The 60948-nt window shown below is 24.9% G+C and overlaps 1 protein-coding gene across 6 annotated transcripts; it reads left to right on the top strand.

Annotated features, from left to right (window-relative positions):
• Positions 1-776: 776 nt before the first annotated feature.
• LOC142318363 (uncharacterized) lies at positions 777-29744 on the top strand. 6 transcript variants are annotated; one of them, XM_075354945.1, is made up of 6 exons: positions 777-958; positions 8757-8948; positions 16741-16932; positions 20732-20923; positions 23110-23301; positions 29481-29744. In XM_075354945.1, exons 1-6 carry the CDS (start codon positions 902-904, stop codon positions 29703-29705), a joined length of 1050 nt encoding a protein of 349 aa, XP_075211060.1. In that variant the 5' UTR covers positions 777-901; the 3' UTR covers positions 29706-29744. The 6 variants fall into 6 exon arrangements, with proteins under 6 accessions (XP_075211060.1, XP_075211064.1, XP_075211063.1 ...); XM_075354949.1 differs by having other exon boundaries at positions 777-964; positions 8757-8942; XM_075354948.1 differs by having other exon boundaries at positions 777-964; positions 16741-16926.
• The last annotated feature ends 31204 nt before the right edge of the window (positions 29745-60948 follow it).

Genomic DNA, 60948 nt, shown 5'->3' with positions numbered 1-60948 from the left:
GATATTATAAACTGTAGTGTACAATTCTCATAATTGTGTCATTACTTCTGCTCAAAAACACAAAAGTTACTGTAATAAAAATATAACTGTTTTTCAAAAAAAGGATTGTTACATATAAAACAGTAAGACACTAGGTCAAAAACTCTTATAATTTAGAACTCACTTTAAAAAAAATACTTGTTAAATATATTTGACAGATTGTACACAATGTTTCAGGGTTCCATAAGAGAAGCAAAAAATAACATTACAAAAATCTTACCCAACTGATTTCATTAATAATGTAATTAACATATTTATTTTTATAAATAATTTTAATGTAAAAATCAAATAATTTATGTAATATTTTTTTTTATTATATTATAATTATTGAAAAAATTATAGGTATAAACTACTTTAATTAATCTGTCAAGAAATCAGTTGTTAATATTTTTGTTTATTTCAAGAGATTTTAGAAACATCTAATCTGTCATCTAATTTTAGAGGGTTTGCCGAAAATAGTGTGATAATTACTATTTTTTATTGTTTTAAAGATATTTAAAAAATTATGTCTAAATTACCTGGATTTTGGAAAGTGAATTACTATTTAATAAGATTTATAAAAATTAGCATTAAAAAAGATAACATCTAATCTTATTTAACACATATTAAATAAAACTAAAGGAATATAAATATATAGTTTCCATAGAAATAAATTTTTATTTCTAATATAAATTTGTATTGTTGTTTGTAATTTTAAATAAATTTGAACAATTATCATTTTTTAACATTCTAGAATATGCACCTGGTTGGTATAGTGGTGAAAGTGTCTTTCCAAATCAGCGGATTTACAAGTCGACAGTTACAGGGTTCATCCACTAATAAGAGAAGTTTTAAGGTTGGGTTTCAATTAAGCGCAGTTAATATGATCCTCTTTCATCGACATAAGCAATACTTCAATGGATTGCTGAAGGCAGAACAGGTTAAAGTGAGAAAAAACATTCCAGAATATAGTTATTGAAATTTTAAGTGTCTATAAAATAAACTGTTCAAGTTTTTCAAGATATCAATTAACACTATGATTTATAATTTCCATGCAGTTAATATAGAATTCATATATTTTTTATGGAAAAGGGTTCCTTTGAATTTTATGATTTGTTTTTCCTAATCAGTTTAGTAAATGGTTTCTGCCTTATTATGCAGCTTACTCTGAAAATGTATTAGCACATATGACCACTCGAGGGTCAACTATGATTAATCTTGTGATTACCCTAGAAGAACAGTTGTGGCAATCCTCCCGGTCAAAGCAATGTTTGTCAATAGAGTTCATGATCTGATAGTGGAATCAAATTTTTATTGTGTTGTAATATAAAGAAACAGATTGGTACTGGTCTATAAGTTTTATGTTTGTTTCTAGTATGATAGCATTACCTTTTTTTGGGTATGAAAATCGCTGTAAAATTCATGCTATATATAAAGAAATGATAAAAGTTAAATTATTTGATATTTATTTCAACTATTGTATTAATCAATTTTAACAAGAATAATAAAAAAACCTAGTTTTTTCAAATGTATAATTTTTTTGTATTGTTTTAATGATATAAAAATAATAATTATTAAATGTTATATCATTAAAACAATTATTGTTTGTAATAATTATCTTTTGTAATATTTTAAACGTTAGTGGTATAATTATTTATATTTACACTCTTAAAAATTAAGGTTTTTAATAATTGTGGGTATTTTTCCTTTTAATTTTGCAGAGTGTTATATGAATACGTTTATAAAAACATTTATTATTCGGGAAAAAATATTTGCAAATAATATTTATACAAATAAGCATGACAGAGAATCTCATCTGACGTTATGAAAATCATTTTATTTGTTACTAGTTAAATATAAATATATAGTATCCATGGAAATAAATTTTAAATTAGTATAGTATCCATGGATATAAATTATTAATTTGTATTGTTTAACATTTAAATAAATTTTAGCAATCATCATTCTTTTAAAGTAATATCCACCAGGTTGTTTTAGTGGTACCCAAATTCTCTGATTTTAAATTCAAGTGTTCCAGCATTCAAGCCGAGTACTCCTTCTATTAAAATACAAACTAAATATAGCTGTTGGTTTTGTTTTGTTTTGTTAGGATGACACACAGTTAGGATATCCTATAGATATGATTAGATGAACATTATCCACTAACATACAAGTAACATCACATGTTTTAGTGTTTTGGGCGATTTATAATTATTTATTTCTTTGTAGAATATCAAGGTTGTCGTTTAATATTAATACACTTGAAAGTATGGTGACTGAAATTGCGTTCATTTTATATTTGTGAGCATGTGCGCACATGTGTTAAAAGTACCAACAGTTATTGAAAGATTACAATGATATTATAAACTGTAGTGTACAATTCTCATAATTGTGTCATTACTTCGGCTCAAAAACACAAAAGGTACTGTAATAAAAATATAACTGTTTTTCAAAAATAAGAGAAGTTTTAAGGTTGGGTTTCAATTAAGTGCAGTTAATATCATCCTCTTTCATCGACATAAGCAATACTTCAATGGATTGCTGAAGGCAGAACAGGTAAAAGTGAGAAAAAAACATTCCAGAATATAGTTATTGAAATTTTAAGTGTCTATAAAATAAACTGTTCAAGTTTTTCAAGATATCAATTAACACTATGATTTATAATTTCCATGCAGTTAATAAAGAATACATATATTTTTTATGGAAAAGGGTTCCTTTGAATTTTATGATTTGTTTTTCCTAATCAGTTTAGTAAATGGTTTCTGCCTTATTATGCAGCTTACTCTGAAAATGTATTAGCACATATGACCACTCGAGGGTCAACTATGATTAATCTTGTGATTACCCTAGAAGAACAGTTGTGGCAATCCTCCCGGTCAAAGCAATGTTTGTCAATAGAGTTCATGATCTGATAGTGGAATCAAATTTTTATTGTGTTGTAACATAAAGAAACAGATTGGTACTGGTCTATTAGTTTTATGTTTGCTTCTAGTATGATAGCATTACCTCTTTTTAAGTATGAAAATCGCTGTAAAATTCATGCTATATATATAGAAATGATAAAAGTTAAATTATTTGATATTTATTTAAGCTATTGTATTAATCAATTTTAACAAGAATAATAAAAAAACCTAGTTTTTTTTAATGTATAATTTTTTTGTATTGTTTTAATGATATAAAAATAATAATTATTAAATGTTATATCATTAAAACAATTATTGTTTGTAATAATTTTCTTTTGTAATATTTTATACGTTAGTGGTATAATTATTTATATTTACACTCTTAAAAATTAAGGTTTTTAATAATTGTGGGTATTTTTCCTTTTAATTTTGCAGAGTGTTATATGAATACGTTTATAAAAACATTTATTATTCGGGAAAAAATATTTGCAATTAATATTTATACAAATAAGCATGACAGAGAATCTCATCTGACGTTATGAAAATCATTTTATTTGTAACTAGTTAAATATAAATATATAGTATCCATGGAAATAAATTTTAAATTAGTATAGTATCCATGGATATAAATTAAAATTTGTATTGTTTAACATTTAAATAAATTTTAGCAATCATCATTCTTTTAAAGTAATATCCACCTGGTTGTTTTAGTGGTACCCAAATTCTCTGATTTTAAATTCAAGTGTTCCAGCATTCAAGCCGAGTACTCCTTCTATTAAAATACAAACTAAATATTGCTGTTGGTTTTGTTTTGTTTTGTTAGGATGACACACAGTTAGGATATCCTATAGATATGATTAGATGAACATTATCCACTAACATACAAATAACATCACATGTTTTAGTGTTTTGGGCAATTTATAATTATTTATCTCTTTGTAGAATATCAAGGTTGTCGTTTAATATTAATACACTTGAAAGTATGGTGACTGAAATTGCGTTCATTTTATATTTGTGAGCATGTGCTTACATGTGTTAAAAGTACCAACAGTTATTGAAAGATTACAATGATATTATAAACTGTAGTGTACAATTCTCATAATTGTGTCATTACTTCTGCTCAAAAACACAAAAGTTACTGTAATAAAAATATAACTGTTTTTCAAAAAAAGGATTGTTACATATAAAACAGTAAGACACTAGGTCAAAAACTCTTATAATTTAGAACTCACTTTAAAAAAAATACTTGTTAAATATATTTGACAGATTGTACACAATGTTTCAGGGTTCCATAAGAGAAGCAAAAAATAACATTACAAAAATCTTACCCAACTGATTTCATTAATAATGTAATTAACATATTTATTTTTATAAATAATTTTAATGTAAAAATCAAATAATTTATGTAATATTTTTTTTTATTATATTATAATTATTGAAAAAAATATAGGTATAAACTACTTTAATTAATCTGTCAGGAAATCAGTTGTTAATATTTTTGTTTATTTCTAGAGATTTTAGAAACATCTAATCTGTCATCAAATTTTAGAGGGTTTGCCGAAAATAGAGTGTGATAATTACTATTTTATATTGTTTTAAAGATAATTAAAAAATTATGTCTAAATTACCTGGATTTTGGAAAGTGAATTACTATTTAATAAGATTTATAAAAATTAGCATTAAAAAAGAAAACATCTAATCTTATTTAACACATATTAAATAAAACTAAAGGAATATAAATATATAGTTTCCATAAAAATAAATTTTTATTTCTAATATAAATTTGTATTGTTGTTTGTAATTTTAAATAAATTTGAACAATTATCATTTTTTAACATTCTAGAATATCCACCTGGTTGGTATAGTGGTAAAAGTTTCTTTCCAAATCAGCTGATTTACAAGTCGACAGTTACAGGGTTCATCCACTAATAAGAGAAGTTTTAAGGTTGGGTTTCAATTAAGTGCAGTTAATATCATCCTCTTTCATCGACATAAGCAATACTTCAATGGATTGCTGAAGGCAGAACAGGTAAAAGTGAGAAAAAAACATTCCAGAATATAGTTATTGAAATTTTAAGTGTCTATAAAATAAACTGTTCAAGTTTTTCAAGATATCAATTAACACTATGATTTATAATTTCCATGCAGTTAATAAAGAATTCATATATTTTTTATGGAAAAGGGTTCCTTTGAATTTTATGATTTGTTTTTCCTAATCAGTTTAGTAAATGGTTTCTGCCTTATTATGCAGCTTACTCTGAAAATGTATTAGCACATATGACCACTCGAGGGTCAACTATGATTAATCTTGTGATTACCCTAGAAGAACAGTTGTGGCAATCCTCCCGGTCAAAGCAATGTTTGTCAATAGAGTTCATGATCTGATAGTGGAATCAAATTTTTATTGTGTTGTAACATAAAGAAACAGATTGGTACTGGTCTATTAGTTTTATGTTTGCTTCTAGTATGATAGCATTACCTCTTTTTGGGTATGAAAATCGCTGTAAAATTCATGCTATATATAAAGAAATGATAAAAGTTAAATTATTTGATATTTATTTAAGCTATTGTATTAATCAATTTTAACAAGAATAATAAAAAAACCTAGTTTTTTTTAATGTATAATTTTTTTGTATTGTTTTAATGATATAAAAATAATAATTATTATATGTTATATCATTAAAACAATTATTGTTTGTAATAATTTTCTTTTGTAATATTTTAAACGTTAGTGGTATAATTATTTATATTTACACTCTTAAAAATTAAGGTTTTTAATAATTGTGGGTATTTTTCCTTTTAATTTTGCAGAGTGTTATATGAATACGTTTATAAAAACATTTATTATTCGGGAAAAAATATTTGCAATTAATATTTATACAAATAAGCATGACAGAGAATCTCATCTGACGTTATGAAAATCATTTTATTTGTAACTAGTTAAATATAAATATATAGTATCCATGGAAATAAATTTTAAATTAGTATAGTATCCATGGATATAAATTATTAATTTGTATTGTTTAACATTTAAATAAATTTTAGCAATCATCATTCTTTTAAAGTAATATCCACCAGGTTGTTTTAGTGGTACCCAAATTCTCTGATTTTAAATTCAAGTGTTCCAGCATTCAAGCCGAGTACTCCTTCTATTAAAATACAAACTAAATATAGCTGTTGGTTTTGTTTTGTTTTGTTAGGATGACACACAGTTAGGATATCCTATAGATATGATTAGATGAACATTATCCACTAACATACAAATAACCTCACATGTTTTAGTGTTTTGGGCGATTTATAATTATTTATTTCTTTGTAGAATATCAAGGTTGTCGTTTAATATTAATACACTTGAAAGTATGGTGACTGAAATTGCGTTCATTTTATATTTGTGAGCATGTGCGCACATGTGTTAAAAGTACCAACAGTTATTGAAAGATTACAATGATATTATAAACTGTAGTGTACAATTCTCATAATTGTGTCATTACTTCGGCTCAAAAACACAAAAGGTACTGTAATAAAAATATAACTGTTTTTCAAAAATAAGAGAAGTTTTAAGGTTGGGTTTCAATTAAGTGCAGTTAATATCATCCTCTTTCATCGACATAAGCAATACTTCAATGGATTGCTGAAGGCAGAACAGGTAAAAGTGAGAAAAAAACATTCCAGAATATAGTTATTGAAATTTTAAGTGTCTATAAAATAAACTGTTCAAGTTTTTCAAGATATCAATTAACACTATGATTTATAATTTCCATGCAGTTAATAAAGAATTCATATATTTTTTATGGAAAAGGGTTCCTTTGAATTTTATGATTTGTTTTTCCTAATCAGTTTAGTAAATGGTTTCTGCCTTATTATGCAGCTTACTCTGAAAATGTATTAGCACATATGACCACTCGAGGGTCAACTATGATTAATCTTGTGATTACCCTAGAAGAACAGTTGTGGCAATCCTCCCGGTCAAAGCAATGTTTGTCAATAGAGTTCATGATCTGATAGTGGAATCAAATTTTTATTGTGTTGTAACATAAAGAAACAGATTGGTACTGGTCTATTAGTTTTATGTTTGCTTCTAGTATGATAGCATTACCTCTTTTTAAGTATGAAAATCGCTGTAAAATTCATGCTATATATATAGAAATGATAAAAGTTAAATTATTTGATATTTATTTAAGCTATTGTATTAATCAATTTTAACAAGAATAATAAAAAAACCTAGTTTTTTTTAATGTATAATTTTTTTGTATTGTTTTAATGATATAAAAATAATAATTATTAAATGTTATATCATTAAAACAATTATTGTTTGTAATAATTTTCTTTTGTAATATTTTATACGTTAGTGGTATAATTATTTATATTTACACTCTTAAAAATTAAGGTTTTTAATAATTGTGGGTATTTTTCCTTTTAATTTTGCAGAGTGTTATATGAATACGTTTATAAAAACATTTATTATTCGGGAAAAAATATTTGCAATTAATATTTATACAAATAAGCATGACAGAGAATCTCATCTGACGTTATGAAAATCATTTTATTTGTAACTAGTTAAATATAAATATATAGTATCCATGGAAATAAATTTTAAATTAGTATAGTATCCATGGATATAAATTATTAATTTGTATTGTTTAACATTTAAATAAATTTTAGCAATCATCATTCTTTTAAAGTAATATCCACCAGGTTGTTTTAGTGGTACCCAAATTCTCTGATTTTAAATTCAAGTGTTCCAGCATTCAAGCCGAGTACTCCTTCTATTAAAATACAAACTAAATATTGCTGTTGGTTTTGTTTTGTTTTGTTAGGATGACACACAGTTAGGATATCCTATAGATATGATTAGATGAACATTATCCACTAACATACAAATAACATCACATGTTTTAGTGTTTTGGGCAATTTATAATTATTTATCTCTTTGTAGAATATCAAGGTTGTCGTTTAATATTAATACACTTGAAAGTATGGTGACTGAAATTGCGTTCATTTTATATTTGTGAGCATGTGCTTACATGTGTTAAAAGTACCAACAGTTATTGAAAGATTACAATGATATTATAAACTGTAGTGTACAATTCTCATAATTGTGTCATTACTTCTGCTCAAAAACACAAAAGTTACTGTAATAAAAATATAACTGTTTTTCAAAAAAAGGATTGTTACATATAAAACAGTAAGACACTAGGTCAAAAACTCTTATAATTTAGAACTCACTTTAAAAAAAATACTTGTTAAATATATTTGACAGATTGTACACAATGTTTCAGGGTTCCATAAGAGAAGCAAAAAATAACATTACAAAAATCTTACCCAACTGATTTCATTAATAATGTAATTAACATATTTATTTTTATAAATAATTTTAATGTAAAAATCAAATAATTTATGTAATATTTTTTTTTATTATATTATAATTATTGAAAAAATTATAGGTATAAACTACTTTAATTAATCTGTCAAGAAATCAGTTGTTAATATTTTTGTTTATTTCAAGAGATTTTAGAAACATCTAATCTGTCATCTAATTTTAGAGGGTTTGCCGAAAATAGTGTGATAATTACTATTTTTTATTGTTTTAAAGATATTTAAAAAATTATGTCTAAATTACCTGGATTTTGGAAAGTGAATTACTATTTAATAAGATTTATAAAAATTAGCATTAAAAAAGATAACATCTAATCTTATTTAACACATATTAAATAAAACTAAAGGAATATAAATATATAGTTTCCATAGAAATAAATTTTTATTTCTAATATAAATTTGTATTGTTGTTTGTAATTTTAAATAAATTTGAACAATTATCATTTTTTAACATTCTAGAATATGCACCTGGTTGGTATAGTGGTGAAAGTGTCTTTCCAAATCAGCGGATTTACAAGTCGACAGTTACAGGGTTCATCCACTAATAAGAGAAGTTTTAAGGTTGGGTTTCAATTAAGCGCAGTTAATATGATCCTCTTTCATCGACATAAGCAATACTTCAATGGATTGCTGAAGGCAGAACAGGTTAAAGTGAGAAAAAACATTCCAGAATATAGTTATTGAAATTTTAAGTGTCTATAAAATAAACTGTTCAAGTTTTTCAAGATATCAATTAACACTATGATTTATAATTTCCATGCAGTTAATATAGAATTCATATATTTTTTATGGAAAAGGGTTCCTTTGAATTTTATGATTTGTTTTTCCTAATCAGTTTAGTAAATGGTTTCTGCCTTATTATGCAGCTTACTCTGAAAATGTATTAGCACATATGACCACTCGAGGGTCAACTATGATTAATCTTGTGATTACCCTAGAAGAACAGTTGTGGCAATCCTCCCGGTCAAAGCAATGTTTGTCAATAGAGTTCATGATCTGATAGTGGAATCAAATTTTTATTGTGTTGTAATATAAAGAAACAGATTGGTACTGGTCTATAAGTTTTATGTTTGTTTCTAGTATGATAGCATTACCTTTTTTTGGGTATGAAAATCGCTGTAAAATTCATGCTATATATAAAGAAATGATAAAAGTTAAATTATTTGATATTTATTTCAACTATTGTATTAATCAATTTTAACAAGAATAATAAAAAAACCTAGTTTTTTCAAATGTATAATTTTTTTGTATTGTTTTAATGATATAAAAATAATAATTATTAAATGTTATATCATTAAAACAATTATTGTTTGTAATAATTATCTTTTGTAATATTTTAAACGTTAGTGGTATAATTATTTATATTTACACTCTTAAAAATTAAGGTTTTTAATAATTGTGGGTATTTTTCCTTTTAATTTTGCAGAGTGTTATATGAATACGTTTATAAAAACATTTATTATTCGGGAAAAAATATTTGCAAATAATATTTATACAAATAAGCATGACAGAGAATCTCATCTGACGTTATGAAAATCATTTTATTTGTTACTAGTTAAATATAAATATATAGTATCCATGGAAATAAATTTTAAATTAGTATAGTATCCATGGATATAAATTATTAATTTGTATTGTTTAACATTTAAATAAATTTTAGCAATCATCATTCTTTTAAAGTAATATCCACCAGGTTGTTTTAGTGGTACCCAAATTCTCTGATTTTAAATTCAAGTGTTCCAGCATTCAAGCCGAGTACTCCTTCTATTAAAATACAAACTAAATATAGCTGTTGGTTTTGTTTTGTTTTGTTAGGATGACACACAGTTAGGATATCCTATAGATATGATTAGATGAACATTATCCACTAACATACAAGTAACATCACATGTTTTAGTGTTTTGGGCGATTTATAATTATTTATTTCTTTGTAGAATATCAAGGTTGTCGTTTAATATTAATACACTTGAAAGTATGGTGACTGAAATTGCGTTCATTTTATATTTGTGAGCATGTGCGCACATGTGTTAAAAGTACCAACAGTTATTGAAAGATTACAATGATATTATAAACTGTAGTGTACAATTCTCATAATTGTGTCATTACTTCGGCTCAAAAACACAAAAGGTACTGTAATAAAAATATAACTGTTTTTCAAAAATAAGAGAAGTTTTAAGGTTGGGTTTCAATTAAGTGCAGTTAATATCATCCTCTTTCATCGACATAAGCAATACTTCAATGGATTGCTGAAGGCAGAACAGGTAAAAGTGAGAAAAAAACATTCCAGAATATAGTTATTGAAATTTTAAGTGTCTATAAAATAAACTGTTCAAGTTTTTCAAGATATCAATTAACACTATGATTTATAATTTCCATGCAGTTAATAAAGAATACATATATTTTTTATGGAAAAGGGTTCCTTTGAATTTTATGATTTGTTTTTCCTAATCAGTTTAGTAAATGGTTTCTGCCTTATTATGCAGCTTACTCTGAAAATGTATTAGCACATATGACCACTCGAGGGTCAACTATGATTAATCTTGTGATTACCCTAGAAGAACAGTTGTGGCAATCCTCCCGGTCAAAGCAATGTTTGTCAATAGAGTTCATGATCTGATAGTGGAATCAAATTTTTATTGTGTTGTAACATAAAGAAACAGATTGGTACTGGTCTATTAGTTTTATGTTTGCTTCTAGTATGATAGCATTACCTCTTTTTAAGTATGAAAATCGCTGTAAAATTCATGCTATATATATAGAAATGATAAAAGTTAAATTATTTGATATTTATTTAAGCTATTGTATTAATCAATTTTAACAAGAATAATAAAAAAACCTAGTTTTTTTTAATGTATAATTTTTTTGTATTGTTTTAATGATATAAAAATAATAATTATTAAATGTTATATCATTAAAACAATTATTGTTTGTAATAATTTTCTTTTGTAATATTTTATACGTTAGTGGTATAATTATTTATATTTACACTCTTAAAAATTAAGGTTTTTAATAATTGTGGGTATTTTTCCTTTTAATTTTGCAGAGTGTTATATGAATACGTTTATAAAAACATTTATTATTCGGGAAAAAATATTTGCAATTAATATTTATACAAATAAGCATGACAGAGAATCTCATCTGACGTTATGAAAATCATTTTATTTGTAACTAGTTAAATATAAATATATAGTATCCATGGAAATAAATTTTAAATTAGTATAGTATCCATGGATATAAATTAAAATTTGTATTGTTTAACATTTAAATAAATTTTAGCAATCATCATTCTTTTAAAGTAATATCCACCTGGTTGTTTTAGTGGTACCCAAATTCTCTGATTTTAAATTCAAGTGTTCCAGCATTCAAGCCGAGTACTCCTTCTATTAAAATACAAACTAAATATTGCTGTTGGTTTTGTTTTGTTTTGTTAGGATGACACACAGTTAGGATATCCTATAGATATGATTAGATGAACATTATCCACTAACATACAAATAACATCACATGTTTTAGTGTTTTGGGCAATTTATAATTATTTATCTCTTTGTAGAATATCAAGGTTGTCGTTTAATATTAATACACTTGAAAGTATGGTGACTGAAATTGCGTTCATTTTATATTTGTGAGCATGTGCTTACATGTGTTAAAAGTACCAACAGTTATTGAAAGATTACAATGATATTATAAACTGTAGTGTACAATTCTCATAATTGTGTCATTACTTCTGCTCAAAAACACAAAAGTTACTGTAATAAAAATATAACTGTTTTTCAAAAAAAGGATTGTTACATATAAAACAGTAAGACACTAGGTCAAAAACTCTTATAATTTAGAACTCACTTTAAAAAAAATACTTGTTAAATATATTTGACAGATTGTACACAATGTTTCAGGGTTCCATAAGAGAAGCAAAAAATAACATTACAAAAATCTTACCCAACTGATTTCATTAATAATGTAATTAACATATTTATTTTTATAAATAATTTTAATGTAAAAATCAAATAATTTATGTAATATTTTTTTTTATTATATTATAATTATTGAAAAAAATATAGGTATAAACTACTTTAATTAATCTGTCAGGAAATCAGTTGTTAATATTTTTGTTTATTTCTAGAGATTTTAGAAACATCTAATCTGTCATCAAATTTTAGAGGGTTTGCCGAAAATAGAGTGTGATAATTACTATTTTATATTGTTTTAAAGATAATTAAAAAATTATGTCTAAATTACCTGGATTTTGGAAAGTGAATTACTATTTAATAAGATTTATAAAAATTAGCATTAAAAAAGAAAACATCTAATCTTATTTAACACATATTAAATAAAACTAAAGGAATATAAATATATAGTTTCCATAAAAATAAATTTTTATTTCTAATATAAATTTGTATTGTTGTTTGTAATTTTAAATAAATTTGAACAATTATCATTTTTTAACATTCTAGAATATCCACCTGGTTGGTATAGTGGTAAAAGTTTCTTTCCAAATCAGCTGATTTACAAGTCGACAGTTACAGGGTTCATCCACTAATAAGAGAAGTTTTAAGGTTGGGTTTCAATTAAGTGCAGTTAATATCATCCTCTTTCATCGACATAAGCAATACTTCAATGGATTGCTGAAGGCAGAACAGGTAAAAGTGAGAAAAAAACATTCCAGAATATAGTTATTGAAATTTTAAGTGTCTATAAAATAAACTGTTCAAGTTTTTCAAGATATCAATTAACACTATGATTTATAATTTCCATGCAGTTAATAAAGAATTCATATATTTTTTATGGAAAAGGGTTCCTTTGAATTTTATGATTTGTTTTTCCTAATCAGTTTAGTAAATGGTTTCTGCCTTATTATGCAGCTTACTCTGAAAATGTATTAGCACATATGACCACTCGAGGGTCAACTATGATTAATCTTGTGATTACCCTAGAAGAACAGTTGTGGCAATCCTCCCGGTCAAAGCAATGTTTGTCAATAGAGTTCATGATCTGATAGTGGAATCAAATTTTTATTGTGTTGTAACATAAAGAAACAGATTGGTACTGGTCTATTAGTTTTATGTTTGCTTCTAGTATGATAGCATTACCTCTTTTTGGGTATGAAAATCGCTGTAAAATTCATGCTATATATAAAGAAATGATAAAAGTTAAATTATTTGATATTTATTTAAGCTATTGTATTAATCAATTTTAACAAGAATAATAAAAAAACCTAGTTTTTTTTAATGTATAATTTTTTTGTATTGTTTTAATGATATAAAAATAATAATTATTATATGTTATATCATTAAAACAATTATTGTTTGTAATAATTTTCTTTTGTAATATTTTAAACGTTAGTGGTATAATTATTTATATTTACACTCTTAAAAATTAAGGTTTTTAATAATTGTGGGTATTTTTCCTTTTAATTTTGCAGAGTGTTATATGAATACGTTTATAAAAACATTTATTATTCGGGAAAAAATATTTGCAATTAATATTTATACAAATAAGCATGACAGAGAATCTCATCTGACGTTATGAAAATCATTTTATTTGTAACTAGTTAAATATAAATATATAGTATCCATGGAAATAAATTTTAAATTAGTATAGTATCCATGGATATAAATTATTAATTTGTATTGTTTAACATTTAAATAAATTTTAGCAATCATCATTCTTTTAAAGTAATATCCACCAGGTTGTTTTAGTGGTACCCAAATTCTCTGATTTTAAATTCAAGTGTTCCAGCATTCAAGCCGAGTACTCCTTCTATTAAAATACAAACTAAATATAGCTGTTGGTTTTGTTTTGTTTTGTTAGGATGACACACAGTTAGGATATCCTATAGATATGATTAGATGAACATTATCCACTAACATACAAATAACCTCACATGTTTTAGTGTTTTGGGCGATTTATAATTATTTATTTCTTTGTAGAATATCAAGGTTGTCGTTTAATATTAATACACTTGAAAGTATGGTGACTGAAATTGCGTTCATTTTATATTTGTGAGCATGTGCGCACATGTGTTAAAAGTACCAACAGTTATTGAAAGATTACAATGATATTATAAACTGTAGTGTACAATTCTCATAATTGTGTCATTACTTCGGCTCAAAAACACAAAAGGTACTGTAATAAAAATATAACTGTTTTTCAAAAATAAGAGAAGTTTTAAGGTTGGGTTTCAATTAAGTGCAGTTAATATCATCCTCTTTCATCGACATAAGCAATACTTCAATGGATTGCTGAAGGCAGAACAGGTAAAAGTGAGAAAAAAACATTCCAGAATATAGTTATTGAAATTTTAAGTGTCTATAAAATAAACTGTTCAAGTTTTTCAAGATATCAATTAACACTATGATTTATAATTTCCATGCAGTTAATAAAGAATTCATATATTTTTTATGGAAAAGGGTTCCTTTGAATTTTATGATTTGTTTTTCCTAATCAGTTTAGTAAATGGTTTCTGCCTTATTATGCAGCTTACTCTGAAAATGTATTAGCACATATGACCACTCGAGGGTCAACTATGATTAATCTTGTGATTACCCTAGAAGAACAGTTGTGGCAATCCTCCCGGTCAAAGCAATGTTTGTCAATAGAGTTCATGATCTGATAGTGGAATCAAATTTTTATTGTGTTGTAACATAAAGAAACAGATTGGTACTGGTCTATTAGTTTTATGTTTGCTTCTAGTATGATAGCATTACCTCTTTTTAAGTATGAAAATCGCTGTAAAATTCATGCTATATATATAGAAATGATAAAAGTTAAATTATTTGATATTTATTTAAGCTATTGTATTAATCAATTTTAACAAGAATAATAAAAAAACCTAGTTTTTTTTAATGTATAATTTTTTTGTATTGTTTTAATGATATAAAAATAATAATTATTAAATGTTATATCATTAAAACAATTATTGTTTGTAATAATTTTCTTTTGTAATATTTTATACGTTAGTGGTATAATTATTTATATTTACACTCTTAAAAATTAAGGTTTTTAATAATTGTGGGTATTTTTCCTTTTAATTTTGCAGAGTGTTATATGAATACGTTTATAAAAACATTTATTATTCGGGAAAAAATATTTGCAATTAATATTTATACAAATAAGCATGACAGAGAATCTCATCTGACGTTATGAAAATCATTTTATTTGTAACTAGTTAAATATAAATATATAGTATCCATGGAAATAAATTTTAAATTAGTATAGTATCCATGGATATAAATTATTAATTTGTATTGTTTAACATTTAAATAAATTTTAGCAATCATCATTCTTTTAAAGTAATATCCACCAGGTTGTTTTAGTGGTACCCAAATTCTCTGATTTTAAATTCAAGTGTTCCAGCATTCAAGCCGAGTACTCCTTCTATTAAAATACAAACTAAATATTGCTGTTGGTTTTGTTTTGTTTTGTTAGGATGACACACAGTTAGGATATCCTATAGATATGATTAGATGAACATTATCCACTAACATACAAATAACATCACATGTTTTAGTGTTTTGGGCAATTTATAATTATTTATCTCTTTGTAGAATATCAAGGTTGTCGTTTAATATTAATACACTTGAAAGTATGGTGACTGAAATTGCGTTCATTTTATATTTGTGAGCATGTGCTTACATGTGTTAAAAGTACCAACAGTTATTGAAAGATTACAATGATATTATAAACTGTAGTGTACAATTCTCATAATTGTGTCATTACTTCTGCTCAAAAACACAAAAGTTACTGTAATAAAAATATAACTGTTTTTCAAAAAAAGGATTGTTACATATAAAACAGTAAGACACTAGGTCAAAAACTCTTATAATTTAGAACTCACTTTAAAAAAAATACTTGTTAAATATATTTGACAGATTGTACACAATGTTTCAGGGTTCCATAAGAGAAGCAAAAAATAACATTACAAAAATCTTACCCAACTGATTTCATTAATAATGTAATTAACATATTTATTTTTATAAATAATTTTAATGTAAAAATCAAATAATTTATGTAATATTTTTTTTTATTATATTATAATTATTGAAAAAATTATAGGTATAAACTACTTTAATTAATCTGTCAAGAAATCAGTTGTTAATATTTTTGTTTATTTCAAGAGATTTTAGAAACATCTAATCTGTCATCTAATTTTAGAGGGTTTGCCGAAAATAGTGTGATAATTACTATTTTTTATTGTTTTAAAGATATTTAAAAAATTATGTCTAAATTACCTGGATTTTGGAAAGTGAATTACTATTTAATAAGATTTATAAAAATTAGCATTAAAAAAGATAACATCTAATCTTATTTAACACATATTAAATAAAACTAAAGGAATATAAATATATAGTTTCCATAGAAATAAATTTTTATTTCTAATATAAATTTGTATTGTTGTTTGTAATTTTAAATAAATTTGAACAATTATCATTTTTTAACATTCTAGAATATGCACCTGGTTGGTATAGTGGTGAAAGTGTCTTTCCAAATCAGCGGATTTACAAGTCGACAGTTACAGGGTTCATCCACTAATAAGAGAAGTTTTAAGGTTGGGTTTCAATTAAGCGCAGTTAATATGATCCTCTTTCATCGACATAAGCAATACTTCAATGGATTGCTGAAGGCAGAACAGGTTAAAGTGAGAAAAAACATTCCAGAATATAGTTATTGAAATTTTAAGTGTCTATAAAATAAACTGTTCAAGTTTTTCAAGATATCAATTAACACTATGATTTATAATTTCCATGCAGTTAATAAAGAATTCATATATTTTTTATGGAAAAGGGTTCCTTTGAATTTTATGATTTGTTTTTCCTAATCAGTTTAGTAAATGGTTTCTGCCTTATTATGCAGCTTACTCTGAAAATGTATTAGCACATATGACCACTCGAGGGTCAACTATGATTAATCTTGTGATTACCCTAGAAGAACAGTTGTGGCAATCCTCCCGGTCAAAGCAATGTTTGTCAATAGAGTTCATGATCTGATAGTGGAATCAAATTTTTATTGTGTTGTAACATAAAGAAACAGATTGGTACTGGTCTATTAGTTTTATGTTTGCTTCTAGTATGATAGCATTACCTCTTTTTGGGTATGAAAATCGCTGTAAAATTCATGCTATATATAAAGAAATGATAAAAGTTAAATTATTTGATATTTATTTAAGCTATTGTATTAATCAATTTTAACAAGAATAATAAAAAAACCTAGTTTTTTTTAATGTATAATTTTTTTGTATTGTTTTAATGATATAAAAATAATAATTATTATATGTTATATCATTAAAACAATTATTGTTTGTAATAATTTTCTTTTGTAATATTTTAAACGTTAGTGGTATAATTATTTATATTTACACTCTTAAAAATTAAGGTTTTTAATAATTGTGGGTATTTTTCCTTTTAATTTTGCAGAGTGTTATATGAATACGTTTATAAAAACATTTATTATTCGGGAAAAAATATTTGCAATTAATATTTATACAAATAAGCATGACAGAGAATCTCATCTGACGTTATGAAAATCATTTTATTTGTAACTAGTTAAATATAAATATATAGTATCCATGGAAATAAATTTTAAATTAGTATAGTATCCATGGATATAAATTATTAATTTGTATTGTTTAACATTTAAATAAATTTTAGCAATCATCATTCTTTTAAAGTAATATCCACCAGGTTGTTTTAGTGGTACCCAAATTCTCTGATTTTAAATTCAAGTGTTCCAGCATTCAAGCCGAGTACTCCTTCTATTAAAATACAAACTAAATATAGCTGTTGGTTTTGTTTTGTTTTGTTAGGATGACACACAGTTAGGATATCCTATAGATATGATTAGATGAACATTATCCACTAACATACAAATAACCTCACATGTTTTAGTGTTTTGGGCGATTTATAATTATTTATTTCTTTGTAGAATATCAAGGTTGTCGTTTAATATTAATACACTTGAAAGTATGGTGACTGAAATTGCGTTCATTTTATATTTGTGAGCATGTGCGCACATGTGTTAAAAGTACCAACAGTTATTGAAAGATTACAATGATATTATAAACTGTAGTGTACAATTCTCATAATTGTGTCATTACTTCGGCTCAAAAACACAAAAGGTACTGTAATAAAAATATAACTGTTTTTCAAAAATAAGAGAAGTTTTAAGGTTGGGTTTCAATTAAGTGCAGTTAATATCATCCTCTTTCATCGACATAAGCAATACTTCAATGGATTGCTGAAGGCAGAACAGGTAAAAGTGAGAAAAAAACATTCCAGAATATAGTTATTGAAATTTTAAGTGTCTATAAAATAAACTGTTCAAGTTTTTCAAGATATCAATTAACACTATGATTTATAATTTCCATGCAGTTAATAAAGAATTCATATATTTTTTATGGAAAAGGGTTCCTTTGAATTTTATGATTTGTTTTTCCTAATCAGTTTAGTAAATGGTTTCTGCCTTATTATGCAGCTTACTCTGAAAATGTATTAGCACATATGACCACTCGAGGGTCAACTATGATTAATCTTGTGATTACCCTAGAAGAACAGTTGTGGCAATCCTCCCGGTCAAAGCAATGTTTGTCAATAGAGTTCATGATCTGATAGTGGAATCAAATTTTTATTGTGTTGTAACATAAAGAAACAGATTGGTACTGGTCTATTAGTTTTATGTTTGCTTCTAGTATGATAGCATTACCTCTTTTTAAGTATGAAAATCGCTGTAAAATTCATGCTATATATATAGAAATGATAAAAGTTAAATTATTTGATATTTATTTAAGCTATTGTATTAATCAATTTTAACAAGAATAATAAAAAAACCTAGTTTTTTTTAATGTATAATTTTTTTGTATTGTTTTAATGATATAAAAATAATAATTATTAAATGTTATATCATTAAAACAATTATTGTTTGTAATAATTTTCTTTTGTAATATTTTATACGTTAGTGGTATAATTATTTATATTTACACTCTTAAAAATTAAGGTTTTTAATAATTGTGGGTATTTTTCCTTTTAATTTTGCAGAGTGTTATATGAATACGTTTATAAAAACATTTATTATTCGGGAAAAAATATTTGCAATTAATATTTATACAAATAAGCATGACAGAGAATCTCATCTGACGTTATGAAAATCATTTTATTTGTAACTAGTTAAATATAAATATATAGTATCCATGGAAATAAATTTTAAATTAGTATAGTATCCATGGATATAAATTATTAATTTGTATTGTTTAACATTTAAATAAATTTTAGCAATCATCATTCTTTTAAAGTAATATCCACCAGGTTGTTTTAGTGGTACCCAAATTCTCTGATTTTAAATTCAAGTGTTCCAGCATTCAAGCCGAGTACTCCTTCTATTAAAATACAAACTAAATATTGCTGTTGGTTTTGTTTTGTTTTGTTAGGATGACACACAGTTAGGATATCCTATAGATATGATTAGATGAACATTATCCACTAACATACAAATAACATCACATGTTTTAGTGTTTTGGGCAATTTATAATTATTTATCTCTTTGTAGAATATCAAGGTTGTCGTTTAATATTAATACACTTGAAAGTATGGTGACTGAAATTGCGTTCATTTTATATTTGTGAGCATGTGCTTACATGTGTTAAAAGTACCAACAGTTATTGAAAGATTACAATGATATTATAAACTGTAGTGTACAATTCTCATAATTGTGTCATTACTTCTGCTCAAAAACACAAAAGTTACTGTAATAAAAATATAACTGTTTTTCAAAAAAAGGATTGTTACATATAAAACAGTAAGACACTAGGTCAAAAACTCTTATAATTTAGAACTCACTTTAAAAAAAATACTTGTTAAATATATTTGACAGATTGTACACAATGTTTCAGGGTTCCATAAGAGAAGCAAAAAATAACATTACAAAAATCTTACCCAACTGATTTCATTAATAATGTAATTAACATATTTATTTTTATAAATAATTTTAATGTAAAAATCAAATAATTTATGTAATATTTTTTTTTATTATATTATAATTATTGAAAAAATTATAGGTATAAACTACTTTAATTAATCTGTCAAGAAATCAGTTGTTAATATTTTTGTTTATTTCAAGAGATTTTAGAAACATCTAATCTGTCATCTAATTTTAGAGGGTTTGCCGAAAATAGTGTGATAATTACTATTTTTTATTGTTTTAAAGATATTTAAAAAATTATGTCTAAATTACCTGGATTTTGGAAAGTGAATTACTATTTAATAAGATTTATAAAAATTAGCATTAAAAAAGATAACATCTAATCTTATTTAACACATATTAAATAAAACTAAAGGAATATAAATATATAGTTTCCATAGAAATAAATTTTTATTTCTAATATAAATTTGTATTGTTGTTTGTAATTTTAAATAAATTTGAACAATTATCATTTTTTAACATTCTAGAATATGCACCTGGTTGGTATAGTGGTGAAAGTGTCTTTCCAAATCAGCGGATTTACAAGTCGACAGTTACAGGGTTCATCCACTAATAAGAGAAGTTTTAAGGTTGGGTTTCAATTAAGCGCAGTTAATATGATCCTCTTTCATCGACATAAGCAATACTTCAATGGATTGCTGAAGGCAGAACAGGTTAAAGTGAGAAAAAACATTCCAGAATATAGTTATTGAAATTTTAAGTGTCTATAAAATAAACTGTTCAAGTTTTTCAAGATATCAATTAACACTATGATTTATAATTTCCATGCAGTTAATAAAGAATTCATATATTTTTTATGGAAAAGGGTTTTTTTGAATTTTATGATTTGTTTTTCCTAATCAGTTTAGTAAATGGTTTTTCTGCCTTATTATGCAGCTTACTCTGAAAATGTATTAGCACATATGACCACTCGAGGGTCAACTATGATTAATCTTGTGATTACCCTAGAAGAACAGTTGTGGCAATCCTCCCGGTCAAAGCAATGTTTGTCAATAGAGTTCATGATCTGATAGTGGAATCAAATTTTTATTGTGTTGTAACATAAAGAAACAGATTGGTACTGGTCTATTAGTTTTATGTTTGCTTCTAGTATGATAGCATTACCTCTTTTTAAGTATGAAAATCGCTGTAAAATTCATGCTATATATATATAGAAATGATAAAAGTTAAATTATTTGATATTTATTTAAGCTATTGTATTAATCAATTTTAACAAGAATAATAAAAAAACCTAGTTTTTTTTAATGTATAATTTTTTTGTATTGTTTTAATGATATAAAAATAATAATTATTAAATGTTATATCATTAAAACAATTATTGTTTGTAATAATTTTCTTTTGTAATATTTTATACGTTAGTGGTATAATTATTTATATTTACACTCTTAAAAATTAAGGTTTTTAATAATTGTGGGTATTTTTCCTTTTAATTTTGCAGAGTGTTGTATGAATACGTTTATAAAAACATTTATTATTCGGGAAAAAATATTTGCAATTAATATTTATACAAATAAGCATGACAGAGAATCTCATCTGACGTTATGAAAATCATTTTATTTGTAACTAGTTAAATATAAATATATAGTATCCATGGAAATAAATTTTAAATTAGTATAGTATCCATGGATATAAATTATTAATTTGTATTGTTTAACATTTAAATAAATTTTAGCAATCATCATTCTTTTAAAGTAATATCCACCAGGTTGTTTTAGTGGTACCCAAATTCTCTGATTTTAAATTCAAGTGTTCCAGCATTCAAGCCGAGTACTCCTTCTATTAAAATACAAACTAAATATTGCTGTTGGTTTTGTTTTGTTTTGTTAGGATGACACACAGTTAGGATATCCTATAGATATGATTAGATGAACATTATCCACTAACATACAAATAACATCACATGTTTTAGTGTTTTGGGCAATTTATAATTATTTATCTCTTTGTAGAATATCAAGGTTGTCGTTTAATATTAATACACTTGAAAGTATGGTGACTGAAATTGCGTTCATTTTATATTTGTGAGCATGTGCTTACATGTGTTAAAAGTACCAACAGTTATTGAAAGATTACAATGATATTATAAACTGTAGTGTACAATTCTCATAATTGTGTCATTACTTCTGCTCAAAAACACAAAAGTTACTGTAATAAAAATATAACTGTTTTTCAAAAAAAGGATTGTTACATATAAAACAGTAAGACACTAGGTCAAAAACTCTTATAATTTAGAACTCACTTTAAAAAAAATACTTGTTAAATATATTTGACAGATTGTACACAATGTTTCAGGGTTCCATAAGAGAAGCAAAAAATAACATTACAAAAATCTTACCCAACTGATTTCATTAATAATGTAATTAACATATTTATTTTTATAAATAATTTTAATGTAAAAATCAAATAATTTATGTAATATTTTTTTTTATTATATTATAATTATTGAAAAAATTATAGGTATAAACTACTTTAATTAATCTGTCAAGAAATCAGTTGTTAATATTTTTGTTTATTTCAAGAGATTTTAGAAACATCTAATCTGTCATCTAATTTTAGAGGGTTTGCCGAAAATAGTGTGATAATTACTATTTTTTATTGTTTTAAAGATATTTAAAAAATTATGTCTAAATTACCTGGATTTTGGAAAGTGAATTACTATTTAATAAGATTTATAAAAATTAGCATTAAAAAAGATAACATCTAATCTTATTTAACACATATTAAATAAAACTAAAGGAATATAAATATATAGTTTCCATAGAAATAAATTTTTATTTCTAATATAAATTTGTATTGTTGTTTGTAATTTTAAATAAATTTGAACAATTATCATTTTTTAACATTCTAGAATATGCACCTGGTTGGTATAGTGGTGAAAGTGTCTTTCCAAATCAGCGGATTTACAAGTCGACAGTTACAGGGTTCATCCACTAATAAGAGAAGTTTTAAGGTTGGGTTTCAATTAAGCGCAGTTAATATGATCCTCTTTCATCGACATAAGCAATACTTCAATGGATTGCTGAAGGCAGAACAGGTTAAAGTGAGAAAAAACATTCCAGAATATAGTTATTGAAATTTTAAGTGTCTATAAAATAAACTGTTCAAGTTTTTCAAGATATCAATTAACACTATGATTTATAATTTCCATGCAGTTAATAAAGAATTCATATATTTTTTATGGAAAAGGGTTTTTTTGAATTTTATGATTTGTTTTTCCTAATCAGTTTAGTAAATGGTTTTTCTGCCTTATTATGCAGCTTACTCTGAAAATGTATTAGCACATATGACCACTCGAGGGTCAACTATGATTAATCTTGTGATTACCCTAGAAGAACAGTTGTGGCAATCCTCCCGGTCAAAGCAATGTTTGTCAATAGAGTTCATGATCTGATAGTGGAATCAAATTTTTATTGTGTTGTAACATAAAGAAACAGATTGGTACTGGTCTATTAGTTTTATGTTTGCTTCTAGTATGATAGCATTACCTCTTTTTAAGTATGAAAATCGCTGTAAAATTCATGCTATATATATATAGAAATGATAAAAGTTAAATTATTTGATATTTATTTAAGCTATTGTATTAATCAATTTTAACAAGAATAATAAAAAAACCTAGTTTTTTTTAATGTATAATTTTTTTGTATTGTTTTAATGATATAAAAATAATAATTATTAAATGTTATATCATTAAAACAATTATTGTTTGTAATAATTTTCTTTTGTAATATTTTATACGTTAGTGGTATAATTATTTATATTTACACTCTTAAAAATTAAGGTTTTTAATAATTGTGGGTATTTTTCCTTTTAATTTTGCAGAGTGTTGTATGAATACGTTTATAAAAACATTTATTATTCGGGAAAAAATATTTGCAATTAATATTTATACAAATAAGCATGACAGAGAATCTCATCTGACGTTATGAAAATCATTTTATTTGTAACTAGTTAAATATAAATATATAGTATCCATGGAAATAAATTTTAAATTAGTATAGTATCCATGGATATAAATTATTAATTTGTATTGTTTAACATTTAAATAAATTTTAGCAATCATCATTCTTTTAAAGTAATATCCACCAGGTTGTTTTAGTGGTACCCAAATTCTCTGATTTTAAATTCAAGTGTTCCAGCATTCAAGCCGAGTACTCCTTCTATTAAAATACAAACTAAATATTGCTGTTGGTTTTGTTTTGTTTTGTTAGGATGACACACAGTTAGGATATCCTATAGATATGATTAGATGAACATTATCCACTAACATACAAATAACATCACATGTTTTAGTGTTTTGGGCGATTTATAATTATTTATTTCTTTGTAGAATATCAAGGTTGTCGTTTAATATTAATACACTTGAAAGTATGGTGACTGAAATTGCGTTCATTTTATATTTGTGAGCATGTGCGCACATGTGTTAAAAGTACCAACAGTTATTGAAAGATTACAATGATATTATAAACTGTAGTGTACAATTCTCATAATTGTGTCATTACTTCTGCTCAAAAACACAAAAGTTACTGTTATAAAAATATAACTGTTTTTCAAAAAAAGGATTGTTACATATAAAACAGTAAGACACTAGGTCAAAAACTCTTATAATTTAGAACTCACTTTAAAAAAAATACTTGTTAAATATATTTGACAGATTGTACACAATGTTTCAGGGTTCCATAAGAGAAGCAAAAAATAACATTACAAAAATCTTACCCAACTGATTTCATTAATAATGTAATTAACATATTTATTTTTATAAATAATTTTAATGTAAAAATCAAATAATTTATGTAATATTTTTTTTTATTATATTATAATTATTGAAAAAAATATAGGTATAAACTACTTTAATTAATCTGTCAGGAAATCAGTTGTTAATATTTTTGTTTATTTCAAGAGATTTTAGAAACATCTAATCTGTCATCAAATTTTAGAGGGTTTGCCGAAAATAGAGTGTGATAATTACTATTTTATATTGTTTTAAAGATAATTAAAAAATTATGTCTAAATTACCTGGATTTTGGAAAGTGAATTACTATTTAATAAGATTTATAAAAATTAGCATTAAAAAAGAAAACATCTAATCTTATTTAACACATATTAAATAAAACTAAAGGAATATAAATATATAGTTTCCATAAAAATAAATTTTTATTTCTAATATAAATTTGTATTGTTGTTTGTAATTTTAAATAAATTTGAACAATTATCATTTTTTAACATTCTAGAATATCCACCTGGTTGGTATAGTGGTAAAAGTTTCTTTCCAAATCAGCTGATTTACAAGTCGACAGTTACAGGGTTCATCCACTAATAAGAGAAGTTTTAAGGTTGGGTTTCAATTAAGTGCAGTTAATATCATCCTCTTTCATCGACATAAGCAATACTTCAATGGATTGCTGAAGGCAGAACAGGTAAAAGTGAGAAAAAAACATTCCAGAATATAGTTATTGAAATTTTAAGTGTCTATAAAATAAACTGTTCAAGTTTTTCAAGATATCAATTAACACTATGATTTATAATTTCCATGCAGTTAATATAGAATTCATATATTTTTTATGGAAAAGGGTTCCTTTGAATTTTATGATTTGTTTTTCCTAATCAGTTTAGTAAATGGTTTCTGCCTTATTATGCAGCTTACTCTGAAAATGTATTAGCACATATGACCACTCGAGGGTCAACTATGATTAATCTTGTGATTACCCTAGAAGAACAGTTGTGGCAATCCTCCCGGTCAAAGCAATGTTTGTCAATAGAGTTCATGATCTGATAGTGGAATCAAATTTTTATTGTGTTGTAATATAAAGAAACAGATTGGTACTGGTCTATAAGTTTTATGTTTGTTTCTAGTATGATAGCATTACCTTTTTTTGGGTATGAAAATCGCTGTAAAATTCATGCTATATATAAAGAAATGATAAAAGTTAAATTATTTGATATTTATTTCAACTATTGTATTAATCAATTTTAACAAGAATAATAAAAAAACCTAGTTTTTTCAAATGTATAATTTTTTTGTATTGTTTTAATGATATAAAAATAATAATTATTAAATGTTATATCATTAAAACAATTATTGTTTGTAATAATTATCTTTTGTAATATTTTAAACGTTAGTGGTATAATTATTTATATTTACACTCTTAAAAATTAAGGTTTTTAATAATTGTGGGTATTTTTCCTTTTAATTTTGCAGAGTGTTATATGAATACGTTTATAAAAACATTTATTATTCGGGAAAAAATATTTGCAAATAATATTTATACAAATAAGCATGACAGAGAATCTCATCTGACGTTATGAAAATCATTTTATTTGTTACTAGTTAAATATAAATATATAGTATCCATGGAAATAAATTTTAAATTAGTATAGTATCCATGGATATAAATTATTAATTTGTATTGTTTAACATTTAAATAAATTTTAGCAATCATCATTCTTTTAAAGTAATATCCACCAGGTTGTTTTAGTGGTACCCAAATTCTCTGATTTTAAATTCAAGTGTTCCAGCATTCAAGCCGAGTACTCCTTCTATTAAAATACAAACTAAATATAGCTGTTGGTTTTGTTTTGTTTTGTTAGGATGACACACAGTTAGGATATCCTATAGATATGATTAGATGAACATTATCCACTAACATACAAGTAACATCACATGTTTTAGTGTTTTGGGCGATTTATAATTATTTATTTCTTTGTAGAATATCAAGGTTGTCGTTTAATATTAATACACTTGAAAGTATGGTGACTGAAATTGCGTTCATTTTATATTTGTGAGCATGTGCGCACATGTGTTAAAAGTACCAACAGTTATTGAAAGATTACAATGATATTATAAACTGTAGTGTACAATTCTCATAATTGTGTCATTACTTCGGCTCAAAAACACAAAAGGTACTGTAATAAAAATATAACTGTTTTTCAAAAATAAGAGAAGTTTTAAGGTTGGGTTTCAATTAAGTGCAGTTAATATCATCCTCTTTCATCGACATAAGCAATACTTCAATGGATTGCTGAAGGCAGAACAGGTAAAAGTGAGAAAAAAACATTCCAGAATATAGTTATTGAAATTTTAAGTGTCTATAAAATAAACTGTTCAAGTTTTTCAAGATATCAATTAACACTATGATTTATAATTTCCATGCAGTTAATAAAGAATTCATATATTTTTTATGGAAAAGGGTTCCTTTGAATTTTATGATTTGTTTTTCCTAATCAGTTTAGTAAATGGTTTCTGCCTTATTATGCAGCTTACTCTGAAAATGTATTAGCACATATGACCACTCGAGGGTCAACTATGATTAATCTTGTGATTACCCTAGAAGAACAGTTGTGGCAATCCTCCCGGTCAAAGCAATGTTTGTCAATAGAGTTCATGATCTGATAGTGGAATCAAATTTTTATTGTGTTGTAACATAAAGAAACAGATTGGTACTGGTCTATTAGTTTTATGTTTGCTTCTAGTATGATAGCATTACCTCTTTTTAAGTATGAAAATCGCTGTAAAATTCATGCTATATATATAGAAATGATAAAAGTTAAATTATTTGATATTTATTTAAGCTATTGTATTAATCAATTTTAACAAGAATAATAAAAAAACCTAGTTTTTTTTAATGTATAATTTTTTTGTATTGTTTTAATGATATAAAAATAATAATTATTAAATGTTATATCATTAAAACAATTATTGTTTGTAATAATTTTCTTTTGTAATATTTTATACGTTAGTGGTATAATTATTTATATTTACACTCTTAAAAATTAAGGTTTTTAATAATTGTGGGTATTTTTCCTTTTAATTTTGCAGAGTGTTATATGAATACGTTTATAAAAACATTTATTATTCGGGAAAAAATATTTGCAATTAATATTTATACAAATAAGCATGACAGAGAATCTCATCTGACGTTATGAAAATCATTTTATTTGTAACTAGTTAAATATAAATATATAGTATCCATGGAAATAAATTTTAAATTAGTATAGTATCCATGGATATAAATTAAAATTTGTATTGTTTAACATTTAAATAAATTTTAGCAATCATCATTCTTTTAAAGTAATATCCACCTGGTTGTTTTAGTGGTACCCAAATTCTCTGATTTTAAATTCAAGTGTTCCAGCATTCAAGCCGAGTACTCCTTCTATTAAAATACAAACTAAATATTGCTGTTGGTTTTGTTTTGTTTTGTTAGGATGACACACAGTTAGGATATCCTATAGATATGATTAGATGAACATTATCCACTAACATACAAATAACATCACATGTTTTAGTGTTTTGGGCAATTTATAATTATTTATCTCTTTGTAGAATATCAAGGTTGTCGTTTAATATTAATACACTTGAAAGTATGGTGACTGAAATTGCGTTCATTTTATATTTGTGAGCATGTGCTTACATGTGTTAAAAGTACCAACAGTTATTGAAAGATTACAATGATATTATAAACTGTAGTGTACAATTCTCATAATTGTGTCATTACTTCTGCTCAAAAACACAAAAGTTACTGTAATAAAAATATAACTGTTTTTCAAAAAAAGGATTGTTACATATAAAACAGTAAGACACTAGGTCAAAAACTCTTATAATTTAGAACTCACTTTAAAAAAAATACTTGTTAAATATATTTGACAGATTGTACACAATGTTTCAGGGTTCCATAAGAGAAGCAAAAAATAACATTACAAAAATCTTACCCAACTGATTTCATTAATAATGTAATTAACATATTTATTTTTATAAATAATTTTAATGTAAAAATCAAATAATTTATGTAATATTTTTTTTTATTATATTATAATTATTGAAAAAATTATAGGTATAAACTACTTTAATTAATCTGTCAAGAAATCAGTTGTTAATATTTTTGTTTATTTCAAGAGATTTTAGAAACATCTAATCTGTCATCTAATTTTAGAGGGTTTGCCGAAAATAGTGTGATAATTACTATTTTTTATTGTTTTAAAGATATTTAAAAAATTATGTCTAAATTACCTGGATTTTGGAAAGTGAATTACTATTTAATAAGATTTATAAAAATTAGCATTAAAAAAGATAACATCTAATCTTATTTAACACATATTAAATAAAACTAAAGGAATATAAATATATAGTTTCCATAGAAATAAATTTTTATTTCTAATATAAATTTGTATTGTTGTTTGTAATTTTAAATAAATTTGAACAATTATCATTTTTTAACATTCTAGAATATGCACCTGGTTGGTATAGTGGTGAAAGTGTCTTTCCAAATCAGCGGATTTACAAGTCGACAGTTACAGGGTTCATCCACTAATAAGAGAAGTTTTAAGGTTGGGTTTCAATTAAGCGCAGTTAATATGATCCTCTTTCATCGACATAAGCAATACTTCAATGGATTGCTGAAGGCAGAACAGGTTAAAGTGAGAAAAAACATTCCAGAATATAGTTATTGAAATTTTAAGTGTCTATAAAATAAACTGTTCAAGTTTTTCAAGATATCAATTAACACTATGATTTATAATTTCCATGCAGTTAATAAAGAATTCATATATTTTTTATGGAAAAGGGTTTTTTTGAATTTTATGATTTGTTTTTCCTAATCAGTTTAGTAAATGGTTTTTCTGCCTTATTATGCAGCTTACTCTGAAAATGTATTAGCACATATGACCACTCGAGGGTCAACTATGATTAATCTTGTGATTACCCTAGAAGAACAGTTGTGGCAATCCTCCCGGTCAAAGCAATGTTTGTCAATAGAGTTCATGATCTGATAGTGGAATCAAATTTTTATTGTGTTGTAACATAAAGAAACAGATTGGTACTGGTCTATTAGTTTTATGTTTGCTTCTAGTATGATAGCATTACCTCTTTTTAAGTATGAAAATCGCTGTAAAATTCATGCTATATATATATAGAAATGATAAAAGTTAAATTATTTGATATTTATTTAAGCTATTGTATTAATCAATTTTAACAAGAATAATAAAAAAACCTAGTTTTTTTTAATGTATAATTTTTTTGTATTGTTTTAATGATATAAAAATAATAATTATTAAATGTTATATCATTAAAACAATTATTGTTTGTAATAATTTTCTTTTGTAATATTTTATACGTTAGTGGTATAATTATTTATATTTACACTCTTAAAAATTAAGGTTTTTAATAATTGTGGGTATTTTTCCTTTTAATTTTGCAGAGTGTTGTATGAATACGTTTATAAAAACATTTATTATTCGGGAAAAAATATTTGCAATTAATATTTATACAAATAAGCATGACAGAGAATCTCATCTGACGTTATGAAAATCATTTTATTTGTAACTAGTTAAATATAAATATATAGTATCCATGGAAATAAATTTTAAATTAGTATAGTATCCATGGATATAAATTATTAATTTGTATTGTTTAACATTTAAATAAATTTTAGCAATCATCATTCTTTTAAAGTAATATCCACCAGGTTGTTTTAGTGGTACCCAAATTCTCTGATTTTAAATTCAAGTGTTCCAGCATTCAAGCCGAGTACTCCTTCTATTAAAATACAAACTAAATATTGCTGTTGGTTTTGTTTTGTTTTGTTAGGATGACACACAGTTAGGATATCCTATAGATATGATTAGATGAACATTATCCACTAACATACAAATAACATCACATGTTTTAGTGTTTTGGGCGATTTATAATTATTTATTTCTTTGTAGAATATCAAGGTTGTCGTTTAATATTAATACACTTGAAAGTATGGTGACTGAAATTGCGTTCATTTTATATTTGTGAGCATGTGCGCACATGTGTTAAAAGTACCAACAGTTATTGAAAGATTACAATGATATTATAAACTGTAGTGTACAATTCTCATAATTGTGTCATTACTTCTGCTCAAAAACACAAAAGTTACTGTTATAAAAATATAACTGTTTTTCAAAAAAAGGATTGTTACATATAAAACAGTAAGACACTAGGTCAAAAACTCTTATAATTTAGAACTCACTTTAAAAAAAATACTTGTTAAATATATTTGACAGATTGTACACAATGTTTCAGGGTTCCATAAGAGAAGCAAAAAATAACATTACAAAAATCTTACCCAACTGATTTCATTAATAATGTAATTAACATATTTATTTTTATAAATAATTTTAATGTAAAAATCAAATAATTTATGTAATATTTTTTTTTATTATATTATAATTATTGAAAAAAATATAGGTATAAACTACTTTAATTAATCTGTCAGGAAATCAGTTGTTAATATTTTTGTTTATTTCAAGAGATTTTAGAAACATCTAATCTGTCATCAAATTTTAGAGGGTTTGCCGAAAATAGAGTGTGATAATTACTATTTTATATTGTTTTAAAGATAATTAAAAAATTATGTCTAAATTACCTGGATTTTGGAAAGTGAATTACTATTTAATAAGATTTATAAAAATTAGCATTAAAAAAGAAAACATCTAATCTTATTTAACACATATTAAATAAAACTAAAGGAATATAAATATATAGTTTCCATAAAAATAAATTTTTATTTCTAATATAAATTTGTATTGTTGTTTGTAATTTTAAATAAATTTGAACAATTATCATTTTTTAACATTCTAGAATATCCACCTGGTTGGTATAGTGGTAAAAGTTTCTTTCCAAATCAGCTGATTTACAAGTCGACAGTTACAGGGTTCATCCACTAATAAGAGAAGTTTTAAGGTTGGGTTTCAATTAAGTGCAGTTAATATCATCCTCTTTCATCGACATAAGCAATACTTCAATGGATTGCTGAAGGCAGAACAGGTAAAAGTGAGAAAAAAACATTCCAGAATATAGTTATTGAAATTTTAAGTGTCTATAAAATAAACTGTTCAAGTTTTTCAAGATATCAATTAACACTATGATTTATAATTTCCATGCAGTTAATATAGAATTCATATATTTTTTATGGAAAAGGGTTCCTTTGAATTTTATGATTTGTTTTTCCTAATCAGTTTAGTAAATGGTTTCTGCCTTATTATGCAGCTTACTCTGAAAATGTATTAGCACATATGACCACTCGAGGGTCAACTATGATTAATCTTGTGATTACCCTAGAAGAACAGTTGTGGCAATCCTCCCGGTCAAAGCAATGTTTGTCAATAGAGTTCATGATCTGATAGTGGAATCAAATTTTTATTGTGTTGTAATATAAAGAAACAGATTGGTACTGGTCTATAAGTTTTATGTTTGTTTCTAGTATGATAGCATTACCTTTTTTTGGGTATGAAAATCGCTGTAAAATTCATGCTATATATAAAGAAATGATAAAAGTTAAATTATTTGATATTTATTTCAACTATTGTATTAATCAATTTTAACAAGAATAATAAAAAAACCTAGTTTTTTCAAATGTATAATTTTTTTGTATTGTTTTAATGATATAAAAATAATAATTATTAAATGTTATATCATTAAAACAATTATTGTTTGTAATAATTATCTTTTGTAATATTTTAAACGTTAGTGGTATAATTATTTATATTTACACTCTTAAAAATTAAGGTTTTTAATAATTGTGGGTATTTTTCCTTTTAATTTTGCAGAGTGTTATATGAATACGTTTATAAAAACATTTATTATTCGGGAAAAAATATTTGCAAATAATATTTATACAAATAAGCATGACAGAGAATCTCATCTGACGTTATGAAAATCATTTTATTTGTTACTAGTTAAATATAAATATATAGTATCCATGGAAATAAATTTTAAATTAGTATAGTATCCATGGATATAAATTATTAATTTGTATTGTTTAACATTTAAATAAATTTTAGCAATCATCATTCTTTTAAAGTAATATCCACCAGGTTGTTTTAGTGGTACCCAAATTCTCTGATTTTAAATTCAAGTGTTCCAGCATTCAAGCCGAGTACTCCTTCTATTAAAATACAAACTAAATATAGCTGTTGGTTTTGTTTTGTTTTGTTAGGATGACACACAGTTAGGATATCCTATAGATATGATTAGATGAACATTATCCACTAACATACAAGTAACATCACATGTTTTAGTGTTTTGGGCGATTTATAATTATTTATTTCTTTGTAGAATATCAAGGTTGTCGTTTAATATTAATACACTTGAAAGTATGGTGACTGAAATTGCGTTCATTTTATATTTGTGAGCATGTGCGCACATGTGTTAAAAGTACCAACAGTTATTGAAAGATTACAATGATATTATAAACTGTAGTGTACAATTCTCATAATTGTGTCATTACTTCGGCTCAAAAACACAAAAGGTACTGTAATAAAAATATAACTGTTTTTCAAAAATAAGAGAAGTTTTAAGGTTGGGTTTCAATTAAGTGCAGTTAATATCATCCTCTTTCATCGACATAAGCAATACTTCAATGGATTGCTGAAGGCAGAACAGGTAAAAGTGAGAAAAAAACATTCCAGAATATAGTTATTGAAATTTTAAGTGTCTATAAAATAAACTGTTCAAGTTTTTCAAGATATCAATTAACACTATGATTTATAATTTCCATGCAGTTAATAAAGAATTCATATATTTTTTATGGAAAAGGGTTCCTTTGAATTTTATGATTTGTTTTTCCTAATCAGTTTAGTAAATGGTTTCTGCCTTATTATGCAGCTTACTCTGAAAATGTATTAGCACATATGACCACTCGAGGGTCAACTATGATTAATCTTGTGATTACCCTAGAAGAACAGTTGTGGCAATCCTCCCGGTCAAAGCAATGTTTGTCAATAGAGTTCATGATCTGATAGTGGAATCAAATTTTTATTGTGTTGTAACATAAAGAAACAGATTGGTACTGGTCTATTAGTTTTATGTTTGCTTCTAGTATGATAGCATTACCTCTTTTTAAGTATGAAAATCGCTGTAAAATTCATGCTATATATATAGAAATGATAAAAGTTAAATTATTTGATATTTATTTAAGCTATTGTATTAATCAATTTTAACAAGAATAATAAAAAAACCTAGTTTTTTTTAATGTATAATTTTTTTGTATTGTTTTAATGATATAAAAATAATAATTATTAAATGTTATATCATTAAAACAATTATTGTTTGTAATAATTTTCTTTTGTAATATTTTATACGTTAGTGGTATAATTATTTATATTTACACTCTTAAAAATTAAGGTTTTTAATAATTGTGGGTATTTTTCCTTTTAATTTTGCAGAGTGTTATATGAATACGTTTATAAAAACATTTATTATTCGGGAAAAAATATTTGCAATTAATATTTATACAAATAAGCATGACAGAGAATCTCATCTGACGTTATGAAAATCATTTTATTTGTAACTAGTTAAATATAAATATATAGTATCCATGGAAATAAATTTTAAATTAGTATAGTATCCATGGATATAAATTAAAATTTGTATTGTTTAACATTTAAATAAATTTTAGCAATCATCATTCTTTTAAAGTAATATCCACCTGGTTGTTTTAGTGGTACCCAAATTCTCTGATTTTAAATTCAAGTGTTCCAGCATTCAAGCCGAGTACTCCTTCTATTAAAATACAAACTAAATATTGCTGTTGGTTTTGTTTTGTTTTGTTAGGATGACACACAGTTAGGATATCCTATAGATATGATTAGATGAACATTATCCACTAACATACAAATAACATCACATGTTTTAGTGTTTTGGGCAATTTATAATTATTTATCTCTTTGTAGAATATCAAGGTTGTCGTTTAATATTAATACACTTGAAAGTATGGTGACTGAAATTGCGTTCATTTTATATTTGTGAGCATGTGCTTACATGTGTTAAAAGTACCAACAGTTATTGAAAGATTACAATGATATTATAAACTGTAGTGTACAATTCTCATAATTGTGTCATTACTTCTGCTCAAAAACACAAAAGTTACTGTAATAAAAATATAACTGTTTTTCAAAAAAAGGATTGTTACATATAAAACAGTAAGACACTAGGTCAAAAACTCTTATAATTTAGAACTCACTTTAAAAAAAATACTTGTTAAATATATTTGACAGATTGTACACAATGTTTCAGGGTTCCATAAGAGAAGCAAAAAATAACATTACAAAAATCTTACCCAACTGATTTCATTAATAATGTAATTAACATATTTATTTTTATAAATAATTTTAATGTAAAAATCAAATAATTTATGTAATATTTTTTTTTATTATATTATAATTATTGAAAAAAATATAGGTATAAACTACTTTAATTAATCTGTCAGGAAATCAGTTGTTAATATTTTTGTTTATTTCTAGAGATTTTAGAAACATCTAATCTGTCATCAAATTTTAGAGGGTTTGCCGAAAATAGAGTGTGATAATTACTATTTTATATTGTTTTAAAGATAATTAAAAAATTATGTCTAAATTACCTGGATTTTGGAAAGTGAATTACTATTTAATAAGATTTATAAAAATTAGCATTAAAAAAGAAAACATCTAATCTTATTTAACACATATTAAATAAAACTAAAGGAATATAAATATATAGTTTCCATAAAAATAAATTTTTATTTCTAATATAAATTTGTATTGTTGTTTGTAATTTTAAATAAATTTGAACAATTATCATTTTTTAACATTCTAGAATATCCACCTGGTTGGTATAGTGGTAAAAGTTTCTTTCCAAATCAGCTGATTTACAAGTCGACAGTTACAGGGTTCATCCACTAATAAGAGAAGTTTTAAGGTTGGGTTTCAATTAAGTGCAGTTAATATCATCCTCTTTCATCGACATAAGCAATACTTCAATGGATTGCTGAAGGCAGAACAGGTAAAAGTGAGAAAAAAACATTCCAGAATATAGTTATTGAAATTTTAAGTGTCTATAAAATAAACTGTTCAAGTTTTTCAAGATATCAATTAACACTATGATTTATAATTTCCATGCAGTTAATAAAGAATTCATATATTTTTTATGGAAAAGGGTTCCTTTGAATTTTATGATTTGTTTTTCCTAATCAGTTTAGTAAATGGTTTCTGCCTTATTATGCAGCTTACTCTGAAAATGTATTAGCACATATGACCACTCGAGGGTCAACTATGATTAATCTTGTGATTACCCTAGAAGAACAGTTGTGGCAATCCTCCCGGTCAAAGCAATGTTTGTCAATAGAGTTCATGATCTGATAGTGGAATCAAATTTTTATTGTGTTGTAACATAAAGAAACAGATTGGTACTGGTCTATTAGTTTTATGTTTGCTTCTAGTATGATAGCATTACCTCTTTTTGGGTATGAAAATCGCTGTAAAATTCATGCTATATATAAAGAAATGATAAAAGTTAAATTATTTGATATTTATTTAAGCTATTGTATTAATCAATTTTAACAAGAATAATAAAAAAACCTAGTTTTTTTTAATGTATAATTTTTTTGTATTGTTTTAATGATATAAAAATAATAATTATTATATGTTATATCATTAAAACAATTATTGTTTGTAATAATTTTCTTTTGTAATATTTTAAACGTTAGTGGTATAATTATTTATATTTACACTCTTAAAAATTAAGGTTTTTAATAATTGTGGGTATTTTTCCTTTTAATTTTGCAGAGTGTTATATGAATACGTTTATAAAAACATTTATTATTCGGGAAAAAATATTTGCAATTAATATTTATACAAATAAGCATGACAGAGAATCTCATCTGACGTTATGAAAATCATTTTATTTGTAACTAGTTAAATATAAATATATAGTATCCATGGAAATAAATTTTAAATTAGTATAGTATCCATGGATATAAATTATTAATTTGTATTGTTTAACATTTAAATAAATTTTAGCAATCATCATTCTTTTAAAGTAATATCCACCAGGTTGTTTTAGTGGTACCCAAATTCTCTGATTTTAAATTCAAGTGTTCCAGCATTCAAGCCGAGTACTCCTTCTATTAAAATACAAACTAAATATAGCTGTTGGTTTTGTTTTGTTTTGTTAGGATGACACACAGTTAGGATATCCTATAGATATGATTAGATGAACATTATCCACTAACATACAAATAACCTCACATGTTTTAGTGTTTTGGGCGATTTATAATTATTTATTTCTTTGTAGAATATCAAGGTTGTCGTTTAATATTAATACACTTGAAAGTATGGTGACTGAAATTGCGTTCATTTTATATTTGTGAGCATGTGCGCACATGTGTTAAAAGTACCAACAGTTATTGAAAGATTACAATGATATTATAAACTGTAGTGTACAATTCTCATAATTGTGTCATTACTTCGGCTCAAAAACACAAAAGGTACTGTAATAAAAATATAACTGTTTTTCAAAAATAAGAGAAGTTTTAAGGTTGGGTTTCAATTAAGTGCAGTTAATATCATCCTCTTTCATCGACATAAGCAATACTTCAATGGATTGCTGAAGGCAGAACAGGTAAAAGTGAGAAAAAAACATTCCAGAATATAGTTATTGAAATTTTAAGTGTCTATAAAATAAACTGTTCAAGTTTTTCAAGATATCAATTAACACTATGATTTATAATTTCCATGCAGTTAATAAAGAATTCATATATTTTTTATGGAAAAGGGTTCCTTTGAATTTTATGATTTGTTTTTCCTAATCAGTTTAGTAAATGGTTTCTGCCTTATTATGCAGCTTACTCTGAAAATGTATTAGCACATATGACCACTCGAGGGTCAACTATGATTAATCTTGTGATTACCCTAGAAGAACAGTTGTGGCAATCCTCCCGGTCAAAGCAATGTTTGTCAATAGAGTTCATGATCTGATAGTGGAATCAAATTTTTATTGTGTTGTAACATAAAGAAACAGATTGGTACTGGTCTATTAGTTTTATGTTTGCTTCTAGTATGATAGCATTACCTCTTTTTAAGTATGAAAATCGCTGTAAAATTCATGCTATATATATAGAAATGATAAAAGTTAAATTATTTGATATTTATTTAAGCTATTGTATTAATCAATTTTAACAAGAATAATAAAAAAACCTAGTTTTTTTTAATGTATAATTTTTTTGTATTGTTTTAATGATATAAAAATAATAATTATTAAATGTTATATCATTAAAACAATTATTGTTTGTAATAATTTTCTTTTGTAATATTTTATACGTTAGTGGTATAATTATTTATATTTACACTCTTAAAAATTAAGGTTTTTAATAATTGTGGGTATTTTTCCTTTTAATTTTGCAGAGTGTTATATGAATACGTTTATAAAAACATTTATTATTCGGGAAAAAATATTTGCAATTAATATTTATACAAATAAGCATGACAGAGAATCTCATCTGACGTTATGAAAATCATTTTATTTGTAACTAGTTAAATATAAATATATAGTATCCATGGAAATAAATTTTAAATTAGTATAGTATCCATGGATATAAATTATTAATTTGTATTGTTTAACATTTAAATAAATTTTAGCAATCATCATTCTTTTAAAGTAATATCCACCAGGTTGTTTTAGTGGTACCCAAATTCTCTGATTTTAAATTCAAGTGTTCCAGCATTCAAGCCGAGTACTCCTTCTATTAAAATACAAACTAAATATTGCTGTTGGTTTTGTTTTGTTTTGTTAGGATGACACACAGTTAGGATATCCTATAGATATGATTAGATGAACATTATCCACTAACATACAAATAACATCACATGTTTTAGTGTTTTGGGCAATTTATAATTATTTATCTCTTTGTAGAATATCAAGGTTGTCGTTTAATATTAATACACTTGAAAGTATGGTGACTGAAATTGCGTTCATTTTATATTTGTGAGCATGTGCTTACATGTGTTAAAAGTACCAACAGTTATTGAAAGATTACAATGATATTATAAACTGTAGTGTACAATTCTCATAATTGTGTCATTACTTCTGCTCAAAAACACAAAAGTTACTGTAATAAAAATATAACTGTTTTTCAAAAAAAGGATTGTTACATATAAAACAGTAAGACACTAGGTCAAAAACTCTTATAATTTAGAACTCACTTTAAAAAAAATACTTGTTAAATATATTTGACAGATTGTACACAATGTTTCAGGGTTCCATAAGAGAAGCAAAAAATAACATTACAAAAATCTTACCCAACTGATTTCATTAATAATGTAATTAACATATTTATTTTTATAAATAATTTTAATTTAAAAATCAAATAATTTATGTAATATTTTTTTTTATTATATTATAATTATTGAAAAAATTATAGGTATAAACTACTTTAATTAATCTGTCATGAAATCTGTTGTTAATATTTTTGTTTATTTCAAGAGATTTTAGAAACATCTAATCTGTCATCTAATTTTAGAGGGTTTGCCGAAAATAGTGTGATAATTACTATTTTTTATTGTTTTAAAGATATTTAAAAAATTATGTCTAAATTACCTGGATTTTGGAAAGTGAATTACTATTTAATAAGATTTATAAAAATTAGCATTAAAAAAGATAACATCTAATCTTATTTAACACATATTAAATAAAACTAAAGGAATATAAATATATAGTTTCCATAGAAATAAATTTTTATTTCTAATATAAATTTGTATTGTTGTTTGTAATTTTAAATAAATTTGAACAATTATCATTTTTTAACATTCTAGAATATCCACCTGGTTGGTATAGTGGTAAAAGTTTCTCTCCAAATCAGCTGATTTACAAGTCGACAGTTACAGGGTTCATCCACTAATAAGAGAAGTTTTAAGGTTGGGTTTCAATTAAGTGCAGTTAATATCATCCTCTTTCATCGACATAAGCAATACTTCAATGGATTGCTGAAGGCAGAACAGGTAAAAGTGAGAAAAAAACATTCCAGAATATAGTTATTGAAATTTTAAGTGTCTATAAAATAAACTGTTCAAGTTTTTCAAGATATCAATTAACACTATGATTTATAATTTCCATGCAGTTAATATAGAATTCATATATTTTTTATGGAAAAGGGTTCCTTTGAATTTTATGATTTGTTTTTCCTAATCAGTTTAGTAAATGGTTTCTGCCTTATTATGCAGCTTACTCTGAAAATGTATTAGCACATATGACCACTCGAGGGTCAACTATGATTAATCTTGTGATTACCCTAGAAGAACAGTTGTGGCAATCCTCCCGGTCAAAGCAATGTTTGTCAATAGAGTTCATGATCTGATAGTGGAATCAAATTTTTATTGTGTTGTAATATAAAGAAACAGATTGGTACTGGTCTATAAGTTTTATGTTTGCTTCTAGTATGATAGCATTACCTTTTTTTGGGTATGAAAATCGCTGTAAAATTCATGCTATATATATAAAGAAATGATAAAAGTTAAATTATTTGATATTTATTTCAACTATTGTATTAATCAATTTTAACAAGAATAATAAAAAAACCTAGTTTTTTTCAAATGTATAATTTTTTTGTATTGTTTTAATGATATAAAAATAATAATTATTAAATGTTATATCATTAAAACAATTATTGTTTGTAATAATTATCTTTTGTAATATTTTAAACGTTAGTGGTATAATTATTTATATTTACACTCTTAAAAATTAAGGTTTTTAATAATTGTGGGTATTTTTCCTTTTAATTTTGCAGAGTGTTATATGAATACGTTTATAAAAACATTTATTATTCGGGAAAAAATATTTGCAATTAATATTTATACAAATAAGCATGACAGAGAATCTCATCTGACGTTATGAAAATCATTTTATTTGTAACTAGTTAAATATAAATATATAGTATCCATGGAAATAAATTTTAAATTAGTATAGTATCCATGGATATAAATTATTAATTTGTATTGTTTAACATTTAAATAAATTTTAGCAATCATCATTCTTTTAAAGTAATATCCACCAGGTTGTTTTAGTGGTACCCAAATTCTCTGATTTTAAATTCAAGTGTTCCAGCATTCAAGCCGAGTACTCCTTCTATTAAAATACAAACTAAATATAGCTGTTGGTTTTGTTTTGTTTTGTTAGGATGACACACAGTTAGGATATCCTATAGATATGATTAGATGAACATTATCCACTAACATACAAATAACCTCACATGTTTTAGTGTTTTGGGCGATTTATAATTATTTATTTCTTTGTAGAATATCAAGGTTGTCGTTTAATATTAATACACTTGAAAGTATGGTGACTGAAATTGCGTTCATTTTATATTTGTGAGCATGTGCGCACATGTGTTAAAAGTACCAACAGTTATTGAAAGATTACAATGATATTATAAACTGTAGTGTACAATTCTCATAATTGTGTCATTACTTCGGCTCAAAAACACAAAAGGTACTGTAATAAAAATATAACTGTTTTTCAAAAATAAGAGAAGTTTTAAGGTTGGGTTTCAATTAAGTGCAGTTAATATCATCCTCTTTCATCGACATAAGCAATACTTCAATGGATTGCTGAAGGCAGAACAGGTAAAAGTGAGAAAAAAACATTCCAGAATATAGTTATTGAAATTTTAAGTGTCTATAAAATAAACTGTTCAAGTTTTTCAAGATATCAATTAACACTATGATTTATAATTTCCATGCAGTTAATAAAGAATTCATATATTTTTTATGGAAAAGGGTTCCTTTGAATTTTATGATTTGTTTTTCCTAATCAGTTTAGTAAATGGTTTCTGCCTTATTATGCAGCTTACTCTGAAAATGTATTAGCACATATGACCACTCGAGGGTCAACTATGATTAATCTTGTGATTACCCTAGAAGAACAGTTGTGGCAATCCTCCCGGTTAAAGCAATGTTTGTCAATAGAGTTCATGATCTGATAGTGGAATCAAATTTTTATTGTGTTGTAATATAAAGAAACAGATTGGTACTGGTCTATAAGTTTTATGTTTGTTTCTAGTATGATAGCATTACCTTTTTTTGGGTATGAAAATCGCTGTAAAATTCATGCTATATATAAAGAAATGATAAAAGTTAAATTATTTGATATTTATTTCAACTATTGTATTAATCAATTTTAAGAAGAATAATAAAAAAACCTAGTTTTTTTCAAATGTATAATTTTTTTGTATTGTTTTAATGATATAAAAATAATAATTATTAAATGTTATATCATTAAAACAATTATTGTTTGTAATAATTATCTTTTGTAATATTTTAAACGTTAGTGGTATAATTATTTATATTTACACTCTTAAAAATTAAGGTTTTTAATAATTGTGGGTATTTTTCCTTTTAATTTTGCAGAGTGTTGTATGAATACGTTTATAAAAACATTTATTATTCGGGAAAAAATATTTGCAATTAATATTTATACAAATAAGCATGACAGAGAATCTCATCTGACGTTATGAAAATCATTTTATTTGTAACTAGTTAAATATAAATATATAGTATCCATGGAAATAAATTTTAAATTAGTATAGTATCCATGGATATAAATTATTAATTTGTATTGTTTAACATTTAAATAAATTTTAGCAATCATCATTCTTTTAAAGTAATATCCACCAGGTTGTTTTAGTGGTACCCAAATTCTCTGATTTTAAATTCAAGTGTTCCAGCATACAAGCCGAGTACTCCTTCTATTAAAATACAAACTAAATATTGCTGTTGGTTTTGTTTTGTTTTGTTAGGATGACACACAGTTAGGATATCCTATAGATATGATTAGATGAACATTATCCACTAACATACAAATAACATCACATGTTTTAGTGTTTTGGGCGATTTATAATTATTTATTTCTTTGTAGAATATCAAGGTTGTCGTTTAATATTAATACACTTGAAAGTATGGTGACTGAAATTGCGTTCATTTTATATTTGTGAGCATGTGCGCACATGTGTTAAAAGTACCAACAGTTATTGAAAGATTACAATGATATTATAAACTGTAGTGTACAATTCTCATAATTGTGTCATTACTTCGGCTCAAAAACACAAAAGGTACTGTAATAAAAATATAACTGTTTTTCAAAAATAAGAGAAGTTTTAAGGTTGGGTTTCAATTAAGTGCAGTTAATATCATCCTCTTTCATCGACATAAGCAATACTTCAATGGATTGCTGAAGGCAGAACAGGTAAAAGTGAGAAAAAACATTCCAGAATATAGTTATTGAAATTTTAAGTGTCTATAAAATAAACTGTTCAAGTTTTTCAAGATATCAATTAACACTATGATTTATAATTTCCATGCAGTTAATATAGAATTCATATATTTTTTATGGAAAAGGGTTCCTTTGAATTTTATGATTTGTTTTTCCTAATCAGTTTAGTAAATGGTTTCTGCCTTATTATGCAGCTTACTCTGAAAATGTATTAGCACATATGACCACTCGAGGGTCAACTATGATTAATCTTGTGATTACCCTAGAAGAACAGTTGTGGCAATCCTCCCGGTCAAAGCAATGTTTGTGAATAGAGTTCATGATCTGATAGTGGAATCAAATTTTTATTGTGTTGTAATATAAAGAAACAGATTGGTACTGGTCTATAAGTTTTATGTTTGTTTCTAGTATGATAGCATTACCTTTTTTTGGGTATGAAAATCGCTGTAAAATTCATGCTATATATAAAGAAATGATAAAAGTTAAATTATTTGATATTTATTTCAACTATTGTATTAATCAATTTTAAGAAGAATAATAAAAAAACCTAGTTTTTTTCAAATGTATAATTTTTTTGTATTGTTTTAATGATATAAAAATAATAATTATTAAATGTTATATCATTAAAACAATTATTGTTTGTAATAATTATCTTTTGTAATATTTTAAACGTTAGTGGTATAATTATTTATATTTACACTCTTAAAAATTAAGGTTTTTAATAATTGTGGGTATTTTTCCTTTTAATTTTGCAGAGTGTTGTATGAATACGTTTATAAAAACATTTATTATTCGGGAAAAAATATTTGCAATTAATATTTATACAAATAAGCATGACAGAGAATCTCATCTGACGTTATGAAAATCATTTTATTTGTAACTAGTTAAATATAAATATATAGTATCCATGGAAATAAATTTTAAATTAGTATAGTATCCATGGATATAAATTATTAATTTGTATTGTTTAACATTTAAATAAATTTTAGCAATCATCATTCTTTTAAAGTAATATCCACCAGGTTGTTTTAGTGGTACCCAAATTCTCTGATTTTAAATTCAAGGGTTCCAGCATACAAGCCGAGTACTCCTTCTATTAAAATACAAACTAAATATTGCTGTTGGTTTTGTTTTGTTTTGTTAGGATGACACACAGTTAGGATATCCTATAGATATGATTAGATGAACATTATCCACTAACATACAAATAACATCACATGTTTTAGTGTTTTGGGCGATTTATAATTATTTATTTCTTTGTAGAATATCAAGGTTGTCGTTTAATATTAATACACTTGAAAGTATGGTGACTGAAATTGCGTTCATTTTATATTTGTGAGCATGTGCGCACATGTGTTAAAAGTACCAACAGTTATTGAAAGATTACAATGATATTATAAACTGTAGTGTACAATTCTCATAATTGTGTCATTACTTCGGCTCAAAAACACAAAAGGTACTGTAATAAAAATATAACTGTTTTTCAAAAATAAGAGAAGTTTTAAGGTTGGGTTTCAATTAAGTGCAGTTAATATCATCCTCTTTCATCGACATAAGCAATACTTCAATGGATTGCTGAAGGCAGAACAGGTAAAAGTGAGAAAAAACATTCCAGAATATAGTTATTGAAATTTTAAGTGTCTATAAAATAAACTGTTCAAGTTTTTCAAGATATCAATTAACACTATGATTTATAATTTCCATGCAGTTAATATAGAATTCATATATTTTTTATAGAAAAGGGTTCCTTTGAATTTTATGATTTGTTTTTCCTAATCAGTTTAGTAAATGGTTTCTGCCTTATTATGCAGCTTACTCTGAAAATGTATTAGCACATATGACCACTCGAGGGTCAACTATGATTAATCTTGTGATTACCCTAGAAGAACAGTTGTGGCAATCCTCCCGGTCAAAGCAATGTTTGTGAATAGAGTTCATGATCTGATAGTGGAATCAAATTTTTATTGTGTTGTAATATAAAGAAACAGATTGGTACTGGTCTATAAGTTTTATGTTTGTTTCTAGTATGATAGCATTACCTTTTTTTGGGTATGAAAATCGCTGTAAAATTTATGCTATATATAAAGAAATGATAAAAGTTAAATTATTTGATATTTATTTCAACTATTGTATTAATCAATTTTAACAAGAATAATAAAAAAACCTAGTTTTTTTCAAATGTATAATTTTTTTGTATTGTTTTAATGATATAAAAATAATAATTATTAAATGTTATATCATTAAAACAATTATTGTTTGTAATAATTTTCTTTTGTAATATTTTATACGTTAGCGGTATAATTATTTATATTTACACTCTTAAAAATTAAGGTTTTTAATAATTGTGGGTATTTTTCCTTTTAATTTTGCAGAGTGTTGTATGAATACGTTTATAAAAACATTTATTATTCGGGAAAAAATATTTGCAATTAATATTATTACAAATAAGCATGACAGAGAATCTCATCTGACGTTATGAAAATCATTTTATTTGTAACTAGTTAAATATAAATATATAGTATCCATGGAAATAAATTTTAAATTAGTATAGTATCCATGGATATAAATTATTAATTTGTATTGTTTAACATTTAAATAAATTTTAGCAATCATCATTCTTTTAAAGTAATATCCACCAGGTTGTTTTAGTGGTACCCAAATTTTCTGATTTTAAATTCAAGTGTTCCAGCATACAAGCCGAGTACTCCTTCTATTAAAATACAAACTAAATATTGCTGTTGGTTTTGTTTTGTTTTGTTAGGATGACACACAGTTAGGATATCCTATAGATATGATTAGATGAACATTATCCACTAACATACAAATAACATCACATGTTTTAGTGTTTTGGGCGATTTATAATTATTTATTTCTTTGTAGAATATCAAGGTTGTCGTTTAATATTAATACACTTGAAAGTATGGTGACTGAAATTGCGTTCATTTTATATTTGTGAGCATGTGCGCACATGTGTTAAAAGTACCAACAGTTATTGAAAGATTACAATGATATTATAAACTGTAGTGTACAATTCTCATAATTGTGTCATTACTTCGGCTCAAAAACACAAAAGGTACTGTAATAAAAATATAACTGTTTTTCAAAAATAAGAGAAGTTTTAAGGTTGGGTTTCAATTAAGTGCAGTTAATATCATCCTCTTTCATCGACATAAGCAATACTTCAATGGATTGCTGAAGGCAGAACAGGTAAAAGTGAGAAAAAAACATTCCAGAATATAGTTATTGAAATTTTAAGTGTCTATAAATAAACTGTTCAAGTTTTTCAAGATATCAATTAACACTATGATTTATAATTTCCATGCAGTTAATAAAGAATTCATATATTTTTTATGGAAAAGGGTTCCTTTGAATTTTATGATTTGTTTTTCCTAATCAGTTTAGTAAATGGTTTCTGCCTTATTATGCAGCTTACTCTGAAAATGTATTAGCACATATGACCACTCGAGGGTCAACTATGATTAATCTTGTGATTACCCTAGAAGAACAGTTGTGGCAATCCTCCCGGTCAAAGCAATGTTTGTCAATAGAGTTCATGATCTGATAGTGGAATCAAATTTTTATTGTGTTGTAATATAAAGAAACAGATTGGTACTGGTCTATAAGTTTTATGTTTGTTTCTAGTATGATAGCATTACCTTTTTTTGGGTATGAAAATCGCTGTAAAATTCATGCTATATATAAAGAAATGATAAAAGTTAAATTATTTGATATTTATTTCAACTATTGTATTAATCAATTTTAACAAGAATAATAAAAAAACCTAGTTTTTTCAAATGTATAATTTTTTTGTATTGTTTTAATGATATAAAAATAATAATTATTAAATGTTATATCATTAAAACAATTATTGTTTGTAATAATTATCTTTTGTAATATTTTAAACGTTAGTGGTATAATTATTTATATTTACACTCTTAAAAATTAAGGTTTTTAATAATTGTGGGTATTTTTCCTTTTAATTTTGCAGAGTGTTATATGAATACGTTTATAAAAACATTTATTATTCGGGAAAAAATATTTGCAAATAATATTTATACAAATAAGCATGACAGAGAATCTCATCTGACGTTATGAAAATCATTTTATTTGTTACTAGTTAAATATAAATATATAGTATCCATGGAAATAAATTTTAAATTAGTATAGTATCCATGGATATAAATTATTAATTTGTATTGTTTAACATTTAAATAAATTTTAGCAATCATCATTCTTTTAAAGTAATATCCACCAGGTTGTTTTAGTGGTACCCAAATTCTCTGATTTTAAATTCAAGTGTTCCAGCATTCAAGCCGAGTACTCCTTCTATTAAAATACAAACTAAATATAGCTGTTGGTTTTGTTTTGTTTTGTTAGGATGACACACAGTTAGGATATCCTATAGATATGATTAGATGAACATTATCCACTAACATACAAGTAACATCACATGTTTTAGTGTTTTGGGCGATTTATAATTATTTATTTCTTTGTAGAATATCAAGGTTGTCGTTTAATATTAATACACTTGAAAGTATGGTGACTGAAATTGCGTTCATTTTATATTTGTGAGCATGTGCGCACATGTGTTAAAAGTACCAACAGTTATTGAAAGATTACAATGATATTATAAACTGTAGTGTACAATTCTCATAATTGTGTCATTACTTCGGCTCAAAAACACAAAAGGTACTGTAATAAAAATATAACTGTTTTTCAAAAATAAGAGAAGTTTTAAGGTTGGGTTTCAATTAAGTGCAGTTAATATCATCCTCTTTCATCGACATAAGCAATACTTCAATGGATTGCTGAAGGCAGAACAGGTAAAAGTGAGAAAAAAACATTCCAGAATATAGTTATTGAAATTTTAAGTGTCTATAAAATAAACTGTTCAAGTTTTTCAAGATATCAATTAACACTATGATTTATAATTTCCATGCAGTTAATAAAGAATTCATATATTTTTTATGGAAAAGGGTTCCTTTGAATTTTATGATTTGTTTTTCCTAATCAGTTTAGTAAATGGTTTCTGCCTTATTATGCAGCTTACTCTGAAAATGTATTAGCACATATGACCACTCGAGGGTCAACTATGATTAATCTTGTGATTACCCTAGAACAGTTGTGGCAATCCTCCCGGTCAAAGCAATGTTTGTCAATAGAGTTCATGATCTGATAGTGGAATCAAATTTTTATTGTGTTGTAACATAAAGAAACAGATTGGTACTGGTCTATTAGTTTTATCTTTGCTTCTAGTATGATAGCATTACCTCTTTTTAAGTATGAAAATCGCTGTAAAATTCATGCTATATATATAGAAATGATAAAAGTTAAATTATTTGATATTTATTTAAGCTATTGTATTAATCAATTTTAACAAGAATAATAAAAAAACCTAGTTTTTTTTAATGTATAATTTTTTTGTATTGTTTTAATGATATAAAAATAATAATTATTAAATGTTATATCATTAAAACAATTATTGTTTGTAATAATTTTCTTTTGTAATATTTTATACGTTAGTGGTATAATTATTTATATTTACACTCTTAAAAATTAAGGTTTTTAATAATTGTGGGTATTTTTCCTTTTAATTTTGCAGAGTGTTATATGAATACGTTTATAAAAACATTTATTATTCGGGAAAAAATATTTGCAATTAATATTTATACAAATAAGCATGACAGAGAATCTCATCTGACGTTATGAAAATCATTTTATTTGTAACTAGTTAAATATAAATATATAGTATCCATGGAAATAAATTTTAAATTAGTATAGTATCCATGGATATAAATTAAAATTTGTATTGTTTAACATTTAAATAAATTTTAGCAATCATCATTCTTTTAAAGTAATATCCACCAGGTTGTTTTAGTGGTACCCAAATTCTCTGATTTTAAATTCAAGTGTTCCAGCATTCAAGCCGAGTACTCCTTCTATTAAAATACAAACTAAATATTGCTGTTGGTTTTGTTTTGTTTTGTTAGGATGACACACAGTTAGGATATCCTATAGATATGATTAGATGAACATTATCCACTAACATACAAATAACATCACATGTTTTAGTGTTTTGGGCAATTTATAATTATTTATCTCTTTGTAGAATATCAAGGTTGTCGTTTAATATTAATACACTTGAAAGTATGGTGACTGAAATTGCGTTCATTTTATATTTGTGAGCATGTGCTTACATGTGTTAAAAGTACCAACAGTTATTGAAAGATTACAATGATATTATAAACTGTAGTGTACAATTCTCATAATTGTGTCATTACTTCTGCTCAAAAACACAAAAGTTACTGTAATAAAAATATAACTGTTTTTCAAAAAAAGGATTGTTACATATAAAACAGTAAGACACTAGGTCAAAAACTCTTATAATTTAGAACTCACTTTAAAAAAAATACTTGTTAAATATATTTGACAGATTGTACACAATGTTTCAGGGTTCCATAAGAGAAGCAAAAAATAACATTACAAAAATCTTACCCAACTGATTTCATTAATAATGTAATTAACATATTTATTTTTATAAATAATTTTAATGTAAAAATCAAATAATTTATGTAATATTTTTTTTTATTATATTATAATTATTGAAAAAAATATAGGTATAAACTACTTTAATTAATCTGTCAGGAAATCAGTTGTTAATATTTTTGTTTATTTCTAGAGATTTTAGAAACATCTAATCTGTCATCAAATTTTAGAGGGTTTGCCGAAAATAGAGTGTGATAATTACTATTTTATATTGTTTTAAAGATAATTAAAAAATTATGTCTAAATTACCTGGATTTTGGAAAGTGAATTACTATTTAATAAGATTTATAAAAATTAGCATTAAAAAAGAAAACATCTAATCTTATTTAACACATATTAAATAAAACTAAAGGAATATAAATATATAGTTTCCATAAAAATAAATTTTTATTTCTAATATAAATTTGTATTGTTGTTTGTAATTTTAAATAAATTTGAACAATTATCATTTTTTAACATTCTAGAATATCCACCTGGTTGGTATAGTGGTAAAAGTTTCTTTCCAAATCAGCTGATTTACAAGTCGACAGTTACAGGGTTCATCCACTAATAAGAGAAGTTTTAAGGTTGGGTTTCAATTAAGTGCAGTTAATATCATCCTCTTTCATCGACATAAGCAATACTTCAATGGATTGCTGAAGGCAGAACAGGTAAAAGTGAGAAAAAAACATTCCAGAATATAGTTATTGAAATTTTAAGTGTCTATAAAATAAACTGTTCAAGTTTTTCAAGATATCAATTAACACTATGATTTATAATTTCCATGCAGTTAATAAAGAATTCATATATTTTTTATGGAAAAGGGTTCCTTTGAATTTTATGATTTGTTTTTCCTAATCAGTTTAGTAAATGGTTTCTGCCTTATTATGCAGCTTACTCTGAAAATGTATTAGCACATATGACCACTCGAGGGTCAACTATGATTAATCTTGTGATTACCCTAGAAGAACAGTTGTGGCAATCCTCCCGGTCAAAGCAATGTTTGTCAATAGAGTTCATGATCTGATAGTGGAATCAAATTTTTATTGTGTTGTAACATAAAGAAACAGATTGGTACTGGTCTATTAGTTTTATGTTTGCTTCTAGTATGATAGCATTACCTCTTTTTGGGTATGAAAATCGCTGTAAAATTCATGCTATATATAAAGAAATGATAAAAGTTAAATTATTTGATATTTATTTAAGCTATTGTATTAATCAATTTTAACAAGAATAATAAAAAAACCTAGTTTTTTTTAATGTATAATTTTTTTGTATTGTTTTAATGATATAAAAATAATAATTATTATATGTTATATCATTAAAACAATTATTGTTTGTAATAATTTTCTTTTGTAATATTTTAAACGTTAGTGGTATAATTATTTATATTTACACTCTTAAAAATTAAGGTTTTTAATAATTGTGGGTATTTTTCCTTTTAATTTTGCAGAGTGTTATATGAATACGTTTATAAAAACATTTATTATTCGGGAAAAAATATTTGCAATTAATATTTATACAAATAAGCATGACAGAGAATCTCATCTGACGTTATGAAAATCATTTTATTTGTAACTAGTTAAATATAAATATATAGTATCCATGGAAATAAATTTTAAATTAGTATAGTATCCATGGATATAAATTATTAATTTGTATTGTTTAACATTTAAATAAATTTTAGCAATCATCATTCTTTTAAAGTAATATCCACCAGGTTGTTTTAGTGGTACCCAAATTCTCTGATTTTAAATTCAAGTGTTCCAGCATTCAAGCCGAGTACTCCTTCTATTAAAATACAAACTAAATATAGCTGTTGGTTTTGTTTTGTTTTGTTAGGATGACACACAGTTAGGATATCCTATAGATATGATTAGATGAACATTATCCACTAACATACAAATAACCTCACATGTTTTAGTGTTTTGGGCGATTTATAATTATTTATTTCTTTGTAGAATATCAAGGTTGTCGTTTAATATTAATACACTTGAAAGTATGGTGACTGAAATTGCGTTCATTTTATATTTGTGAGCATGTGCGCACATGTGTTAAAAGTACCAACAGTTATTGAAAGATTACAATGATATTATAAACTGTAGTGTACAATTCTCATAATTGTGTCATTACTTCGGCTCAAAAACACAAAAGGTACTGTAATAAAAATATAACTGTTTTTCAAAAATAAGAGAAGTTTTAAGGTTGGGTTTCAATTAAGTGCAGTTAATATCATCCTCTTTCATCGACATAAGCAATACTTCAATGGATTGCTGAAGGCAGAACAGGTAAAAGTGAGAAAAAAACATTCCAGAATATAGTTATTGAAATTTTAAGTGTCTATAAAATAAACTGTTCAAGTTTTTCAAGATATCAATTAACACTATGATTTATAATTTCCATGCAGTTAATAAAGAATTCATATATTTTTTATGGAAAAGGGTTCCTTTGAATTTTATGATTTGTTTTTCCTAATCAGTTTAGTAAATGGTTTCTGCCTTATTATGCAGCTTACTCTGAAAATGTATTAGCACATATGACCACTCGAGGGTCAACTATGATTAATCTTGTGATTACCCTAGAAGAACAGTTGTGGCAATCCTCCCGGTCAAAGCAATGTTTGTCAATAGAGTTCATGATCTGATAGTGGAATCAAATTTTTATTGTGTTGTAACATAAAGAAACAGATTGGTACTGGTCTATTAGTTTTATGTTTGCTTCTAGTATGATAGCATTACCTCTTTTTAAGTATGAAAATCGCTGTAAAATTCATGCTATATATATAGAAATGATAAAAGTTAAATTATTTGATATTTATTTAAGCTATTGTATTAATCAATTTTAACAAGAATAATAAAAAAACCTAGTTTTTTTTAATGTATAATTTTTTTGTATTGTTTTAATGATATAAAAATAATAATTATTAAATGTTATATCATTAAAACAATTATTGTTTGTAATAATTTTCTTTTGTAATATTTTATACGTTAGTGGTATAATTATTTATATTTACACTCTTAAAAATTAAGGTTTTTAATAATTGTGGGTATTTTTCCTTTTAATTTTGCAGAGTGTTATATGAATACGTTTATAAAAACATTTATTATTCGGGAAAAAATATTTGCAATTAATATTTATACAAATAAGCATGACAGAGAATCTCATCTGACGTTATGAAAATCATTTTATTTGTAACTAGTTAAATATAAATATATAGTATCCATGGAAATAAATTTTAAATTAGTATAGTATCCATGGATATAAATTATTAATTTGTATTGTTTAACATTTAAATAAATTTTAGCAATCATCATTCTTTTAAAGTAATATCCACCAGGTTGTTTTAGTGGTACCCAAATTCTCTGATTTTAAATTCAAGTGTTCCAGCATTCAAGCCGAGTACTCCTTCTATTAAAATACAAACTAAATATTGCTGTTGGTTTTGTTTTGTTTTGTTAGGATGACACACAGTTAGGATATCCTATAGATATGATTAGATGAACATTATCCACTAACATACAAATAACATCACATGTTTTAGTGTTTTGGGCAATTTATAATTATTTATCTCTTTGTAGAATATCAAGGTTGTCGTTTAATATTAATACACTTGAAAGTATGGTGACTGAAATTGCGTTCATTTTATATTTGTGAGCATGTGCTTACATGTGTTAAAAGTACCAACAGTTATTGAAAGATTACAATGATATTATAAACTGTAGTGTACAATTCTCATAATTGTGTCATTACTTCTGCTCAAAAACACAAAAGTTACTGTAATAAAAATATAACTGTTTTTCAAAAAAAGGATTGTTACATATAAAACAGTAAGACACTAGGTCAAAAACTCTTATAATTTAGAACTCACTTTAAAAAAAATACTTGTTAAATATATTTGACAGATTGTACACAATGTTTCAGGGTTCCATAAGAGAAGCAAAAAATAACATTACAAAAATCTTACCCAACTGATTTCATTAATAATGTAATTAACATATTTATTTTTATAAATAATTTTAATTTAAAAATCAAATAATTTATGTAATATTTTTTTTTATTATATTATAATTATTGAAAAAATTATAGGTATAAACTACTTTAATTAATCTGTCAAGAAATCTGTTGTTAATATTTTTGTTTATTTCAAGAGATTTTAGAAACATCTAATCTGTCATCTAATTTTAGAGGGTTTGCCGAAAATAGTGTGATAATTACTATTTTTTATTGTTTTAAAGATATTTAAAAAATTATGTCTAAATTACCTGGATTTTGGAAAGTGAATTACTATTTAATAAGATTTATAAAAATTAGCATTAAAAAAGATAACATCTAATCTTATTTAACACATATTAAATAAAACTAAAGGAATATAAATATATAGTTTCCATAGAAATAAATTTTTATTTCTAATATAAATTTGTATTGTTGTTTGTAATTTTAAATAAATTTGAACAATTATCATTTTTTAACATTCTAGAATATCCACCTGGTTGGTATAGTGGTAAAAGTTTCTCTCCAAATCAGCTGATTTACAAGTCGACAGTTACAGGGTTCATCCACTAATAAGAGAAGTTTTAAGGTTGGGTTTCAATTAAGTGCAGTTAATATCATCCTCTTTCATCGACATAAGCAATACTTCAATGGATTGCTGAAGGCAGAACAGGTAAAAGTGAGAAAAAAACATTCCAGAATATAGTTATTGAAATTTTAAGTGTCTATAAAATAAACTGTTCAAGTTTTTCAAGATATCAATTAACACTATGATTTATAATTTCCATGCAGTTAATATAGAATTCATATATTTTTTATGGAAAAGGGTTCCTTTGAATTTTATGATTTGTTTTTCCTAATCAGTTTAGTAAATGGTTTCTGCCTTATTATGCAGCTTACTCTGAAAATGTATTAGCACATATGACCACTCGAGGGTCAACTATGATTAATCTTGTGATTACCCTAGAAGAACAGTTGTGGCAATCCTCCCGGTCAAAGCAATGTTTGTCAATAGAGTTCATGATCTGATAGTGGAATCAAATTTTTATTGTGTTGTAATATAAAGAAACAGATTGGTACTGGTCTATAAGTTTTATGTTTGCTTCTAGTATGATAGCATTACCTTTTTTTGGGTATGAAAATCGCTGTAAAATTCATGCTATATATAAAGAAATGATAAAAGTTAAATTATTTGATATTTATTTCAACTATTGTATTAATCAATTTTAACAAGAATAATAAAAAAACCTAGTTTTTTTCAAATGTATAATTTTTTTGTATTGTTTTAATGATATAAAAATAATAATTATTAAATGTTATATCATTAAAACAATTATTGTTTGTAATAATTATCTTTTGTAATATTTTAAACGTTAGTGGTATAATTATTTATATTTACACTCTTAAAAATTAAGGTTTTTAATAATTGTGGGTATTTTTCCTTTTAATTTTGCAGAGTGTTATATGAATACGTTTATAAAAACATTTATTATTCGGGAAAAAATATTTGCAATTAATATTTATACAAATAAGCATGACAGAGAATCTCATCTGACGTTATGAAAATCATTTTATTTGTAACTAGTTAAATATAAATATATAGTATCCATGGAAATAAATTTTAAATTAGTATAGTATCCATGGATATAAATTATTAATTTGTATTGTTTAACATTTAAATAAATTTTAGCAATCATCATTCTTTTAAAGTAATATCCACCAGGTTGTTTTAGTGGTACCCAAATTCTCTGATTTTAAATTCAAGTGTTCCAGCATTCAAGCCGAGTACTCCTTCTATTAAAATACAAACTAAATATAGCTGTTGGTTTTGTTTTGTTTTGTTAGGATGACACACAGTTAGGATATCCTATAGATATGATTAGATGAACATTATCCACTAACATACAAATAACCTCACATGTTTTAGTGTTTTGGGCGATTTATAATTATTTATTTCTTTGTAGAATATCAAGGTTGTCGTTTAATATTAATACACTTGAAAGTATGGTGACTGAAATTGCGTTCATTTTATATTTGTGAGCATGTGCGCACATGTGTTAAAAGTACCAACAGTTATTGAAAGATTACAATGATATTATAAACTGTAGTGTACAATTCTCATAATTGTGTCATTACTTCGGCTCAAAAACACAAAAGGTACTGTAATAAAAATATAACTGTTTTTCAAAAATAAGAGAAGTTTTAAGGTTGGGTTTCAATTAAGTGCAGTTAATATCATCCTCTTTCATCGACATAAGCAATACTTCAATGGATTGCTGAAGGCAGAACAGGTAAAAGTGAGAAAAAAACATTCCAGAATATAGTTATTGAAATTTTAAGTGTCTATAAAATAAACTGTTCAAGTTTTTCAAGATATCAATTAACACTATGATTTATAATTTCCATGCAGTTAATAAAGAATTCATATATTTTTTATGGAAAAGGGTTCCTTTGAATTTTATGATTTGTTTTTCCTAATCAGTTTAGTAAATGGTTTCTGCCTTATTATGCAGCTTACTCTGAAAATGTATTAGCACATATGACCACTCGAGGGTCAACTATGATTAATCTTGTGATTACCCTAGAAGAACAGTTGTGGCAATCCTCCCGGTCAAAGCAATGTTTGTCAATAGAGTTCATGATCTGATAGTGGAATCAAATTTTTATTGTGTTGTAACATAAAGAAACAGATTGGTACTGGTCTATTAGTTTTATGTTTGCTTCTAGTATGATAGCATTACCTCTTTTTGGGTATGAAAATCGCTGTAAAATTCATGCTATATATAAAGAAATGATAAAAGTTAAATTATTTGATATTTATTTAAGCTATTGTATTAATCAATTTTAACAAGAATAATAAAAAAACCTAGTTTTTTTTAATGTATAATTTTTTTGTATTGTTTTAATGATATAAAAATAATAATTATTATATGTTATATCATTAAAACAATTATTGTTTGTAATAATTTTCTTTTGTAATATTTTAAACGTTAGTGGTATAATTATTTATATTTACACTCTTAAAAATTAAGGTTTTTAATAATTGTGGGTATTTTTCCTTTTAATTTTGCAGAGTGTTATATGAATACGTTTATAAAAACATTTATTATTCGGGAAAAAATATTTGCAATTAATATTTATACAAATAAGCATGACAGAGAATCTCATCTGACGTTATGAAAATCATTTTATTTGTAACTAGTTAAATATAAATATATAGTATCCATGGAAATAAATTTTAAATTAGTATAGTATCCATGGATATAAATTATTAATTTGTATTGTTTAACATTTAAATAAATTTTAGCAATCATCATTCTTTTAAAGTAATATCCACCAGGTTGTTTTAGTGGTACCCAAATTCTCTGATTTTAAATTCAAGTGTTCCAGCATTCAAGCCGAGTACTCCTTCTATTAAAATACAAACTAAATATAGCTGTTGGTTTTGTTTTGTTTTGTTAGGATGACACACAGTTAGGATATCCTATAGATATGATTAGATGAACATTATCCACTAACATACAAATAACCTCACATGTTTTAGTGTTTTGGGCGATTTATAATTATTTATTTCTTTGTAGAATATCAAGGTTGTCGTTTAATATTAATACACTTGAAAGTATGGTGACTGAAATTGCGTTCATTTTATATTTGTGAGCATGTGCGCACATGTGTTAAAAGTACCAACAGTTATTGAAAGATTACAATGATATTATAAACTGTAGTGTACAATTCTCATAATTGTGTCATTACTTCGGCTCAAAAACACAAAAGGTACTGTAATAAAAATATAACTGTTTTTCAAAAATAAGAGAAGTTTTAAGGTTGGGTTTCAATTAAGTGCAGTTAATATCATCCTCTTTCATCGACATAAGCAATACTTCAATGGATTGCTGAAGGCAGAACAGGTAAAAGTGAGAAAAAAACATTCCAGAATATAGTTATTGAAATTTTAAGTGTCTATAAAATAAACTGTTCAAGTTTTTCAAGATATCAATTAACACTATGATTTATAATTTCCATGCAGTTAATAAAGAATTCATATATTTTTTATGGAAAAGGGTTCCTTTGAATTTTATGATTTGTTTTTCCTAATCAGTTTAGTAAATGGTTTCTGCCTTATTATGCAGCTTACTCTGAAAATGTATTAGCACATATGACCACTCGAGGGTCAACTATGATTAATCTTGTGATTACCCTAGAAGAACAGTTGTGGCAATCCTCCCGGTCAAAGCAATGTTTGTCAATAGAGTTCATGATCTGATAGTGGAATCAAATTTTTATTGTGTTGTAACATAAAGAAACAGATTGGTACTGGTCTATTAGTTTTATGTTTGCTTCTAGTATGATAGCATTACCTCTTTTTAAGTATGAAAATCGCTGTAAAATTCATGCTATATATATAGAAATGATAAAAGTTAAATTATTTGATATTTATTTAAGCTATTGTATTAATCAATTTTAACAAGAATAATAAAAAAACCTAGTTTTTTTTAATGTATAATTTTTTTGTATTGTTTTAATGATATAAAAATAATAATTATTAAATGTTATATCATTAAAACAATTATTGTTTGTAATAATTTTCTTTTGTAATATTTTATACGTTAGTGGTATAATTATTTATATTTACACTCTTAAAAATTAAGGTTTTTAATAATTGTGGGTATTTTTCCTTTTAATTTTGCAGAGTGTTATATGAATACGTTTATAAAAACATTTATTATTCGGGAAAAAATATTTGCAATTAATATTTATACAAATAAGCATGACAGAGAATCTCATCTGACGTTATGAAAATCATTTTATTTGTAACTAGTTAAATATAAATATATAGTATCCATGGAAATAAATTTTAAATTAGTATAGTATCCATGGATATAAATTATTAATTTGTATTGTTTAACATTTAAATAAATTTTAGCAATCATCATTCTTTTAAAGTAATATCCACCAGGTTGTTTTAGTGGTACCCAAATTCTCTGATTTTAAATTCAAGTGTTCCAGCATTCAAGCCGAGTACTCCTTCTATTAAAATACAAACTAAATATTGCTGTTGGTTTTGTTTTGTTTTGTTAGGATGACACACAGTTAGGATATCCTATAGATATGATTAGATGAACATTATCCACTAACATACAAATAACATCACATGTTTTAGTGTTTTGGGCAATTTATAATTATTTATCTCTTTGTAGAATATCAAGGTTGTCGTTTAATATTAATACACTTGAAAGTATGGTGACTGAAATTGCGTTCATTTTATATTTGTGAGCATGTGCTTACATGTGTTAAAAGTACCAACAGTTATTGAAAGATTACAATGATATTATAAACTGTAGTGTACAATTCTCATAATTGTGTCATTACTTCTGCTCAAAAACACAAAAGTTACTGTAATAAAAATATAACTGTTTTTCAAAAAAAGGATTGTTACATATAAAACAGTAAGACACTAGGTCAAAAACTCTTATAATTTAGAACTCACTTTAAAAAAAATACTTGTTAAATATATTTGACAGATTGTACACAATGTTTCAGGGTTCCATAAGAGAAGCAAAAAATAACATTACAAAAATCTTACCCAACTGATTTCATTAATAATGTAATTAACATATTTATTTTTATAAATAATTTTAATTTAAAAATCAAATAATTTATGTAATATTTTTTTTTATTATATTATAATTATTGAAAAAATTATAGGTATAAACTACTTTAATTAATCTGTCAAGAAATCTGTTGTTAATATTTTTGTTTATTTCAAGAGATTTTAGAAACATCTAATCTGTCATCTAATTTTAGAGGGTTTGCCGAAAATAGTGTGATAATTACTATTTTTTATTGTTTTAAAGATATTTAAAAAATTATGTCTAAATTACCTGGATTTTGGAAAGTGAATTACTATTTAATAAGATTTATAAAAATTAGCATTAAAAAAGATAACATCTAATCTTATTTAACACATATTAAATAAAACTAAAGGAATATAAATATATAGTTTCCATAGAAATAAATTTTTATTTCTAATATAAATTTGTATTGTTGTTTGTAATTTTAAATAAATTTGAACAATTATCATTTTTTAACATTCTAGAATATCCACCTGGTTGGTATAGTGGTAAAAGTTTCTCTCCAAATCAGCTGATTTACAAGTCGACAGTTACAGGGTTCATCCACTAATAAGAGAAGTTTTAAGGTTGGGTTTCAATTAAGTGCAGTTAATATCATCCTCTTTCATCGACATAAGCAATACTTCAATGGATTGCTGAAGGCAGAACAGGTAAAAGTGAGAAAAAAACATTCCAGAATATAGTTATTGAAATTTTAAGTGTCTATAAAATAAACTGTTCAAGTTTTTCAAGATATCAATTAACACTATGATTTATAATTTCCATGCAGTTAATATAGAATTCATATATTTTTTATGGAAAAGGGTTCCTTTGAATTTTATGATTTGTTTTTCCTAATCAGTTTAGTAAATGGTTTCTGCCTTATTATGCAGCTTACTCTGAAAATGTATTAGCACATATGACCACTCGAGGGTCAACTATGATTAATCTTGTGATTACCCTAGAAGAACAGTTGTGGCAATCCTCCCGGTCAAAGCAATGTTTGTCAATAGAGTTCATGATCTGATAGTGGAATCAAATTTTTATTGTGTTGTAATATAAAGAAACAGATTGGTACTGGTCTATAAGTTTTATGTTTGCTTCTAGTATGATAGCATTACCTTTTTTTGGGTATGAAAATCGCTGTAAAATTCATGCTATATATAAAGAAATGATAAAAGTTAAATTATTTGATATTTATTTCAACTATTGTATTAATCAATTTTAACAAGAATAATAAAAAAACCTAGTTTTTTTCAAATGTATAATTTTTTTGTATTGTTTTAATGATATAAAAATAATAATTATTAAATGTTATATCATTAAAACAATTATTGTTTGTAATAATTATCTTTTGTAATATTTTAAACGTTAGTGGTATAATTATTTATATTTACACTCTTAAAAATTAAGGTTTTTAATAATTGTGGGTATTTTTCCTTTTAATTTTGCAGAGTGTTATATGAATACGTTTATAAAAACATTTATTATTCGGGAAAAAATATTTGCAATTAATATTTATACA

The sequence above is a fragment of the Lycorma delicatula genome, chromosome 1 (assembly GCF_047948215.1).
Source record: "Lycorma delicatula isolate Av1 chromosome 1, ASM4794821v1, whole genome shotgun sequence".
In the NCBI taxonomy this organism is placed as follows: domain Eukaryota; kingdom Metazoa; phylum Arthropoda; class Insecta; order Hemiptera; family Fulgoridae; genus Lycorma; species Lycorma delicatula.
Note: the sequence above shows the minus strand (reverse complement) of the source record. Positions and strands in the feature narration are given on the sequence as shown.

Excerpts from the sequence above, each read along its gene's own strand:
- LOC142318363 (XM_075354944.1), top strand. The coding sequence starts at position 902 with ATGATCCTCTTTCATCGACATAAGCAATACTTCAATGGATTGCTGAAG. Across the intron at positions 8,949-16,740 it reads TGAAGGCAGAACAGGTTAAA|AATATGCACCTGGTTGGTAT; the intron begins GTGAGAAAAAAC and ends TTAACATTCTAG. Across the intron at positions 16,933-20,731 it reads TGAAGGCAGAACAGGTTAAA|AATATGCACCTGGTTGGTAT; the intron begins GTGAGAAAAAAC and ends TTAACATTCTAG.